We start from the raw sequence: 72,089 nt of genomic DNA on the forward strand, positions 1-72,089 counted from the left end.
TTGTTACCGGTCTATGCAATAAGGGTTGCCACTATTCAGGAGTTGAGATCTATTGACAAGACAAAGGTATCCCTAGACTCCATCATTGCTAATTTGACCGCATATGAGATAAATAGTTATCATGGTAGTGATCAGAAGACTGAATCAGCCTTTAGAGAATCTGCTGCACTATCTAGAAAGGGAAACGAAGTTGGTACCAACTATGAACCTAGACAAAGTAGAGATATGGATGAGGAGGAGATCCTGATGGAGTTTGAAGCTCTTCTTGCCAAGAAACTTCCTAAGGGAACTGGAAAATATAGAGGTAAGCTCCCTTTGAAATGTTTTTCTTGCAATAGGATAGGACAAATTGCTGTCAACTGCCCTAATAGTGATAATAAGGACAAACTAGAAAAGTTTAAAAAGTTCAAAGGAGGAAATAGGAGAAAATATCATGTTGCAGTCGATGAAGGTGTCACTGATGATGAATCAAAAGATGAAGAAAGTGAAGACATACTATTTGTAGAAGTTAAGGAAGATGTGTCAGACAAGAAGGCTCTTGTATCCCGCTTTGATAATTCTAATGAGTGAATTATTGATAGTGGATGTTCTCACCACATGACTGGTGACCAGAGAAAGTTTCTGTCTCTAGAGGAGTACGATGGAGGTGTAGTCTGATTTGGTAATGATGCACCATGTATGGTAAAAGGCAAAGGGCCCATCTCTCTAAATGGAAAAAGTAGTGTTGATAATGTGTATTGGGTAGAAGGTCTCAGGCATAACCTTTTGAGTGTCGCCTAGTTGAATGATAAAAGACTCACTCTGGAATTCAAAGATGGAGTGTGAAAAATAAAAGGAAAGAGTGGTGAACTGATGGCCACCGGTATGCAGACCAGAGGTAACTTATTAAAGTTAAATACAAATATCAGTCAATGTCTAATGGCTAAGTTTGATGATAGTTGGATATGGCATAGGAGACTCTGCCATGTAAATTTTGATAATATTGTGAAGGCCAGTAAGATCAAGGTAGTTAGAGGATTGCCTATGCTGAACAAACCAGAGAATCCTTTGCGCAGAGAATGTCAACTAGGGAAAATATCTTCCTCAACCTTCAAAGGTAAATTTTTCATGATAGATAATTTACTTGATCTTATGCATACTGATTTATGTGGTCCTATGAAAACTAGAAGTGTTCAAGGAGATAGGTACTTTATGATTCTTACTGATGATTTCTCAAGAATGATGTGGGTCACATTCTTGAAAGACAAATTTGAAGCTTTTGGAAATTTTAAAGCCTTCAGAGCACTAGTTGAAAAGGAAAGCAGTAAGAGAATTAAATGCCTTAGAACTGACCAAGGAGGTGAGTTCACTTCTAGTGAATTCAATAAGTAATGTGAAGAGAATGAAGAGGAAAAGCAAGAGGAATCAGCTAAGATCAGTCCTAGGTATGTAAAGTTGCATCCTGATCCAAAAAAAATCATAGGGGATAAGGATGTAGGAATACTTACAAGAAGAAAGGTTAGAGAGAATTCTTGCATGGTTTCTAAATTTGAGCCCAAAACATTTAGAGAGGCACACAAAGATGAAGACTAGATTAAGGCTATGGAAGAGGAACTTGACTAGATATAAAAGAATGGTACATGGTCTTTGGTACCCAGACTTGAGCACAAAAATGTTATTGGCACCAAATGGGTTTTTAGAAACATGCTGAATGAAGATGGCATAGTGGTAAGAAACAAAGCAAGATTAGTATGTAAGGGATATGCTCAAGAATAAGGAGGAGACTATGGAGAAACCTTTGCTCCAGTAGCTAGATTGGAAGGAGTTCGAATGCTACTTGCATACGCAGCCTTCAAGGGATTCAAAGTGTATCAGATGGATGTAAAATATGTATTCCTGAATGGAATACTTGAAGAAGAAGTGTATATAGAGCAACCAGATGGGTTTACCCTATAAGAAGACAGTGATATGGTGTGTAGGCTACATAAAGCCTTGTATGGATTGAAGCAAGCACCTAGAGCATGGTATGAATGTTTACACTCTCATCTTGTGAAGATTGGATTTGAAAGAACAAGTGAAGATAGCAATATCTATCTAAAGTTAGAAGGAGATCAGATTCTCATCTGTGGAGTTTTTTTTGATGACATAATTTTTGGTGGAGATGATAAGATGAGCCATGCATTTGCAGATTTAATGAAGAAGGGATTCAAGATGTCACTAATCGCAGATATTAAGTTCTTCATTTGACTATAGATTCAACAAATGAAATATGGTATCTTTATCACTCAGTCCAAGTATGTCAAAGAGGTGTTGAAGACCTTTGGCATGGAAGATAGGAAATTGGTTGGTACACTGATGATGACCGGTTGTAAATTGTCAAAAGAAGATGATTCAACGTTGGTGAATGAGAAGGAATACCAGTCAATGATTGGTAAGTTGCACTATGTAGTACACAACAAATCAGACATTGCACATGCAGTGGGAATTACTGCACGTTTTCAGAAAAGTCCAAGAAAATCCCACTTGGTAGCAGTCAAGCGGATTCTTAGATATCTTAAGGGAACTATAGATTATGGATTGCGGTATCCCTACAATAATGATTTCAATCTCAAAGTGTTTACCGATGTCGATTGGGCTGGTAATGTGGACGACCAGAAGAGCACAACTGATGGTGCATTCTTTCTTGGTGGTAGACTAGTCTCATGGATGAGAAAGATGTAGAGTTGTATCTCTCAGTCCACAGCAGAAGCAGAATATGTAGCAGCATTTATGAACTGTACTCAGACAATTTGGATGAAGCATGTATTAAGTGGTTTCAAAGTCCTTGTATCTAAACCGATGAGTATATTTTGTGATAGCACAACTGCAATTAATATTTCCTAGAATCTGGTATTGCATTCTAGAACCAAGCACTTCGAGCTCAAGTATCATTTCTTGAGGGAGAAAGTTCAGAACAAAGAGGATATATTGGAACATGTTTCCAGCAAGGAGTAGTTAGCAGATATATTCACCAAGCCTCTACCGAAGGCTACATTTACCTATTTAAGAGGTGAGTTAGGGGTGTTTCCCCTTCAAGAGGTGAACTAAAGGTATGTGCTCCACATCAGTTAGGTATTGCATTGTCAAATCTTCTCAGGATTGATGTGTTGAAGGATGCTACTCCTCAGGGGGAGCAACATAGTGGAACATGGAAGCTTGTGGCTCCACTTTGGCATTGTTGTCAAAGGGGGAGAAGATGTGAAGTAGAGAAGATATCTACAGTATTGAAGACATATAATATGGAAGAAGATGTAGAGATATCTTTGTGTATTGCCATTAATGCCAAAGGGGGAGATTGTTAGCATATGTGTAGAGTTTGATGACATGATGATAATGTATGTTGTCATTGATGTCAATATGCTGAAGTGTGAACCGGTATGATGAAGTGTGAACTGATATGTTGAAGTAAGTAAACTGGCAAGTGAACCGGTATATGCAAAGTTTGTATCGGGGTTTCACTTGATATGACTACCGGTTGGTAGTCTTAGCTTCAGGGTTTCCGGCTGATGCATTCCAAGTCTGTGTGATTCAACCGACGAAATCTTGTGATGAGTTAGCATTGAAATGAAGATTAGATCGCGTTGCCACATCAGCCTTGTGCAAGTGAAGAATTTCCTTCAAGATCTTGCATGAGAAGATTGATTCTATCTACCTCGAGAATATGCAAAATCTTAGTAAACGGTGGAGAGCGTGTGATGGGTTATCAACTTCCAGAAGTGGTGAAGAACAGATGATGCAAAATGTCTTGAGCTTTGTTCAAGATTGTTTTACCCTATGTAATATGATTAAACGGTCAGGATTGGACCGACTGTATTGTTAACCTAGATGCTTAGGGTTTTAGGTTTTGGTCACCAACCTAATTGTTGTCTATAAGGTCAATGATGATTTTCATTTGAAGTTGTTGGCAAATGAATGTATGTGAGGTGATTCTTGCTAGACTAGAGAAGTGAGTAGAGATTTGCAGAGTGTGATTATAGATGTAAAGGAACTGAAGTGGATCTACCTTGGCATTGAGTGTTGTTATCAGATTAGTGTATTACCTATAGAATTCTAACCATTTCAGCAGTTCGAAAATCCCCTTATCAAGTAGCTTTAACAAGCTTTTTGTAAATCCTTTAACAAGGTGACTCAAAATCATTGAGTTCTTCAAATCCTCTTACGAGGTAACCTTTAACAAGGTTTTAACCTCTAACCAGGTATTTAGCCATCCCTTAACTGGGTGATCCCTAGCAAGATCAGTTCCTAGTAGAACCTATTGTAAAGTCTTTAACCGGTCTTGGTTCTTAACAGAGCGAACTTCAGAAGAGTTCAAGAACAACTTGTGGGTATTCATCCCCACCGTGGTTTTTCTCAGTTGGGTTTCCACATGAAAAATCAGTGTGTTATGTGTGATGCTTTTTCATGTGATGATTTAGTGTTTTCTATTTAAGTGGTAATGCATGCTAATCTAATGGTCATTGTATTTTTGATGTATTACTTTCTTAAGCATATGGGTGAAGTTGAGATGAGATATTAGGTTTTGAGAAGATCTAAGTGTTACCGGTTTATGTCTTTTACAGTCTTACTGTGTTTTATGGGTATTGTCTTGGTTTAGATTGGTGATTCTATTTGCCAGTTAGTGCAGTCTTCGCAGTTCCAGTTGTCAAAGAAATTTTTGTCTGTACTGATTCACCCCCCACCTCTCAGTACCTGCTGGGCATTTACTGTTCATCATTAATCATCAAGGTACCAATGTACAAATGTAAATGCAATCTCCCATAAAGTGAAGAAAGAGAGAAAAACCACATCGGAAAAAATTTCCCCCCAAAAGAGAGATGATGAAAGCACACAATGCTCTCAATGACAAATAATAGAGAAGAATAGACAATGAAGCCCCCCCTCAATGTGAAATCTCTTGTAAAAATGGTGCAATGATGTTGACCAAAATACCTCCTTATTAGGAAGAAAGAGAGCCAGTGTTGTACCAATAATGTCAAAGTGTAACAAAACCAGGTACCGATGTTGATGACGATGAATCACTCACTACTACATGATAAAGATCAGGCATGGAGGCAACCTACTTTGAGCATCAACTGGATATTTGTAATTGGCAGGAATACTGGTACAATCAAAGTCTCATGGGAGCCATGCACAAATGTGTACAATCTAAAGTCTCAATTGGAGCCAGGCACCAAGTCTCACAAGGATATACCTAATCTAAGTATAGAAGGATTACATCGAATACAATATACAAAGAGGTGTGGCACTTTATGATAGTGCATGTACAACATAGCTCATGCAAGAGCATACAACATGATCAAATATATGCAAAGATGTAAACATAAAAAATATGCCACCAAAGAAGCCCTATAGAATACTATAGATGAATATGTTTCTGATTGGGATGTTGCCAGGAAAAAAATAGGAGCAATAGGCGCCCCCTCCTAGCTATCAGTTGGAAGCGTTGCATACAGCTTTAAAGTGACAAAAAAAGGTGCTCCCATTTTTGCTTATTAAATGATATTTTTGTTTTTAAAAACTTAATTAAAAGTTTAATAAAAATAATTTATTAAAATGTCCCAAAAAACTTTATTAATAAACTAATAAAGAAAAATTTTGAAATTTTTTTATTTTTGAATATTTGACAAAAAAACATATTTAAGAAAAAATAATACATGATTTTTAAAAAAAAATTTGAACGTTTTTTAAAAAACAATTAATAAAAAATTATTAAAGAAAAAAATTTATTAAAAAAGTTTATTTTTTATTTATTAAAAAATATTTTTAAAAAAAACTTTTAAAAAAATATCCCCTATAGGGAGGGGACCGCAAATCCTTGTGGGTCTATAGGTCAGCGATTAGCCGCAAGTACACTATGGTTACTCATAGTGCCTATGAGGCTATAGGTACACTGCAGTACTTGTAGTGCTAGCAAGGCCATAGGTACACTGCGATGTTCCTGCATTGCCCGTGGGCCTAGAAAAGGCCCCAAAATTTACTTTTTTAAACAAAAACTTAAAAATAATGCACCCCCCTTGCCAAATTTAATATTCCAATTTATAATTTTTTTTTTTAAATTCTGAAAAAAAAATTATAAACGAAAAAATTATTTTTAAATAAAATCAAACCTGTACCACCTGCATTAGTTCGTCCGTACAACCAAGTAGGGGAAATTTTTCTTAGCTCCGGATCAACTGCTCGGATTTCAATGAATGGGTAGGCGATCTTGGAGTTTTTGGACCTTCTGAGCATGATGGAAATGACAGATTTTACCAAAAAATGCTCCAAAATTGCAGATCACTCTTGGGACAAGTCACCACCCTCCACCTTCAAACGGCTCTAGATTTGGCCTCATATGTTGGATTTGAATAAAATAAAAGATGATTCCGACTTTCTCAAACCTCCTCAATCCAATGGTGACCTCAAATTTGACCCAACAAGCTCCAATAACCTACAATAGAAAGTTCCAAAATGCAAAACCCCAAATAACATGAAATTTCTCTCAATTGGCAAACCAATGGCACTCCAATGGCTCTGATACCATGTGATAATTTCCGAAGATCTATAGGAAATGGAAAGAACAAATAAGAGAGCAAAATGTGACAAGAATAAACTATTTTCTTATCAATGATGCAAAATGTGATCAATTGGATCATCAAGATTGTTACATACAATGCAGATGAGCCTACTTATAAAGGCAAGGCTAAGAGACAAGAGAGCACACAATGATGACATGTGGCTCAATGAGATGCAAGGGCAGGTAGGGGTAGGTAGGAGAAATAGTAGAATATTCCACATGAGGTGGATCACCCACCAAAGGTGGAATTATCACACCACAATAAGTAGATATGATAAAATAGTAACAAGATTACACCATAAAAGGTGGAAATTCTCCTACATACACACTCCCAAAGTAGCACATCTCCCCAGGTGTCTCATATGTAAACTATAATGTGGTGCATTAACCTAAGTAAACTTAAGTTAAGTGTAATTATATCCAAGAGGAATGAATAGTTACACCAACATTCTCGTATCAGGAACATCTCATGTAAGAGTTTATTTGCTCTGATTTTGGGAATGTGTAACCCTGTATAAGAGAAATATATGCCTAGTTTTGAGGATATCTCATGTAATTGTTTGTTTTCTCTATTTTTGAGAATGTGCACCTCGTATAAGACATATCAATACTACATCTAGTTTTAGGCATGAAGCATCTCATGTAATAGTTTGTTTGTTCTAGTTTTGAGAATGAAAATCCCATTTAAGTGTTGGCATTTACATGAAGATTGCATTAATGATAGGTTATGTTGTCATTGATGTCAATTAACCAATAATGATATTATTGATATTGTTATAATATTGTTTTGTAACCGATAAGATGAACTACTGAAGGAAACTATAACGAGTAGGAAGAATTTGTGGAGTGAACCAGTATTGCTATATTGGAGAGTTGAACCGGTAAACCCTATCTGTTGATTTGATAAACCCTAACCAATTAAGTTTGGTAAATTGGTTAGACTAGTTTATGATCTGATGATGAGCGGTAATGATTATGACACGTATGATTATTGTATGAAGACATTTACAAGTGATTTTGGCGCGTTGAAGTAATGGTTTTTGTCTAGGGAATGAGCAAGTATATTGCATGTAATGAAAAGCTTGTGATGAGTTACTAAGTTTGATGAAGTGGTGATAAAGGAGTGATTGAGGTTTTCTTGATTGTTGTGCAAAGATTTCTATGTAATCCAACAGTCATACTTGAACTGACTTGTTTGTAATCTCTATGAGAGAATTAGGTTTTTGTTGTGTTACCAACCTAATCAACTTTTTTATAAGGTTGATGAGTTGTTTAGTTTTAGGGTTGGCAAAGTTTTAGTTGAGTGTGTGGTTGCTGAACTAGATGATGTATCTGTAGTTTGAGTAAGGGCAGATAGGAGCATTGAAAGGATCCGATCAAGCAAGTGTAGTGCTATTCAAACAGATCAACAAACTCTTGTTGTTTTCTAACAATTACAGCAAAATTGAAATCCCCTAACTGGGTTAGCTCTAACAAACTTGGTGCTATTCAAATTCTCTAACCAGGTGATCCATTAGCTTGGATTTCAAATCCTCTATCAAGGTCACTCCTTATAGGCTATTTCTTCTAACAAGGCATTATAGTCAATCCTTTAATCGGGTGGTCCCTAACAAGATCTATCCTTAACAAGACTTTTGTAGAGCTTTAACAAGCTAGGCTCCTAATAGGGAAAACTTTAGAAGAGTTCAGATAGTTATCTTGTGAGTCTCATCTCACCATGGTTTTTCCGATTTGGGTTTCCATGTCAAAAATATTTGTGTCAATTGGTTAATATTTTTGTGGTTGTGATCTTATGGTTGATTTTCTTAAACTATGTAACTACTTTGATAAGTCGTGATAACCAGAAGCATTGAGAAATGAAGTCTGTTGACATATGAAAAGGCATTTGGATGTTTATGAGTTTGAAGTTGTTTACTGTTAATTTGTTGTAATAGTCAACCAGTTTATCTTATGAGTTTTAATCTTGATAGTGATATTGCATTCATAGTTCTAAGTGTTAGGATTCCCAAAGATACTGAGAGGGGGGGCGTGAATCAGTATCTAACCGGTTAATGAATTTACTTGATTTAGAACATGTAAAGCATATCAATATAGTGTACCGGTAAACCAGAAATAATGCAATAAGAAAGAATAACAACAACCACATGAAAAGAACACCATAACACAGTAGTTTAACAAGGAAACCCGGTGTGGGAAAAACCTTAGTGGGATTTGTGACCCACAATATTCACTTACTAGCCAATAAGGGAATATTACTATTTACAAGAGGGGCCTGCACATGCAGGAAGGCCAAGTGCCTAGAGCTCACTGCTCAATTACAAAATGGGAAGTCACATTGACTTACAAAATGGATTATATAGATCCAATGTCTTGTACTGCCTCAAAATAGCATCTTCTATGCCAGATCTAGTACTGGTTTTAGCTCTACTTCATACATAAACCCTTAACCTATAATTCACATATTAGGTCTGCATAATTTCACCTATCACATTATTTTTTAATGTTCTACAATGATCTCATATATATATGAGTCATATTACAACTCGCCATATCGGCTTACAATGATTTTACAATTAATTACAAAATATATTATCAACAAAATTCTTGTCGGCCTAGGTGTCAGTATCCTTCCTTTTACTGCTAGTGTTCTGTGTGCTGATATAGAGTTTGTCATTGCTAGTGTTGGTAAATTGGCTTGCTAGTGTCATATGATTTCAAGGTTGCCATCAATGACAAAACCTTGAATCACCTACAATATCTCATTGGAGTGTGCATTTGCCAACACTAAGTTTACATTGAGAGATTAATTTTTGAGATTGGTGAAGTTAGTATCAATTTTTCTATCCACTGATTCACCCCCCCTCTCAGTAGTTGATCAGATTATTATTCTTTCATCATACCATCAATTGGTATCAGAGCATATCAGGTCCTCTAGGGTCTAAGCCTAACCAGCTTGAGGTAAAGATCTTGTAGATCATCATGAAGAAGGAAGGTCCAAAGTTTAATAGAGAGAACTATAGGATATGGAGTGATAGAATGAAAATTTATATCAAAAGTCATGGAAATCAATACTAGGAACATGTTGTTGTTCAATATGTTACACCTAGTGGGATTTGGATTAATGATCAGAAGAAAGAGTAACAAGAAAAAAATCAAGCATTAGAGGCTATTATCAGTTCTGTGTCTGATGTAGAGTATGTAGATGTTCATGGTCTAGAGACTGCATATGAGGTATGGAAAAAACTTGAAGAGATTTATAACAGTGATTAACATGTTAAGATTGCTAAAGAAGAGAGTATAAGAGGAAAGTTTGATGAAATGCGAATGGCTAAAGGTGAGAATATCTACCAGTATGATCAAAGATTAAAAGAGATAGTCAGTGAAATTAAGAGCATAGGAGGTAAAGTGGAAGATGCCATAGTGATCAGTAAGGTACTGAGAACCCTACTACCAGTCTACGCTATCTGAGTTGTAGTCATTCAGGAGCTAAAGTCTATTGACAAAACTAAGGTAACTCTTGACTCCATCATTGGCAAGCTTACTTCTTTTGAATTAAATGGTTATGATGGTAGTGCATAGAAATATGAGTCTTCATTTTGAGCTTCTTATTTCTAATCCATCTATGAGGAAAAGTAGAGATGTAAGTCATAGTTATGAATCTAGATCCAGCAGAGAAGTTGATGATGAAGATAGTTTAGTTGAGCTTGAAGCATTGTTGGCCAAGTGGTTTCCAAGAGACACTAGAAAATATAGAGGTAAATTACCTTTGAAATGTTTTGCATGGAACAAATTGTCCTAATGGTGATAATGAGCACAAACGAGAGAAATTCAAGAAGTATAAGGGAAAAGGAAAAAGAGATTGTCTTATTGTTGTTGATGATGGTATCAATGATGAGGAATCTGATGGTGATTCTAATGAAGAAATTGTGTTTGTAGCCATTAAAGAGGAGATATCTGATCAAAAGGCGTTAGTATCCAAGATGGACAACTCTGATGATTGGATCATTGACAGTGGTTTTTCACATCACATGACTAGTGTCTAGAGGAAATTTCTTTCTTTGAAGGAATTTGATGGTGGAGTTGTAAGATTTGGTAATGACTCACCCTGCATGGTTAAAGGTAAGGTAACTATTTCTCTTAATGGAAAGAGCAGTGTAGATGATGTCTACTAGGTTGAAGGTTTAAAGCACCATCTTTTGAGTGTGACACAACTCAATGATAGAGGATACCCATTGGAATTTAAAAATGGTATGTACAAAATTTATGGGAACAAAGGTGAACTGATTGCAACTGGTAAGAAAACTAAAGGTAACCTATTTCACCTTAATCCTAAAGTCAGCAACTATTTAATTGCAAAGATAGATGATAGTTGGCTTTGGCATAGGAGATTTTATCATATAAACTTTGATAACATTGTTAAAGTGAGTAAGTCCAAGATAGTGAGATGTTTCCTCAGTTGGACAAACCGATTAATGCTCTATGTAAGGAATGCCAGTTGAGAAAGATGACATCCTCAACTTTCAAGAGAAAATATTTTTCAGCAGAACATTTGTTACATTTGGTTCATACAGATGTTTGTAGTCCAATAAGAACAAAAAATATTCAAGGTGATAGATACTTTATGATCTTCACTGATGATTTCTCAAGGATGATGTGGGTCACATTCTTGAAGGATAAGATTGAAGCTTTTAGTAATTTCAAGGCATTCAAGGCCTTAGCTAAGAAGGAGAGCGGTAAGAAGATAAAGTGTCTGAGGACAGATCAAGGTGGTGAATTTACTTCTAAGGAATTCACTAGATATTGTGAAGTAAATGGTATCAAACGACAACTTTCTGCACCAAGGACACCACAACAGATTGGTATCGCAGAGAGAAATAACCGGTCAGTTGTTCAAGTTTCTAGGACGATGTTGATACAAGGAGATCTAGTGAATTTTTTTTTGGAGAGAAGTTGTTAGCACAAATGTCTACACTATGAAATGGATTCTAGCAAAGAGAGGTAAGGACAAGACTCCTTATGAATATTGTTTTGGAAAATCACCTATAGCTAGTTATTTCAAGCTATTTGGAAGAAAATGTTTTATTAAGAGAGGTGATTGTGTTAGAAAAATTGTCTAAAAGTGATGAAGGTATATTTCTTGGCTATTCCACCAAGAGTAAGGCCTACAAGTGTTTTAACAATCGGACACAAAGAATTATTGAGAGTGTTGATTTTTGAGTGGATGAATATCCTGAAGTATTAGAGGAAACTAGTTTGGAGAAAAAGGATGAAGATCCTTGCATTTTGTTTTTGGAACTAGAAACTGTGAAATCTGAAACCGGTAAAGCAAATACTGATGTACCAGTTCAACCGGAACAGACAAATTTAGAAGAAGATGGTGATAATGAAGAAGTTGAACCTGAAGATAATGATCATGTTATTCCAAGATATATGAGAGTGAATCACAATCCTGAGTAGATTATTGGGGATAAGGATGTTTGAGTACTAACCAAAAGAAGAATCAAAGAAAATTCTTGCATGATCTCCAGTATTGAACCAAGAACTGCTAAGGAAGCATTTGGTGATGATCATTGTGTTAAAGCTATGGAGGAGGAACTAGATCAAATTGAGAAAAACAACACTTGGACCCTAGTACCCCAACCGGTATATAAAAATGTGATAGGTACTAAGTGGGTATTCATGAACAAGTTGAATGAAGATGGTGTTGTAGTTCGCAACAAAGCTAGGTTTGTTTGCAAAGGCTATGCACAAGAGGAAGGAGAAGATTATGGTGAGAATTTTGTACTAGTGGCAAGACTAGAAGGTGTCAGAAGTTTACTTGCATTTGCAACACATAAGAAATTCAAGGTATATCAAATAGATGTTAAGTCACCATTTTTGAATGGGATACTGAAAGAAGAAGTATACATTGAGCAACCAGATGGTTATGCTTTGATTGCTGATAAATACATGGTATGTAGATTTCATAAGGCTTTATATGGATTAAAGCAGACACCGAGAGCATGGTATGAAAGGCTTCATACACATTTGATGCAGATAGCTTTCTAAGAACTAGTGATGATAGTAACATATATCTTAAATTTGAAGGAGATAAAATATTGGTCAATGATTTTTTTGTAGATGGTATCATATTTGGAGGTAATGATGACATGGGCAATGATTTTGCAAATGAAATTAAAAATGAGTTTGAAATATCTTTAGTGGGAGAAATTAAAAAATTTCATAGGCTTGCAAATAAAACAAATGAAGAATGGTATTTTCATTACACAGTCTAAGTATGTGAAAGAGGTTTTGAAGATATTTGGTATGAGTGACTATAAACTAGTTGGGAAATGAATGGTTACAGGTTGTAGGTTGTCTAAGTAAGATGAATCCACATCTGTTGATGAGAAGGAATATAGGTGAATGATTGGAAAATGGTACATGTTGTTCACAATAGACCGGATATAGCTCATGTAGCTGGGCTAGTTGCTAGATTCTAGGAGAATCCTAAGGAAACACATATGATAGCAACCAAGAGGATTTTTTGATACGTGAAAGGTACTGTTGACTATGGATTATGGTATGTATATGAAGGAAATTTTGACTTGAAGGTGTACATAGATGTAGATTGGGTAGGAAATGTTGATGACTGTAAAAGCTCAATCGGTGGAGCATTTTTTCTTGGAGGCAGACTTGTTTCATGTAGTAGTAAGAAGAAGAGTTGTACATCACAATCTACTGCTGAAGTTGTGTATGTTGCAGATTACATGAATTTTAACCAGGCTATTTGGATGAGGCACAATTTGGAAGGTTTTAAGATAAATATTTTAGAACCTGTAAAGATCTTATATGATAATACAAGTGCCATAAATATTTCCAAGAACCCTATTTTGCCTGCATGAACCAAGCATATTGAATTGAAATATCATTTCTTAAGGGAAAAAGTGCAGAGTAAACATGTGATCTTGGAGCATGTTTCTACCAAGGAGCAGCTTGTAGATTTCTTTACTAAACCTCCACCTAAGATTACTTTTGAGTATCTTAGAAGTCAACTAGGGGTTGTACCCCTTCATGAGGTCGGTTGAGAATGATGTAGATTACATCAGTCCTGAAGCTACTTGCAAAATTTTACCGAAGGATTGGTGTAGAAGTGGAGTTATTCCATAGGGGGAGCATCAAGTTGTAGGTTGTTGATGTTGCATAGAGAAATTTGACATTATATGTTTTACTTTCAATTTGGCATTACTGTCAAAGGGGGAGAAGAACTATGTGATTATGGGGAGAAGAACCAGTGACAAGTTGAAGAAATGGTGAGCATGGTGAATACTTGGTAATGTAAACCAAGATTCTTATTCACAATCACAATAGCAATCAATGGTATTGATATTTATATTTCCATCAATACCAAAGGGGGAGATTGTTGGCATTTGCATGAAGATTGCATTGATGATAGGTTATGTTGTCATTGATCTCAATTAACCGGTAATGATATTGTTGATATTGTTGTAATATTTTTTTGTAACCAGTAGGATGAACTTGCGAAGGAAACTATAACTGGTAGGAAGAATTTGTGGACTGAACCAATATTTCTATATTGGAGAGTTGAACCAGTAAACCCTACCTGTTGATTTGATAAACCCTAATCGATTAAGTTTGGTGAATTGGTTATCTTGGTTTATGATCTAATGATGAGTGGTAATGACTATGACACATATGATTCTTGTATGAAGACAATTTCAAGTGATTTTGGTGTGTTTATGTAATGGTTTTTGTCTAGGGAATGAGCAAATATATTGCATGTAATGCAAAGCATGTGATGTGTTACTAAGTTTGATGAAGAGGTAATCAAGGAGTGATTGAGGTTTTCTTGATTGATGTGCAGATATTTTTATGTAATCCAACGGTCATACTTGAAAGAACTTGTTTGTAATCTCTATGAGAGAATTAGGTTTTTGTTGTGTTACCAACCTAATTGATTTATTTATAAGGTCAATGAGTTATTTAGTTTTAGGTTGGCAAAGTTTCAGTTGAGAGAGCGGTTGCCTAATTAGATGATGTATTTGCAGTTTGAGTAAGGGCCAATAGGAGCATGAAAAGGATCTAATCAGGCAAGTGTAATGCTATTCAAATATATAAGAAAAGTTGTGTTGTTTTCTAACAATTGCAGCAGAATTGAAATCCCCTAATTGGGTAAGCTCTAACAAGCTTGGTGCTATTCAAATCCTCTAACCAGGTGATCCATTAGCTTGGATTTCAAATCCTCTACTGAGGTTACTCCTTATAGGGTATTTCTTCTAACAAGGCATTGTAGTCAATCCCTTAACTAGGTGGTCCCTAACAGGATTTGTTCTTAACAGGACTTTTCTAAATATTTAACAAGCTAGGCTCCTAACAGGGTGAACTTCAAAAGAGTTCAGATAATTATCTTGTGAGTCTCATCTCACAGTGGTTTTTCCCATTTGGGTTTCCACATCAAAAATATTTATGTCGAGTGGTGAATGTTTTTGTTGTTATGATCTTATGGTTGATTTCCTTAAACTACTTAACTACTTTGATAAGTCGTGATAACTAAAAGCATTGAGAAATGAATTATGTTGACGTATGAAAAATCATTTAGATGTTTATGAGTTTAAAGTTGTTTACTGTTAATTTGTTGTAATAGTCAACCAGTTAATATTGCCAGTGGTATTGCATTGATAGTTCTAAGTTTAATTTGAGAGATTAATTTTTGAGATTGGTGAAGTTAGTATCATTTTTTCTATCTAATGATTCACCCCCCCCCTCTCAGTAGTTGACCAGATTCCTATTCTTTTATCATACCATCATTAAGACATGAAAATTATAGTACCATATGGTTCAAAGAGGGTGATATGTATTTCCCCCCTTAAGACATCAACATAGGCGTATGTTGATGTATTAAGGAAGATATAAACAAGGATACCCAACCTTGAACACCAAGTAAATTTTCTTTTAGGCAACAATATTCATAAATCCAATCTGAAGAGGAAATACTCTTACAAGAAAGGATAAGATAGTTGAAAATAAATATCTTGCAACAAGTGTAAAGAGGATCCTGAGATGAGAAGATATCTTTTCTCAAAAGACATCTACCTCCATGATAAGTTTTTGGAACAAACATAACATCTTCTACCAAAAGAAGGGATGGAGAATACAAATTCCTACCTTCCTCCTACTACTAGTTGAAATGGATTCTTGATGAAGGACGACACACTTTTGACCCATAGTGAAGGATTGGTCTATAATAGACATACATTTCTAACTGAAAAAAAGGTTGTAGTTAAGGATGCACACCTCTTGCATAAGATATAATCCTTGAGAAAAAAAAAACTTCACACAAGTAATGGCATCAAATCATAAGCAACCACCACTCAACCAAGGAAAAATGAATCCTTTGAAAGGATAGGAAAGATCAATCCCCCCCTAGTGTAAGGATATTGAGAAGAATAAAAACACTTCTAAGGAGAGATTACACATAAGGAAATGCATAATATACTTACATTAATGAATATTCAATGCAAGAAAAGACATTGAGATACATAAACTACGACTCTAAAGAAGAGGTAATCTTCCAAGAGAAAGAGATAATTAGATGAAGGATCACAAACTCCCCTAAGGAGAGATTAATCATAAGATATACCATTCCATGTAAGAAATGACATCAAAGTATGACAAATGCAACCCCTAAAGGGAATAATGAAACCTTATATAGAGAGTAGAAATAGGATAAAGGCAAGAATGAATTATGTTTCTACCAAAAGTTTATTATAATTGATGAAGCATCACCTTTTATGACAAAGAGCTCCTAATTAATTTAAATACTAGTGCCATAGGGTGAGGATAAAAATGAAGGCAAAGAGGATTACTAAGGCACTACCTCTTCACAAAGGAAGAGAGAAAGATTGATTATCAGAGCTATGTGAGACCTATCAAATAGGTCTTGGACAAATATTTTGAATGCTTTACAATTTCCAAGAGAATGAGAATAAATACAATGAAAAAGAGAAGTTGAATCACCTTCCTTATGCTTATAATTGTAATTAAATCTAATGAAAGGAAAGAAAACATTCTTATCATACTTCAATCTCCAAAATATTCTAGTAGCCAATTTCTTTTCGTGATCAATTGTATTAGGTCTCATTTCTTGAGATGTAGGACAAGAATTGTTAGAAGAAGATGGATTGTCATATACAATTTTAATAGATTTATTATCAACTAATTCTTTCATACTTTTTTAAATATATGAACAATCATTAGCATGATGGTCATGAGTTTGATGATATGTACAAAAAGGAGTGTTTGAGAAGGAAGCATCTTTAGATGGAAGATAGGTTCTATGTCTTGCAAGATACTCCTTAAAGTTTTGAATTCTAAGGAGATCATCCATAGGTGAATGAGTAGGATGTCTTAGATATTTAGTACTAGTTAGTTTAGAAGGATTTATAGGAACTTTCATTCCTTGTTTAAATTTTCCAAGTCATTGTCCTCTAAAACCTTTTTTTGATATTATGTTATAGCCAGTCCTATAAGAATATTTTAATTGAAAACAAGGAGTATTATAATGAATTATTTTGAAATTTGTAGTGTAAGTGTATCTAGAAGGAACAATGGGATAAGTAGATGAAGAAGGAAAATTTTTTTATAGGGAGATTCTCCTCTCTATCATCATGCATATCCTCTTTGATAAATTGGGAAGGAGGATCCTTACCATCTAGGGCCTCATATTTACTTAATGTTATGTGGGGAGATAGATCATGTGAATGGAATGCATAATATCATATTCTCTACAAATGCTTTGATGGCTAAGATAGGCTCTAGGAGAATAAGGGGGATCAAGATTGTGAAAATATGAGTTTGATGACTAGTGTGAGTAGAATCAAAGTTTCAATTAGGCCTTAAAGAGGACAAATGTCAAAGTGAGGCCTAATTGAGGCCACTACTAATGAGACTAAGAATACTCATAGTATATTACAAAGTTTTGCATTGAAAACTTTCATCTAGACATCGAAGAGACAAGACACACTAAGCCCCTAAGGAACTTTAGGATCTAAATAATTCAATATAAATATAAAAGGGATATCATAAGGAAGAGGAAAGAGAGAGAATCATGACTGCTAGCCTAGTGAGGTCCTCTCACTATGATTCATGAAAAAAAATACCAAATTATGACTTGAAAAAGGCTTAGTTTGTAGAATAATGTGAATATAGAGACATGTGATAGTGTGTGCATAAAGTGGAACATGGAGTGGAGTGTATTCCCCTATATTAAAATGATTGCATAAACCCTATAAGGAGAAACTACTTTAAGGTATCATGCATCTAGAAGACAAGCATATTACCACAATGATATGCCTCCAAGAAAGGACAATTCAAAGGATAATGGTTACAAAACATAGAAACACATAAGGGATCCACTAACTCTTGGGTCAGTATGCTCTTATGATAAATAATGTATATCATGAATATTTTCAAATTATTAACCTCATCACCCAAATGTAGTGGAACCACAAGCACAATGGAAGAAGAGAGCACGTGTCTTTTTAGTCAACATGGAAGAGACCAAAAGAGATCTCAATACTTTGCATCATCCCCAAGTAGAAAACACAAGGGAAAACAAATAGAACAATTCAAAAATAAATAGAATAATGTCACAACAGGTTCAGGCTCTTTGTTACCTTGCACCAATGGAGTGACAAGGGTCATCTAAAGATAACCTAATATAACAAAAAACCACATCATGAGGGAAACACATAACAAACAAGCAAGAGTGGAGAGAGAATCTATGAGACAAATGAACCTAATCAAGAAATAATCTACCTCCCAATCTTGTTGAATATTGTTATGGGAAGGTAGACAAGATGCAAGAGGAGTAATTTTGAGCATAGTAGATGTAGCTGCTACAAGTTCCAAACAAGGACCATGCTCTAATGATGAGTCACTTTTTCTGTCACTAGGAGCCAATATTAATGCTTTTGAAAAATTGTTTAGATAAATAATTGTCAACATTAACAAGCTCATACATATCATCAGAGTCATTATAAATAATATTGCTACCATGAACAATAGCATAATCTATTTCTTCATCAAGATAAATAAAAATAGGATCTCTAATACAAATAGAAAATGGACCATCATATTTCTTAAGCATTTTTACTATTGGTTATTTAGGCCAAACTTCCTCCCTAAGGTTAGTTGAAGGCTAGACAAATGGGACATTCAATATTTTGTGTCTCTAGGGAGGGAATGGGTTGAGAAGAAAGTTCACAAGCCTTAGCATGATGTCTCCATCAACATTCTCTCACACAACAGTTTCTATTAGTTTTAGCTGAGGGTTGTGAAGGTTTAGGATCAACGAACATAGAAATGTTTCTTTATTTCAAGGAGGAGTAATGGGAGAAGGTCTACTTGGTTGAAAAATAGGAGATGTTGAGTGTGTCCCTTTGTAAGATGTAGGAGGTGGGATTACAGTATATAAAGGAGGATTAGAAGTTGTAGGAAAGATACTAGGTCTATCATGAGGAGGAAGGATAGGTGTAGGATATCTAGGCTTACTAAAAGATAAGATCATCTCATTCTTGCACTTTTGATAAAATAGAAAAAGAGAATCACTATGAGTCTTAAGAGGCTCAAATTGTTTAACCCAAAAGTAATCAAGAGTGACATCTCCATGACTCATGGTGGGTTGGTACATGCTATGATTAATGTTATGATAGTACTATTATGAACTAATTTTTGAGATTTATGCATAGTAGAAGGGGTCACTTTCATGGAAGAGAGACAAGGATGTCCCAACTTCACATGAAATTAATCTAATGTAAGAATAATAGAAAAAATGACATCTAAGATCTTAGAATCAACCTCAACAAGGAGAGTAATATAACCAATAGTAGGGAGTGAGGAACCATCATACACCTTGACCACTGCATAATATTTATCATATGTTACTAGATGCAATCGTAAAGTATAAATATATTCTTCAATGATCACATTCACCATACATGCTAAATCAATGAGAACCCCTCATGAGAGTTTATTTTTTATTTTCACATGAATATATAGTGGGCCATCAAGTGCAACAATAGTCTCAACAAGGTCAAAGGTAATGCACAGGTCCTTAGGAGTTGTAGGTTTATCAACAAGAATCACAATCTTAGACTCAACACCTAGGTCATTGAGAAAATATGAGAGGCTCAAACTCAACCACTTTAGTAGAATGGGAAGACAAATGATTAGTATATATTTGAAGGTTTTTATTGGAGGATCTATGGATTTGTTTCCTTTGTCATTCACACTAGATTCAAATATGGTATTGTTATCAATAAAGTCCTAAATCCAATCCATTAAGCTATAAGCTATAACAATTCATTAAACTAAACAAACCACAACATGCTAAAGTCGAACAATTATTAATAATTGTAAAGAAATAGTCTCGCTCCAATTTAAGATCTCCAATTTTTCATAATATGGAGTAGGTGATTTATGTAATGTTATCAAAAAAACACCAACAAGGAGAGTTGCAGTTGAGACAATGAACATAAAACACCAATAAATTTCAAATAGTTGCCCTCCCATCAATTTTTTTGTATCATAAGTTTATTAATTTCAAAATAATTTAATAAAATAAAATAAAGTCCCTTGTCATCATGGGAAATTAGTTTTTAACATACCTTTGGGATGTCATGTGATTTACAATTGTATTTTTAATTAAATGTTATAATAAATTTAGCTTATAGTGTGAAAAAATATAAATGAGAGTAGGAAAACAAAATTAAGTGTAAAATTAGGTAAAAATTGATTAGTGTCACATGTATGTGCACACAAAGACACACATGTATGTGTGGGTGTACATATATAGTACATATGTACATATACATATATACATACATACACACATACATATATGTATGTATATACATATATACATATATATACTATTGAACACACACCAGATGTATGTATTACATGATGGCATCATAAAATCATTCACACCAATCACACATGAACGCCAATATTTTATATGTGGAAAACCCAAACTAGGAAAAAATATGTTGAGCACCAACTCACCAAAATAATCTAATATATATAAATATTTAATAAAATAGATCTCAATGGTCCAGACTTGCAAACCAAGGCTAACTACTCCTCATGCAAGATAGAACAAAAAATGACTTTCACATTGATGCTAACTACAACTTATAGGAAAAGAACTATATGAATAAGTGCATCTCTAAATGTTGATCATAATATTTGTTATAGAACAAATTTGGACCTTAATGAAATATCCAAAACTCCAAGTCTCTGGATCACTACTCTTATATTGACTGTCCCCTCTGAACTACAATACCTTCTGAATCATCATTAACATTGTCATCCTTACATTAATTTTTTGATTAATCAACAAATAGGTTTTGAGGAGAGTTCAAATCCCTTACAAATTTTTTTGAAAGGACCTAAGACCATTAGATTTGCACAAATCTGGAACCCATAGAAGAATATTGATAAAAGATTCAACAAAGACTACTAGCAGCCCATTTTCAGCCTAATAGAAAAATCATTGAAGACCCAGCTAAACAAAGGAAGTTTAAGCCATCCTCCAAAAATATCAAACAACATAAAAGGATGTCAAGACAAGAAAGTACAATATTTTTATCAAGGCTCCCTTAATCTTCATCGGATACCAAGGGGTTTTCCAGGAAACCATAACCTGAACATTAAGTTTGATCAATAACCCCATGTAACCATAACATCTAGAGTATTGATGAGAAACATTAAGGAACAATATAGAACCAAAGGGTTTTGAAAGGCTCCCCTAATCTTAATATTGGGTTTTAACTGATAGTTCTGATACTTAATATAAGTACATATCCAATAGCCAACAAGATGAGAGGGGGAGGTGTGAATCATTAAAACTTAATCATCAATGAAAACATCAGATTCAACCTTGGTAACATATATCAGTCATATAATAAAACTGACAAACATGCAAACTCAAAAGCATATGAACAATATAAACCTCATAACACTAGATTTAACGTGGAAACCCAAATAGGGAAAAACCACTGTGGGATTTCACACCCACTAAGAAATATACTCTTTTAGGGTATGCTCGGTTAAAAGCCAATCCTATTAAAGATTACAAAACACACTGCTAGATGTGACCCGGTTAAGGGATTTCCCTCAGATCTGTTAGGATCTTCACTTTGTTAGAAGTGACCTTGTCAACAGATTTCAAACACTCATTTAGAATGTCACCTTGTTAGAGGATTTACTTATAAGACTGTTAAGTCCACTCAATTAAGAGATTTCCTGTTACTTCCACAAGCTAATAGTAATACAATCTATCTACAACTTCACATCTAAAATGCTAAAGCATATTCTTATTTATTCAACACAATCTAGACATAGAACTAATCTTGTCTATCTGTTGGGCATCAATACTCTGTTATTCCAACAGGTCTTCAAGCTTCTGTGCTCGGTGATCACTATGTAGCATCCTTGTGCATACACTTTCCTGCATACACTATTTATCAATAGTTTCTTATTTATAAACAATCATCTAACCGCTTAATCTCCTTGATCACATTTCCCATGATCAATCATAGCCATCAGATCTTCAATCTTGTCCAGGTTCATTGTATCTTACAATCTGAAAAATGTTTTACCCCGCCTCGAAACTTGCACAATCATCTTGGAACTTGTGTTAGGGTAATGCGGTTCAATCTGAGTTGTAGATCTTCTTGCCTTATATTTTTTAACAGACTTTTTCCACAGCTTGCCAATCATTGATCCACTCCAGCTCATCAGCTTCTTTCATTAAATATCACATGTAAACATTTAATGCATTCTGTTATAGCTTGGTTACAACTTGGTGAATACTAAACTTTACTCGATAGACATTCTGTCTTCATTAACTGACTGCGATAACCTTAGGGTTTACCGACTAGGTTCCTAAGGGTTTACCGACTAGGTTCTTTGCCTGATAACATAGTGTAGTATTAACCTTTACATTTTACAACATATGTATGATGTTAAAACAATCTAAAACATCAAGATCTCATCATTGTCTGACTCGGTAGAGTTGCCCATTGAATAACTTATCCCTTTATTCATCATATTCTTTCTTGTGTCTTTACCGACTTCTTTGTAATCTTCATATCATATTGCTTAAGATATGGCAACATCATACTGAATTAGAAAATCAATTTCTTGACATCAATGACAAAATAATAATATCAAGACAGTAAAACATCTTTAATCAGTTATGTCCATAATCATCAACAACCTTCTCAATATCCTTATTATATTGCCAACAATCTCCCCCTTTGCCATTGATGGCAAAACCAATTGATTTAACTGTTGAGAATTCGGATTGCTGTGATTCTGAAATGCTAAAATTCTCTCCCCCATACATCAGAGTTCTCTTTTGGTTTTCTCTCAGTCTTCTCAGGTCTTCTCCTCCTAGTAGTCTTCTCCTCCTTTAGTCTTCTCCCCCTTGGGTAGGTCTTCTCCCCATGGTAGTCTTCTCCCCCTTTGACAACAATGCCAAAAGGAAAAGAACTAAAACATAAGTTGTTTCTGTAAGAAGTTATTTCCTGTTGATGTGTATCAACTGAGTCTCGATCAGAGCATTTGGTTACAATTCCTGTTCCCTGTATCATTTTCTGTATTATCTCAATATTGTTCCTATACACTTTCAAAAAAGCATTCTAAAGTGTATCACTCCAACATCAGCTCCCTAAAAGATATTCAGTAGATTCATCGAAGTGATACTTTCACCTAACTCGGTCAGTGAGTAAAAGATAGGGGTAGGACCCCTAACTTACTTCTGAGATATTCAAAAGTGTCCTTTGGTAGTGGCTTGGTGAAGATATCAGCTATTTGTTCCTTTGTGTTTACATATTCCAACACCACTTTCTTTTCATGAGCTTCTTCTCTAAGATAATGATATTTGATAGATATGTGCTTTGTCTTAGAGTGCATAACAGGGTTCTTTGAAATATTAATGGCACTAGTATTATCACAGAATATAGTTACTGGCTCGGTAACTTTCTCATTTATACCTTCCAACAATTGTTTGATCCATGCAATGTTGGTACAATTCAGTGCTGTAGCAACATATTCAGCTTCGACTGTTGACTGAGAAACACATCCTTGTTTCTTGCTAAGCGAACTCACTAGTCTTTCTCCTAAGAAGAAAGCTCCTCCACTTGTACTTTTCTTGTCATCAATGTTGCTTGCCCAATCAGCATCAGTATAGACTTTCAAATCAAAATCATTTCCTTTTTGATATACTAAGCCATAATCTTCAGTGCCTTTCAAGTATCTAAAAATTCTTTTGATTGTTGTCATGTGTATTTCCTTAGGATCTGCAAAGAATCTTGCAACAATACCTACTGCATGTGTTATATCAGGCCTGCTGTGAACAACATATTGTAGTTTTCCAATCATGGATCAGTAGAGTGTCTCATCAATAGATGCAGATTCATCATTCTTTGATAGTTTGCAGTTTGTAGTCATAGGAGTACTTATTGGCTTTGAATCCTCCATTCCAAATTTCTTCAAGATTTCCTTTATGTATTTGGATTGAGTAATGAAAATTTCATTTTTCATTTGCAGTATCTGTAAGCCTATAAAATACTTTATCTCATCGATTAATGACATCTCAAATTCTTTGCTCGTTTCATTACCAAAGTTCTTGCATAAAGAGTCATTTCCACAAAATATAATATCATCAACAAATATGGCTGAGATTAGTATTCCATTTTCATCATTCTTCATGTACATGTTGATAGTCTCACTTGTCCTTATAAAACCAATCTTAATCAAATAAGAGTGCAATCTTTCATACCATGCTCTAGGTGCTTGTTTCAGACCATATAAAGCTTTGTTCAATTTACATACCTAATCTTTGTTGTCTTCAACAAATCCTTCAGGTTGTTCAATGAAAACTTCTTCTAATATTCCATTCAAAAATGTAGATTTGACATCCATTTGATATACCTTGAAGTTTTTGAAAGTAGTATATGCCAACAATGTTCTAACTGCTTCAAGTTTGGCAACAGGTGCAAAAGTCTCACCATAATCAATTCCTTCTTCTTCAACATAACCTTTGCAAACCAATCTTGCTTTGTTCTGAATGACCTCTTCTTTCTCATTTAGCTTGTTTCTGAAGATCCACTTTGTATCGATTACATTTTTGTCCTTGGGTCTTGGGACTAGTGTCCATGTGCCATTCTTCTTGATTTGATCAATCTCTTCAGTCATAGCATTTATCCAATCTTCACTGTTGAATGCCTCTTTTACTATTCTTGGTTCAAATTCAGATATCAAACATGTGTTTTGTCTCAGTTTGTTTCTTGTCATCACTGGATCATCCTTATCTCCTATAATCTGACTTGGTGCATGATGTCTTCTGACATATTTGGCTAATACAGGCTTGGTAGGATCTGTATGATCCTCTTCATCACTCAGTAACTGGATATCTTCCTCATTTCCTTCAACAGTTATCTTGGTAGGACTTTTCGGTTGCACATAGACAAATTCATCATAGTCTTCTGGTTCTTTGAAATTCCTGTCATCAATTCTTTCTACAAATTCATCAATGTTCACATTTGCACTTTCTACTATTTTGTTAGATGATTTGATCAGACATTTAAATGCTTTGCTTCTATAAGAATATCCTAGGAATGTTCCTTCTTCACTTTTCTGATCAAACTTGCCATTTCTATCATCTTTATGAACATAGCATTTGCTTCCAAAGATCTTAAAATAACTTACATTAGGTTTCTTGCAATACTAGATTCCATAAGGTGTCTTCAAAGTAACTTTCTTCAATTGAACTTAGTTCAAGGTGTCAACAACTATGCTTATTGCTTCTCTCCAAAATGTTTGTGGAACCTTCTTCTCAATCATCAGTGTTCTAGCACAATCCACAATAGATCTGTTTCTTCTTTTAGCTATTCCATTCTGCTGTGGAGTCCTTGGTGCAGAGACTTGTCTTTTGATACCATGATCATTGCAAAATAGGTTGAACTCATCATATGTGAACTCTCCTCCTCTATCTGATCTAAGACATTTCAATTGTCTTCCTATTTCATTTTCAACTCTAGCCTTGTACCACTTAAACATTTGAAAATCTTCTGATTTTTCTTTTAAAAACATTACTAACATCATCCTTGAATAATCATCCACAAATAATATGAAATACTTATCACCATAATAACTTTGAACTTTCATAAGACCACAAAGATCAGTGTGCACAAGATCTAAAATTCTCTTAGAAGTGTAGGACTTACTTGTAAAGCTGGATCTTGTCATCTTTCCCATTTGGCATCCTCGGCATATAGCATTCTTAGGTTTTTCAAGACTCGGTAGACCTCTTACTCTGTGCTTCTTACTTATCTTGATCAGATTATCAAAATTAACATGACAAAACCTTTTATGCCATAACTAGGTGTTATCAATCTTTGTATGCAAGCACTTGTTGTGAGTAGAGTCAAGGTGAAATGTATTACCTTTTGTTTGTGTCCCGGTAGCAGCTAACTTTCCATTTTTGTCATGAACTTTGACAATTCCTTTCTGAAATTCTATTCAGTAACCTATGTTGTTTAGTTGTGCTACACTCAACAAATTATATTTCAAACCTTCAACCCAATAAACATCATTACATCTTGCTTTATCAAGAAGTGTTATGGATCCTTTACCTCTTACCAGACATGGTGCATCATTACCAAATCTGACATAGCCTCCATCATAATCTTCTAACATAACAAACTTGTGTTTATCTCCTGTCATATGATGTGAGCATCCACTATCTATAATCCAAGAATCATTAGTGTTTATGTGAGATATTAGGGCTTTTTCTTCATACCTTTCTTCATCTGATCCATCCTTGATAACCACATAAACAATTTCCTCTGTATCAGTCTCATCTAATTTATCATCTTTAGATTCCTCATTAGCAATTAAGCAGGTCTTTCTATCTCTTCTTCTGAAGTCTCGGTGACCTCTGTAATGATTATATTTCTGTCTGTCATCTCGGTAATCTCTCTTTTTAGTGAAATCTTTGTCAGGAAAATTAGAAGCCACATGTCCAATCTTATCACAATTGAAACATTTCAAGGGTAGTTTTCCCTTATACTTACCTTTGCCTCTTGGTAACCTTTTGGCCAATAGTGCTTCAAACTCTTCTTGTTTTCTAATTTCTTCATACAGTTTGTGTACCTCCTCCATGTTCTTCTGAAATCTTTCACTTGCTCCACTATGATCTCCTTCAGAGTACGTATACTTTCTTTCATTGTAATCATTAGATTCATTCAGATGAAAAGAACTAAATGCATATTCAACTTTATTTACCGATGACCCACTGTTATCAAAATTACTTAACTCAAATGCATGTAGCTTACCAATAGTAGCATCCAAGGAAACTGGCATATTAGGTATAGACCTCAATTCATTGATTGCAGAGACTCGGATTGCATAGGCAAGTAGAAGGGTTCTTAACAACTTACTTGTCACATCCTTTTCTTCAATAGTTCCTCTTGCTCCCTTGATTTGATTTACAATCTCCTTTAGTCTTGTACTGTACTGGGTTATGTTCTCACCTTCATTCATCCTCATAGATTCAAGTTGTCCTCTTAGACTATCAACTTTTTCTCTTTGAACATGTTCATCTCCTCCATGTATAGATATGAGCTTAGTCCACATAGCCTTCGCATCATTGCAGACTTCTAGATCATTAAACTCAGAATCGGTCAATGCAGATGTTATTTCAATCATTGCTTGAATGTGTTCTTGCTTTGCATTTATCTCTTCCATAGTCAATGGATAGGTGCTCGGTGTAACAAAATCATTCTCCAGATAGTATATAGCATATTCTCCAACTCCTGATAGATGTAGCTTCATCCTTTTCTGCCATGTAGAGAAACTTGACTTATTCAGCTTAGGTGCATCCCTCTTATACATCTTTGGATCTTTAACTCAAGTGCCTTTAAACTTTCCTTTTGGAGTCCAAAGCTCTGATACCAATTGATAGATCTAATACTTAATCTAAGTACAGATCCAATAGCCAACAAGATGAGAAGGGGGGGGGGTGAATCATACAAACTTAATCATCAATGAAAACATCAGATTCAACCTCGGTAACATATATCAGTCATATAATAAAACTGACAAACATGCAAACTCAAAAGCATATGAACAATATAAACCTCATAACACCAGATTTAACATGGAAACCCAAATAGGGAAAAACCACTGTGGGATTTCGGACCCACTAAGAAATATACTCTTCTAGAGTATGCTCGGTTAAAAGCCAATCTTATTAAAGATTAGAAAACACATTGCTAGATGTGACCCGGTTAAGGGATTTCCCTCAGATCTGTTAGGATCTTCACTTTGTTAGAAGTGACCTTGTCAAAGGATTTCAAACACTCATTTAGAATGTCACCTTGTTAGAGGATTTACTTATAAGAATGTTAAGTCCGCTCGGTTAAGAGATTTCCTATTACTTCCACAAGCTAACAGTAATACAATCTATCTACAACTTCACATCTAAAATGCTAAAGAAAATTCTTATTTGTTCAAGACAATCTAGACATAGAACTAATCTTGTCTATCTGTTGGGCATCAATACTTTGTTATTCCAATAGGTCTTCAAGCTTCTATGCTCGGTGATCACTATGTAGCATCCTTGTGCATACACTTTCTTGCATACACTCTTTATCAACAGTTCCTTATTTATAAACAATCATCTAACCGCTTAATCTCCTTGATCACATTTCCCATGATCAATCAGAGCAATCAGATCTTCAATCTTGTCCAGGTTCATTGTATCTTACGATCTAAAAAATGTTTTACCTTGCCTCAGAACTTGCACAATCATCTTGGAACTTGTGTTAGGGTAATGCGGTTCAATCTGAGCTGTAGATCTTCTTGCCGACTTTCCATTGCCTTAGATTTGTTAATAGACTTTTTCCATGGCTTGCCAATCATTGATCCACTCCAGCTCATCAGCTTCTTTCATTAAATATCACATGTAAACATTTAATGCATTCTGTTATAGCTCGGTTACAACTTGGTGAATACTAAACTTTACTCGGTAGACATTCTGTCTTCATTAATCGACTGCGATAACCTTAGGGTTTACTGACTAGGTTCCTAAGGGTTTACCGACTAGGTTCTTTGCCTGATAACATAGTGTGGTATTAACCTTTACATTTTACAACATATGTATGATGTTAAAACAATCTAAAACATCAAGATCTTATCATTGTCTGACTAGGTAGAGTTACCAATTGAATAACTTATCCCTTTATTCATCATATTCTTTCCTATGTCTTTACTGACTTCTTTATAATCTTCATATCATATTTCTTAAGACATGGAAACATCATACTGAATTAGAAAATCAATTTCTTGACATCAATGACAATATTATAATATCAAGACAATAAAACATCTTTAATCAGTTATGTCCATAGTCATTAACAACCTTCTCAATATCCTTGTTATATTGCCAACATTAACTTGGCTCCCAAAACCAACAAGTTGAACCCAACAAAGACAATCTAGCAATAAGTCAACACCCAACCAACATAACTCCTAACAACCTCAATATGATGGAGTCCCACCTTAATATGAACTGAAGGAAAACAAACCTCTTATTGAACCACCCAAAATCCATTCAACCCCACCAAGAAACACCTCCCATATTTTTCAACAAAAACCATCTTCGCCTCAATAGAAGATAGCTCCACCTCAATAGTACTAATCAAGGACAAAAGATGTCGATGTATAAAAACAAACCAATTCAGCCAAGCACTCTCCACCTCAATATGAGAGACCAAAGACAAAAAAAAAGAAAGGGTAAAAGAAGCCCTCTTCAAATAAATACCCATACTAAGAGCCCACCCCCATAGGGCCATTGAGAATATCCACAGGGAAAAAGACAAGTAGCACAACATTCTGCAACACTCCCAAAAACATCTACATCCTCCATGTCTTCCTCAATAGGAGATATCTTCATCTCTAAAGAAAGAGCATGAGAGAACCAAAGAATCCATGAGGTATACAAAAAATAAACCAACCAAACAAACTCCTCTTCAATAAGAGAGACAAAGATTGGAGAAGAGGGAGAGATGAAGAAGCCCCTCATGAAGTCACTCCAAAAGTAGATAGTGTTAGGATTCCCAAAGATACTAAGAGGGGGGGGTGAATTAGTATCTAACTAGTTAAATAATTTTCTTGACTTAAAACATGTAGAGCATATTAATACTGTATACCTGTAAACAGAAAGTAATGCAATAAATAGAGATAAAAGCAACCACATGAAAAACACACCATAACACAGTAGTTTAATGAGGAAACCTGGTGTGGGAAAAATCTTGGTGGGATTTGTGACCCACAATATTCACTTACTGGCCAATAAGAGAATATTACTGCTACAAGAAGGGCCTGCACATGCAGGAAGGCCAAGTGCCTAGAGCTCACTGCTCAAATACAAAATGGGAAGTCCACTCACTTACAAAATGGATTGTATAAATCCAATGTCTTGTACTGCTTCAAAATAGCATCTATCATGCCATATCTAGTATCAGTTTATAGCTCTACTTCATACATAAACCCTTAACCTATAATTCACATAATAGGTATCCCTTATTTCTCTTATCCACTTCCATCCATTACTACAAATGTTCTATAATGATCTCATACATATATGAGTCATTAAACAACTTGCCAAGTCAGCTTACAATAATTTTACAATAAATTACAAAATATAATATAAACAAAGTTCTTGTCGGCTTTGTGTGCCGGTATGCTTCCTTTCATTGCCAGTGCCAGTGGTCTATGTGTTGGTGTAGAATTTGTCTTTGCTAGTGCTGGTGGATTGCCTTGCTTGTGTCATAGGATTGTAAGGTTGCCATCAATGACAAAACCTTCAATCACCTACAATGTCTCATTGGAGTGCATTTTCCAACAATCTCCCCCTTTGGCATTGATGGCAACACTCATGAGAAAAATGTGTTGTCCAAAAATAGAATCTGCCAGAAGTGTCTTACCAAAAATGTGTTACCAAAAGTATGTGCTCCCCCTGAGCTGATGGTCTCTGTTTCTGAATTTTTCTCATTCCACTACTCCCCCTTTGGCATCAATGACAAAGGTTGTCAAGGTGTCAATAGAGTGTGGTTTCCTTCTTAACCCTTGCAGTTGGTTTGTTACAATTTGAAAAAGGTCCGCCAAAACCAAATTTAGGCTTTCAAGAAACTTTTTACTGTCTTTTATTGCTGCCTCTGATCTTTGAACTATATCGGTGAGGTGTTGCATTTTCTTTGCCGGTGTTTTCTATCCTTGAACTAATGCATCAGATATTTCTTTCCTTAAACATGCGAGGTAGTCCAACTTTGGACTTAATCTCCATTTCAAATCCTTAGCCTTGCTTTTTATTTTCTCCTTTTCTCTTTCTAGTTTTAGTAACTCTTCCTCAAAACTTGTTATCTTTTGCTAAAAAATTGATAATGAATCAGTTGAATTAATAAAATTGTCAGTAAGCTGATTAATTTCCTCTTGTATCTTGCTCATTTTCCTATCTATGTCAACTGTCAAAAATTTTATCTTACAAGTGTCTCTGTACAAAGTTTTGAATTCCTTTAATGTACTACGCAGTTCCGGTAGAAGTCTGTCAAACTGCCTTGTACACTTCTTTATTTCTTCCTCAAAGAATTTTTGTTTTTCCTTCTCTAATCTTTCCTTGAATGCTTCCTCTTTTATTTGTTCAACTGTCACAGTGTTTTCAGTAATATACTTAGACAAAGTGTCAAGTTGACTCAAAGAATCTTTATTATCTACAATACATTTTGGAGCTATCATTTTTAAAATTGGAATGGTATCATCGATAGCCTTGTAAGCTTGTGAACTACAGTCTATTATCTTCTTTAAAGAATCCAAAAGAACTTTTGTTACATTTGTTGATTTGAATCCTGCAGTAGAAGGGCCAACACTCTATATCCTGCCGGTTGGAACAATTTCCTTGCTTGTGGTGACCTCTGGTAGGTCGGTTTGTGTTTCCATTTCCTTAACCATAGGTTTGGCTTGTTTAGCTGGTGTTGTTTCCACATGAACCTATTGTTGTGATGGAGCCTGTTGCTCTGCTTGTTGTTCAGTGGTACCATCTGTCGGTTTACCTTCTATGTTGTCTGTTACCGGTGGCTCACTAGCCATATCTATCTTTCTAGTTGTGTCCTTATCTACCACAATGTTAACTTTATGAGTATCAATGTCGACTATGTATAATACCTCAAAATTGGGATTGTTTTCCTCTTGTGGTATATCCATACTCTCATTTGCCAGTTGATCTTCAGTTGTAGCTACCGACAAAGTAACTAGAGGCGGTGGGGGTAGATTATCTATTATTCTTAGGCTGGGTGGTCCACCAACCTTGCCTTTTCCCTTGTCCTTACCCTTCTGATACACTTTGATAGGTTTGGGATTTCTATTTTCTTCCTGTTTTTCTTTTTCTACCAAGAATATATCCCATGCATTTGCAATTTCTTCTGTAACCTCATTCACTCTACCAACCATAAGTGCTCCATGTCGGTGTGTAGTTGAGAATACTGAGCGGTTAGCCTTTGCAATTAGATCATCTATCTCCTTTGGTGAGTTAACAGAATAAACAACAAGTAGATTTTCAACTTTTATTTTCTTGTCAAGTTCTACAATAGCTTGTTTTCTAGCTTCAATTCTTTGAAATAGTTCTGTCGGTAATTCATCAACAACTTGCATCAAAAATTTCTTATAAATATCTAAGTGTAGAATTACACTATTTTCAACTTTCTCCTTGTCATCAACTAATAATGTATCATATAATTTGTTGATGTTCTTAAGCTTTCCATCTTCTATTATTTCATCTAAAAGTTTGTCAATTGGGGCAATGTTTTTTGAGTCTTCTTCTTTGGTGTTACCTTCTTCTTAGGAGTTATCTTCTTAGCCGGTGGCCTTACTACGTGTTGTTTTTGTTTGGTTCTTCTAGGTGAAGGTGTAGATACTAGTGAAGGTTCTCTTTTCCTTGTAACTCTCTTAAATGCAGCTAGTATTTCACTCTCCAAAGAAGTTGCTACTGATGAAAGGTGAGTTTCTGGTTGTAGTGCTTCTAACTCATCTTCAGTGATACCGGTTTGTTTGAGTACATCTTTTTTTAATGCTTTAGCTTGCCAGGTACCTCTTCTCACTGTTGCTTCTACCTTCTTTACTCTTTTCTTTGATTGGATTTGACTCTCAATAGTTTTAGCACTGCCAAATACCTTTTCCTTAGGTTCCTTTGGTGCTTCTAGAAGGGCTTTTGCATATGTTTCAATTATGTGATCATCAGTTTCATAGCCCATCTCAGTAACCCAAATTGTTCTTGGGATAACTGCTTCCATCCAAATCTCATCCTTTTTTATAACAAAACATATTTCATCCTTATATTTGTTTACAATTGCTTGTGATAATCTGACTCTAGCATTCATTCGAGTTTTTAATGCTTGAAAATACTCATGGATATTCTTTTCTTTGTTTTCACCCATATTGTTTAATAAGTCAGATAACTATTTTCCTACCAGTATGTCAAATCTAAGGTTCTTGTTACCTATACCGGGCACCTATTTTGTTATATGTAGCATTAAACATACAAGTAAATTGCCAAATCTAAATTTCCCTTTCTTATCCTTCTTAATCTTTCCCAGATTGTCAATAAGTTCATCCTGTAACCATTCACATACATCAATTTTCACATTGTCTTTCACCATATCATGAGCACTTTTTATGCATAAGCTGGAAACTGAATTTAGTCTGTTTGCATGAGTTGTTTTGTAACCTAGAATCATGTTAATGAATCTCACATTCATGTCAGTTACATCATTCACCCTTAAAGACCTTTTGTCAGATGTTGGACCTGTTAGGCTTGTTACAAAGTCATTTGAGACTTTCTTTGTTTTGTCAGGTCTATGACTGGTTGAGGGTAACCTTGTTACAACCTTTACTGCTTCCTTGGTAATTTTATGAACAAAATCTAGCCAAAAGAATTCACCACGTACCCTGCTCAATACTATCCTAATAAATTCCTTAGGGAAATCTGGAATACTGAGGATTTCAGTGAATCCTAGGGTTTCAATTATTTTATGTTCAGGTTTCACATTACCAGAATCATCACATATGATAGTTTTGTGCATGTTCTTGATTTCTTCATCACCTAATTCTTCTATGTGACAATGGATATACATTATAGGGTCTTCTGTAAAAACTACTCCTTTAGGGATTTGAGAGAATGCACCAAAATTATCATCCTTCTTTGCTATCTCGAGAACTAACTGAAATACGGGCCTAGGGCACTTGATTACTTCCACTATAGTAGGGTTTGCTGTGAATTCAGGTACATAGGAGGATGCCATAATTATAAATACCTTTTTCTACCTTAGGAATGATTGATTGCTAAATTGCTTTGTCTCTTTGCTCGAAATGCCTTTGCTCAAGAGTTTTCGCTTATCAACTGTTTGAATTCTTGGTGAAATGAAATTGGAGCCAAAAACACTGATTTATAATGTTAATTTGCCAACCACCACATTTAATGCTTGCTGGTTAAGTAATCACTTAAATCATCTATCGGTATAGAATTAATTTCAACTTCTCACTATCAACCAAGGGAATAATAGCATGTTTCACATTTGATTGCCAAACCCCTAAAGGAATTTTCTTTAGTTAGATGAAGAATCTCCTGCTAGTGGAGTGTTATTCTGGTCTGCCGGTGGAGGAGTATTCCTATCAACATTCATTTATGATTTCCTGATCCATTGTTTTGAGAATTATTGTTTTACCTCTTCAACCTTTTCTTTACCCTTCAAGCTAGGACAATTGTTATTTACTAGTGAGGACTTGCTTCTACAAAATTTTGCAATATGTCCAATCTTGTTACAAGCATAACAAGTCACATTGTTTTTTTGAATAGCTTTCCCATATCCTATGCTAGTTTGTGTTTTGTATTGATTAGATAGATGTCCAAATCTTCCACAAACATAACATCTCACATTCATTTTGCAATTTTTAGAGTTATGACCAACTTTGTTGCATTTTGAACATTGACCGATGGATGTATTAGTGTTCTAATAATTTCTAGATCTACACTAATTTTCTCTATGACCATACTTATTATAGTTAAAGCATTTGCCATTGAATTTGTAAGCATTAGGTTGTCTTACTAGTTTGTTATGATCATGTGTGTTTGCAGTACCTAAGCATTCACCAACTTCAAAGCCAAGGCCATTTGTATCACCATTAGGTTTCTGATTCTTCAACATGTCACCAAGTTTGTCTGAGCTTTTCTTGAATTTCTCCTTGTGTTGATTTGCAGTAGCCAGTTCTCTTTCCAAGATTTCTTTATGTCTCATGAGTTCATTTGAGTCATTGTATGTATGCATCAGATCTGTCTTCAACAAATCATTTTCATAGCTAAGTTTGGTGTTCTCATTTGCAACATCATTCAGTCTTTTGGTCAATTCTTCTTCATTTTTCTTTCTATCTTCATTCTCTTTACAAAATCTCATAGTCATATCCTGCATCTCATTCTTCATTGTAATGTTTTCAAGTTTCAATTTGCTTACAAGATCATTAAGAGTTTCCTTTTCATCATTCTCATTTTCCATCTTTTCGTAAAGTTCTCTTCTCTTATTTCTTGCAATGGTAAGATATTCTTGAGGTGCTTGAATAATATCCTATGTTGCCTTTACATCATCTTCAAGTTTAATATGTTTCAATTTTTCTATATCATAGTCTAAGAGAGCTACTTCCAATTGCTTCATCAAGTTTTCCATTTCTACCGGTGTTAAGATCTTCCTCAAGCTGTTAGGCTTCTAAAAATAGAGGACCAAGCTCTAATACCAATTGTTAGGATTCCCAAAGATACTGAGAGGGGGGGTGAATCAGTATCTAACCGGTTAAGTAATTTTCTTGACTTAAAACATGTAGAGCATATTGATACTGTATACCGGTAAACAAAAAGTAATGCAATAAATAGAGATAAAAGCAACCACATGAAAAACACACCATAACACAGTAGTTTAACGAGGAAACCCAGTGTGGGAAAAACCTCCATGGGATTTGTGACCCACAATATTCACTTACTGGCCAATAAGAGAATATTACTGCTACAAGAGGGCCCTGCACATGCAGGAAGGCCAAGTACCTAGAGCTCACTGCTCAAATACAAAATGGGAAGTCTCACTGACTTACAAAATGGATTGTATAAATCCAATGTCTTGTACTGCTTCCAAATAGCATCTATCATGCCAGATCCAGTATCGGTTTATAGCTCTGCTTCATACATAAACCCTTAACCTATAATTCGCATAATAGGCCTGCCTTATTTCGCTTATCCACTTCCATCGATTATTACAAATGTTCTATAATGATCTCATACATATATGAGTCATTAAACAACTTGCCAAGTCGGCTTACAATGATTTTACAATAAATTACAAAATATAATATAAACAAAATTCTTGTCGGCTCTATGTGCCGATATGCTTCCTTTCACTGCCAGTGCCGGTGGTCTGTGTGTCAGTGTAGATTCTATCTTTGCTAGTGTTGGTGTCATAGGATTGTAAGGTTGTCATCAATGACAAAACCTTCAATCACCTACAATGTCTCATTGGAGTGCATTTGCCAACAGATAGTTAATAAATCCAAGGATACCCATAGTCTTGAGATCTAGGTCACAACATAAACCAGACTCAAAAGAAGACCCACCTCAAAAAATGATCCATGAATGAGCTAGAGAAGCATGGGACCCTTCACCCAAGAACCAACAATAGAAAATGGCCAAGGATATAGAAGAGCCACAAGCACCCCATGACATAACATAAAGCTCTTAATAAAAATGCATTAAAAAATAGCTTCGAGCACTAGGGGTCATCTCCATATAGTTGAGACCAAAGTTGAAGCCAAACAACCTCAATAGTTTATCTCTCTCACCATCCATCAACCACTAAAGCCCCAACCAAAGATAGGCACAAAGAGCATAAAAAATAGAGGGCAAAAATTTCTCAACACACCCAACCCCGAAAAATGGCACAACCGAACTCCAATCGAAGACCTCACATAGAAGAGCCTTATAAAAAGTAGGTTGAAAAAGATCACCATTAGATTTGCATGCATCCACAACTACCAAAGAGTAAAATCCCCTCCAGATAGGAATAGGGCCCAACAAAAATCCCCCAAAATGTGTCAAATGGAAACACACCATGGAAAGGCACAAGGAGAAGGAGAAAGCCCTAGAAAAAGGGCCTACATCACCATTTCCCTTTCTAACGTCAGTATCACTTGCAATATCACTACCAGTGGAAACCCTACCATCTCCAATAGCCATCATTCTAGAATCCATTTTAGAGAAAGAACCAAAATAACGGCCAATAACACCATTTCCCTCACCATTTTTAGCGTCATACGCAGCATTGCCTCCAGTAGGGATCCTTCCATTCCCATCTTCATCATTACCATTTGCTTCCTTGCCCTAGTTTTCTTCTCTACCCCTGAATTCCCCTAAAATCCTTGCTCCCACCTCGCCTCCTATGCTCCACATTTCAAAAATTTTGTTATACAAGAGTCATTTGTGAAATAAATCTGATCCCATCCTTACATTAATTTGCATACAAATTAACCACTTCATTCCACACATACAAATTAATACAAAATGCATAGAACTTGATCTAGATCAAAACTGAAATCAAAATGAGAAACTCTAGACAAAAAGAATATTTCACGTGCCACCATCAGACCAAAAATATATGCTACATCTAACTCTGATAGCATAACCCAAAAACATGTACCAATCATATCGATGCACAATAGCATAAGTCCATACCAAAACAAGTAACAACTGAACTACAATAATCAAACTTCCAACTATCCTCATAACCAAAAAGTAACCAAATCAACATTCAAATATAATAATATCAATCAAATCAACTGTCAATGTAAACTTTCTATGTCGAAATCATAGTACCAATCCATAGTGACCTCTGGTCCAAAATTTTAACTATAAACACTTCATAATTGTAACCAACTCCATCGATCTCCAAACTAGAACCCACCTAGACCCCACTATTTGACATCAATGACAACAAAGAATATATTTGTAATAATATCCCCCTTTGTGATTGATGGAAAACAACCAAAAGAAAATTCATCATAAACCTTTCTTGAATAACGACTCACCCTAACTAGAGAATCACCACATAGTATAACAATCCTTTTGTTCACTTAAAATAAATTTCAGTATTCTCTTCCAAAAGCAGATATAAAATATTTTTTTAGTATTCTTCTCCCCCTTTTCCATCAAAGACAAAGGCCAAAAAAAAGAATCATAATGCATAACACAAAAAATCATTAAAAATTACTCGACCAAATATCTTAGAATTTTTTCTTTAGCCTAATCACTGAGACATTTAGGCATGAGTAGAAACATCAAGAATCCTACTTTGGCAGTCATGGTCAATTGGTTTAGCCCGACACTATTATCATATTTTAGTTCATGTTGCTCGTAGGGATCTAAGTCTGACTTTTATGTTTAGTCATTTGTAATAAGGTCATTTAGGACCATTTTTGAGGTATTTGGGTCATGTAGAGTCCATTGGTCTAGTTTTGACCATATTGTCAAAAAGATGTAAAACATGCATTGTTACATTATGTCTTTATAATATATTTGGAGGAAGCAATAGTCACAAGTTAAAAAGTTGGTTATGAATGTTGGTTTCCGAGTTTGTTGGTTGCAAAAACATATAAATTTTCCTCCCTAACTTGAGAAAAGGGTTGTTGAAGTTGATTTGAAGGAGACATAATAAAAATAAGTTTTGTTTTTTGCACTTTTCTTATTTTCTTCCCTATTGCAACGTGAATTATTTTTCTGTATAGATGAGTTGTACTCTCAAACTATTTTCATTTGAAATTTCTCTAATTATTCTTTCACATGGTATGATTTTCATCAAATTTCATAATATTTTGAAATTTTTGTAGATTTTTTTTCTGAAAATTGTCCAAAAACCCTAGTTCCAAGGGTTTGGAGAGGAAAATGTGAATAAAACCTTCATTCCATCTTTGTGAATTTATAAAATTGGTGGAAAGAATGGCCTAGGGGTACTGCAGTTGGGTTTTGAAGCATTTTTGTAGTAAGTAGAGTTTGGAGCACTTGTGAAGAAAAATTAGCCTAACATCTCTATGTTAGGCCTAGTGAGAATAGGTAGAAGTGAGGGTTTTTTGTTCAACACTTTCATTGTAAAATTAGGCCAATTAGCAGTCCAAAATCAAGGTATACTTTCTGAAACAACCCCTAGATCCAAGTTTACATGTTGTGGAAAGCCAAATGGGTATCCATAAATGCCCTTTTTTTCCCTAATTTTGTCCGTCCAAAAAGTAATGCCTAGAAAACCCTTTGAGTGGGCTATTAGGAGATTAGTTTAGCTATGAAGTAACTCATCAAAGAATTTGTTAGAGATTCATACCAATGCATGGAAGGTGTCTATCTTGATTACATAAGTTTTTTTATAATCCTTCACTTGAGTCATTGACTCAGTTGAAAGCCTATACCAAGTTTGTGCCCAAACCGGTCTATGTCTAAGAGACCTAGTGATGAAGATAGGTGACTTGGGAGAAAGATCTCCATTTAAGGGTAACATGTGCATTTTCTAGGTGATTGGTTCAACCTTTTTTTGTGAATTGGGTGACTTATTTTCATAAATTGGTATTGGAGCATAGGTTTTGATTGAGGGGGTGAAAGGAAAGTGGTAGTGTAAAGAAGTGGTTGTTAAGGTGAAAGGGAAAGATGCCTCCCAAAGACAATACAGTCCTAACCAGAGAAGTGAGAACAATAAAGGACTCTTAGGATGGGATCATAAAAAAATTATCATCCATAGAAGCAATCCTAAAAAGAGGTAGGGTCACTGAGGAAGAAAGTTACCAAGGGGAAAAGAAAGAGGGTGACAATGAAGGCCTTCAAGGGGGAACCAATGAGCTAGAGATGGGTCTAGATGAAAGGAGGTTTTTGAACATACTAATGGCTATGAAAGGGGATCACCTTGATCTCAAAATGGAGTTACCCATATATAGCGGGAAGATGAATAATTAAGAAGTGCTAGATTGGATTGACACCCTAGACAACTACTTTGAGTACAAAGAGGTATTTAAGGAACAAAAGTTCAAACTGGCCAAGATAAAGTTGAAAGGACTAGCACTTACATCATGGAACTATGTTAAATTAGAGAGGATGAGGAGAGGCAAATCAAAGATCAGTTCATAAGACAAAAGGGTGTCCAAGGTGAAGGGTGAATTCCTACTAGGTGATTATACAATCCAAACCTTTAGGAGGTTGAGGAATTTAAAGCAAAAAGAGTTGGATGTGATGGAACTTATACTAAAGAGTTCCACAAGTTGAGCATGAGGATAGGTCACCATGAAGATGAGGTAGATAATATTACAAGGTATATAAATGGACTTAGGTTCAACACTCAAGATGAACTAAGTCTTTCTACTCCTAGAAGTGTGGAAGAATGTTTCCGATTTGTAGTGAGGGAAGAAGAAAAGATCAAAAGGAGACAAGTACAATAGTCTAGAGGGTAGAATATCCTTTAGGGGAAGAGGATAGTCCTCTAAATCACAAGAAAAATGTAGCAATAGTTAAGAACCAAGAACAAACCAAAGGGGAAGTTTTAAGGGAATAAGGCCTAATGGGAATGGTAGGTTAAATGGACAAGGTAGAGGTTTGATGCAAGAGCATCCCCAGTTCTTAGCAATCTTGCATCAACAAAAAAAATATTTCTTTTTTTTTTTCTTTTTTGTTTGTAGTTTCATTATTTCTTTCTAAACTTCTTGTATTTAGGTCACTAAAACCTATGGAGTTGGATTTTTCTTGAAGACTTGATCATCTTCCTTTTTCCCAAACCACAGAGATTTACATTGGTGACCTACTAGATTCTTTTCATATCTTGCAGAGCCTTGAGTGTTGATTTCATTTTTCCTTGGCATGTGGCCAACCTTCCCTTTGATTCTCACTTCATCCTTTGGATTTTCTACAGAAATTTCTTTGGTGGAGGCCGACCTTGTTGGTTTTACATGTTAGGTCTTGTTCTTCAGGTTTTGATCCCTTTTTGGGCTGACTAGATTCCATTGGATTGTATAAATCATTATAATCAAGAATTAGAATGCAATAAAAGGTGGTAGACCAAACATAGAAGCTAAATCTTAATTTTGAGGTCCCGGTTGTGACCTGTTTTGTATTTTGACCATGTTTTAGCAGGCCTATGAGCTAGTTTCTATAACTTGGTTATTACCAGTTGGTTGTAATCAATTTTCATGATATAATTCAATTTGTTTTTGTGAGATAAAATGTGATAAGAATAAAGTGTATTACTATCAAGATGCAAAAGAGATCATCTGGATCATCAACACATACAATGTATGATAAGCTTGCTTATAAAGGCAAGGCTAAGAGACAAGCGAGAGAACAAAGATGACATGTGGCTCAATGAGATGCAAGGGTTGGTAGGGATAGGTAGGAGAAATAGTAAAATATTCCACAACAGGTGAATCACCCACTGAAGGAGGAATTATCACTCCACAATAAGTGGATATGATATAGTAATAACAAGATCACACCATAAAAGGTGGAAATTCTCCTGCAAACACACTCCCAATGTATGCACATCTCCCTAAGTGTCTCATATGCAAACTATAATGTTATGCATGTACCTAAGTAAACTTAAGTAAAGTGTAATTATATCCAACATGAATAAATAATTAAACCAACAAACCCCCTTAAGTGCAACTTAGGGGAATGCACTTAAGTCTACAATGCAACTAAGCAATGCAAGATAGTCCTGACTACTAGGCCATGTGTGGCGAATAAGTTGGCCTGACTGGAAGATCATATTGTGCCACATGTTAGACACACTATGACTATGAGAAAGCCATGTGGTGGATAGGTGGCAATATCCACAAATGAAAAATCTACATGGCGGGCGATGACTAGAGAGCCAGAGAGACAAGGTATCAGTGATTGGAGTGTTGTCTTCATTAGAGAACAGGTGGAAGCAACGAATGGTCAACCAACAGTGGTCAGCAGGAGGTGAGTGCGGAGGCAAATGCCAACAAGAGGTTAGCAGTATTAGTGAACTAGATGCATGGTGGGGGAAAAACATGGCAAGGGTTAGAATGGCGGTGGCACTAGGGAGTCAAAAGGTACTACCAGAGGGAGTGTTCGGTAGGACTACTAATCGGATAGGAGTAGCCATCGAGAAATAATATCGGCCACAAGATAGATACAAGCGGTGGAATCAAAGCCTACAGTCATGTGGGCCCTACAAAATGTGCAGAATATGGTATGGTCATGGTGGGGTGGTTTGTGGAGCCCGCCTATGAATTGTATAATTTATTTTATTTTATTTTTTAAATCTTTTACAATTTAAAAAAATCAAATTGCGAAAAAAATAATAATTAATTTTTAAAAACTTTTCGCAGAATTTATTTATTTATTTTTAAATCCGTACCGTATCAACTTAATTGGGCAAAAAAATTCCTCCAAGCCCCAAATATGACTTTCATCCAATATAGGTGGATTTATAGTCAAAATTTGTGGAAACGACCACTTGGACTCAATGGCGAGGTTGGATCTGTTCTAGGTCACCTCTAAAAGATGTTGCTCATATCTACCTCTTGACCTCCTTCAAAATCTCCCCAAAGGCTATACAAAGGTGTTGCAACCACTTTGATACCATGTGAGATAAAATGTGACAAGAATAAATTGTAATCCTATGAAGATGCAAAAGAGATCAACTAGATCATCAATACATACAATGTATGATAAGCCTTCTTATAAAGGCAAGGCTAAGAGATAAGAGCACACAAAGATGACATGTGGCTCAATGAGATGCAAGGGTAGGTTGGGGTAGGTAGCATAAATAGTAAAATATTCCACATGAGGTGGATCACCCACCAAAGGTGGAATTATCACTCCACAATAAGTGGATATGATATAGTAATAACAAGATAACACCATAAAAGGTGGAAATTCTCCTACATACACACTCCCAATGTATGCACATCTCCCTAAGTGTCTCATATGCAAACTAAAATGTTATGTGTGTACTTAAGTAAAGTTAAGTAGAGTGTAATTATATCCAAGATGAATAAATAATTACACCAATAGTTCTGCATTGCCTCCATCATATCCTTGTGTTTCTGTTATGTTTTCTCTTGTTGACTGGTCCAGACTGATCTCTTTGAGATCACTCATAACCGGTAACTACACCAAGGTTCTTATACCTTTTTTGTTAAGTGTTACAATTTTAACCAATTTGGCCATCCATCTTTCAAGTGCCCAAATAAGAAAGGATCAAGTTCTCATGGGGGTGAGAGTAAAACTCAATTTGTATAAGAGAAAGATGAGGAAAGTGTAAACTTACCCTCTCAACATGTTGCTCCAAAGGTAGTGAATATTGGATGATGAGAAGGACACTCATAAAGGTAACAAAATTCGAAGAGCCTCCACAAAGAAAGCAACTATTTAGAAACACTTCCAAGTCTCATGGTAAAGTATGTAGGGTTATTATAGAATTGGGTTCTACTGATAATTTGGTTTCTCTAGAGATGGTAGAGGAATTGAACTTGAAGCGAATTCCTCATTCCACTTTCTACAAGGTTTCATGGATAAACAAGGGACAACAAGTCTTGGTAGGTGAACACGCATGGGTAGAATTCAACATTGGATGCTACAAAGACAAAATTTTGTGTGATATCCTACCCATGTATTTTTGTCATCTACTCTTATGAAGACCTTCACAATATGCTAAGAGGACCAAACATGGTCGACATAAGATCACTTATGTGATAGAAAAGGATGGAGTTTCCTTTAGATTGACTCCACTAACAGATGAAGGAGTCGAAAGGTAAGTTGGTTCTAGTGTTATGGTGGTTGGGGAGAAGGAATTCTTGAAGACATTAAAAGAAGAGAATGGACAAGGTATGTCATCATGATCTGACCTAAATTAGTTTTTACAGTAGCATACATGGATGATGTTCCAAAGGACGTTCAAACCCTATTGAAAAAGTATGAAGACATAGTTGTAAAGGAGCTCCCTAGCTCATTCCCCCCTTCAAGGGATGTGAATCATCACATTGGCCTTATACCCAGTACAAGTCTACTAAAATAATCAACATATAAGATGACACCCCAACAAAATGAGGAGATCAGGAATCAAAATCAAGAATTGTTGGATAAAGGACTCATAAGAGAGAGTTTGAGCCCTTGTGTTGTGCCCACTTTTTTGGAACCTAACAAGGATGGATATTGGAGATTATGCACAAATTTAAGGGAAATCAATAAAATCATAATAAGGTACTGGTTTCCTATTCCAAGAATGGAAGATTTGATGGATTTTTTTAGAGGGATATGCTATTTCTAAAAAATAGACCTAAAAAATGGCTACCATAAGATTAGGATCAAGGAGGGAGATGAATGGGAAACCACTTTCAAGACAAATGAAGGATTGTATGAATGGATTCTCATGACATTTTGGCTCTCCAATGCACCAAGTACCTTCATGAGGTTGATGAATGAGGTGTTGAAGCCTTTAAAAGGTAAATTTGTAGTTGTTTATTTGGATGGCATTCCTAATTTTAGAAGGTCCAAAGAGGAATATTTGCAGCACCTTGACATGGTCTTGAAGAAGTTGAATGAGAATAAGTTGATGGTAAACCTCAAGAAGTATGAGTTCATGAAGGAGATGCTAGTATCTATTGTCTTTTTGATCTCCAAGGGTTCACTTAAGATGGATCCCACCAAAGTAGAGGCAATACTTAGTTGGCCAACCCCAAGGATAGTAGTGTTGGAATTTGCATGAATATTGCATTAATGATATGTTATGTTGTCATTGATGTCAATTGAACTGGTAATGATATTACTGATATTGTTGATATTGTTGTTATTGCTGATATTGTCTTGCAATTGGTAGGAAGAGCTTTGTGAAGGATATTGTAAACCGGTATGTAAGTTTGTGAGATGAACTAGTAATTGGAGTAAAAGGTTAAACACTTTCTATAATATGTAACTGGTAAACCCTACCTATTGTTTTTTGTTAAGCCCTAACTGATTAAAGTTGTTGAATTGGTTATGTTTGTTTATGATCTGATGTTGAGCGGTAATGATGGTGACACGTAAGGTCATTGTATGAAGACAAGTTAAAAATATTTTTGGCGCGTTTGATTTTTTGTCTAGGGAATTAGCAAAGTGTATTGCATCTAACGCAAAGTGCGTGATGAGTTACTGAGCTCAATGAAGCAGTAATCATTTTCTTGATTGATGTGTAGAGATTGCTATGAAATCTAATGGTCATTCTTGTACCAACTTGTTTGTGATCTTGATGAGGATTAGATTTTTGTTGTGTTACCGACCTAATTGATTTGTATTTAAGGTCGATGAAGTTGTTTTGTTTAGAGTTAGCAAGATTTGAAAGAAATCAGTTGAGTGTGTGGTTGCTAAACCAGAGAATAAATCTACTATTTGAGTAAAGGCATATAGAAGCTTAAATGGATCTGATCAAGCAAATGTAGTGCTATTTAGACTGATCAAGCAAATCCTATTGTTTTCTAACAATTACAGTAGAATTGACATCCCTTAATCGAGTAATCTCTAAAAAGCTTGGTTACTTATTAAATCCTCTACTAAGGTTCCTCCTTATAGGGTATTTGCTTCTAACAAGGCATTTGTATTCAATCCCTTAATAGGGTGATTCCTAACAGGATCGGTTTTTAACTAGACTTTTGTAAAAGCTTTAACAGGCTTGGCTCCTAACAGGGTAAACTTCAAAAAAGTTCAGATATTATCTTGTGAGTTCCATCTCACCATGTTTTTTACCTATTTGGGTTTTCCACGTATAAATACTTGAGTCATGTGGTGAATTTTTTTGTGGTTATGATCTTATGGTTGATTTGATTAACTACTTAATTATTTTTGATAAGGCATGATAACTAGAAGCATTGGCATATGATAGAGAATTTTGATGTTTACAAGTTGAATGCTATTTACTATTAAGTTGCAATAGTCAACCGGTATTCTTATAAGTATTGATCTTAACAATGGTATTTCATTGATAAGTTTACTTTGTATGTTTGAGTTTGAGTTTGGGAAGTTTGTATCAGTTTTTCTATTTATTGATTCACCCCCCTCTCAGTAATCTATCAGATACTTATTATTTCATCATACCATCAATTGGTATCAGAGCGTCTCAAGTCCTCTAAGGTCTAAGCATAACGGCTTGAGGAAAAGATCTTCTAGATCATGATGAAGAAGGAAGGATCTAAGTTCAATAGAGAAAACTATAGGATATGGAGTGACAAAATGAAAATTTACATCAAGAGTCTAGGAAGTCAGTATTGGGATCATGTAGATACTAAGTACATTGCACCTACTGGGATTCTGACTGATGATTAGAAGAAGGAACAACAAGAGAATCATCAAACACTGCAAGCTATTATTAGTTCCCTATCTGATGTTGAATATGCAGATGTTCATGGTCTTGAAAGTGCATATGAAATATGAAAAAAACTTGAAGAGATCTATAGTGGTGATGAACATGTTAAGATTGCTAAAGAGGAGAGTCTAAGAGGAAAGTTTGATGACATGAGGATGTCTAAACATGAGAATATCCAGCAGTATGATCAAAGCATAAAACAGATAGTTGATGAAATTAAGAGTGTAGGAGGGAAAGTGGAAGATGCCATAGTAATCAGTAAGGTACTGAGAACCCTGCTACCGATCTATGTTATTTGAGTTGCAACTATTCAGGAGCTGAAGTCCATTGAAAAAAATAAGGTAACTCTTGACTCCATCATTGGCAATCTTACTATTTTTAAATTAAACAGTTATGATGGTAGTGTACATAAATCTAAGTCTCCATTTAGAGCTTCTATTTCTAACTGATCTGTGAGAAAAAGTAGAGAAACTAGTCATAGTTATGAATCTAGATCTAGCAAAGATGTTGATGATGAAGATAGTTTAGTGGAGCTTGAAGAATTATTGGCAAAGAGGTTTCCCAGAGGCACTGGTAAATACCAAGGTAAATTACGTTCAAAATGTTTTGCATGCAACAAGTTGGTCACATAGCAGCTAATTGTCCTAATGGTGAAAATGAACACAAGAGAGATAGATTCAAGAAGTATAAAGGTAAAGGTAAAGATAAAAGAGATTGTCTTATTTCTATTGATAATGGTAACAATAATGAAGAATATGATGGTGATGCTAGTGAAGACATTGTGTCTGTAGCTATTAAGGAAGAGATATCAGACTAGAAGGCATTATTATTCAGGATGGATAACTTTGATGATTGGATCATTGATAGTGGTTGTTCACATCATATGACTGGTGATTGGAGCAAATTTCTTTCCTTGAAATAATTTGATGGTGGTGTTGTTAGATTTGGAAATGACTCACCATGCATGGTTCTTAATGGAAAGAGCAATGATGATGATGTTTACTAGGTTGAAGGTCTAAAGCACGATCTTTTGAGTGTGGCACAATTCAATGAGGAAGGATACCCAATAGTGTTTAAAAATGGTATGTGCAAAATCTTTGACAACAAAGGTGAATTGATTGCAACCGGAAAACAAACTAAAGGTAACCTGTTTCATCTTAATTCTAAAGTTAGCAACTGTTTTATTGCTAAAATAGATGATAGCTATCTTTGGCATAGGAGATTTTGTCATATAAACTTTGATAACATTGTTACAGTGAGTAAGTCAAACACAGTGAGAGGTTTGCCTCAGTTAGACAAACCGATTAATACTCTTTCCAAAGAATGTCAATTAGGAAAGATGACTTCTTCAACTTTCAAAAGCAAATCCTTTTCAGCAAAGAACTTGTTAGATTTGGTTCATATAGATCTTTGTGGACCAATAAGAATAAAAAGCATTCAAGGTGATAGATATTTCATGATTCTCACTAATGGTTTCTCAAGAATGATGTGGATTACATTCTTGAAGGATAAGACTGAAGCTTTTGGTAAGTTCAAGGCATTCAGGGCCTTGGCTAAGAAAGAGAGCTGTAAGAAGATAAAATGTCTGAGGACAAATCAAGGTGGTGAATTTACTTCTAAAGAATTCACTAGATACTGTGAAGAGCTTGGTATCAGATGACAACTTTCTACACTGAGGACACCACAATAGAATAGTATCACAGAAAGGAACAACCAGTCAGTTGTTGAAGCTGCTAGGACAATGTTGATACAAGGAGGTCTAGCAAAAACCTTTTGGAGAGAAGCTATCAGAACAACTATCTACACAATGAACCAAGTTCTGGTAAAGAGAGGTAAGAAAAAGACTCCCTATCAATATTGGTATGGAAGATCACCTGATGTTAGCTATTTTAATATATTTGGAAGCAATTTTTTTAATAAGAGAGGTGACAACATTAGTAAATTTGAGGCTAAGAGTGATGAAGGCATATTTATTGGCTATTCCACCAAGAGTAAGGCCTACAAATGTTTTAACAACCAGACATAGAGAATTGCTGAGAGTACTGATGTTCCAGTGGATGAATTTCTTGAAGTCTCAGAAGGAACCAATTCAGAGAAAAATGATGAAGATCCTTGCACTGTGTTTTTGGAACCAGAAACTATGTAATCTGAAACCGACAAAGCAAATTCCGATGCACCAATCCAACTGGAACAGATAAATTTAGAAGAAGATGATGAAAACAAAGAAGTTGAACTTGAAGATAATGATCATGTTATTTTTAGATATGTGAGATTGAATCACAATCCTGAGTAGATTATTCAAGATAAGGATGCTAGAGTACTAACTAGAAAAAGAATCAAAGAGAATTATTGCATGATGTCCACCATTGAACCAAGAACTGCTAAGGAGGCATTTGGTGATGATCATTGGGTTAAAGCTATGGAGGAGGAATTGGATCAAATTGATAAGAACAACACTTGGACCCTAGTACCCCGACCGATAAATAAGAATGTGATAGGTAATAAATGGGTATATAGGAACAAGTTAAATGAAGATAGTGTTGTAGTTTGCAACATGGCAAGATTAGTATGCAAGGGTTATGCACAAGAAGAAGGAGAAGATTATGGTGAAACTTTTGCACAAATAGCAAGACTAGAATATGTCAAAACTTTACTTGCATTTGCAGCCCATAAGAAGTTCAAGGTATATCAGATGGATGTTAATTCTATATTTTTGAATGGGATATTGGAAGAAGAGGTATACATAGAGCAACCAGATGGTTATGCTTTGACTGATGAGAAATATATGGTATGTAGGTTGCATAAGGCTTTATATGGATTAAAGCAGACACCCAGAGCATGGTATGAAAGGCTTCATACACATCTAATGAAGATAGGCTTTCTGAGAACCAGTGATGATAGTAACATATATCTCAAGTCTCAAGGAGATGAAATATTGGTCAGTGAAGTATTTGTTGATGATATTATATTCAGAGGTAATGATGTTATGAGCAATAGTTTTGCAGATGAAATGAAAAATGAGTTTGAAATGTCTTTAGTAGGGGAAATAAAAAATTGCATAGGCTTGTAGATACAACAAATGAAGAATGGTATTTTTATTACACAGTCTAAGTATGTGAAAGAGGTTTTGAAGACATTTGGAATGAGTGACTGTAAACTAGTTGGGATACCAATAGTTACAGGTTGTAAGTTGTCCAAGGAAGATGAATTTAAGTCTATTGATGAGAAGGAATACAGGTCAATGATTGTCAAATTGCACTATGTTGCTCACAACAGACTGAATATAGCCCATGCGGTTGGCATAGTTGCTAGATTCCAGAAGAATCCTAAGGAAGCACATTTGATAGCAACCAAGAGAATATTTAGATACCTGAAAGGTACTGTTGACTATAGATAATGGTATCCATATGGAGGAAATTTTGATTTGAAGGCATACACAGATGCTAATTGGGCAGGAAATGTTGACAACTGAAAAAGAACAACCGGTGGAGCATTTTTTCTTGGAGGAAGGTTTGTTTCATGGAGTAATAAAAAGAGTTGCACTTCATAATCTACTACTGAAGCTGAGTATGTTGCAGCTTATATGAATTGCACATAAGTTGTTTGGATGAGGCACATTTTGGAAGATTTTAAGATGAATATTTCAGAACCTATAAAGATTTTATGTGATAACACGAGTGCCATAAATATTTCCAAGAATCCTATTTTGCATGCACAAACCAAGAACATTGAATTGAAGTATCATTTCTTGAGGGAAAAATTTCAGAGCAAAGATGTTATCTTAGAGAATGTTTCTACCTAGGAGTAGCTTGCAGATATTTTTACCAAACCTCTTCTTAAGACTACTTTTGAGTATCTTAGAAGTCAGTTAGGGGTTGTCCCTCTTCATGAAGTTAGTTGAACATGATGTTGATTGCATCAGTCCCTGAAACACTTGCAAAATTTTACAAGGGTTGATGTAGAAGTGGATGTATTCCACAGAGGGAGCATCAAGTTGTAGTATGTTATTGATGCATAGTGAAAATTTGACATTACATGTTTTCTTTTTAATTTGGCATTGCTATCAAAGGGGGAGAAGAATTATGTCATTATGGGAAGGAAAACTAGTGATAGACTGACAACAAAGAGAGCATGTGAATACTTGGTAATGTAAACCTAGATTCCTATTCACAATCACAACAGCAATGAATGGTTTTGATATTTTGTATTGCCATCAATGCCAAAAGGGGAGATTGTTAGCATTTGCATGAAGATTGTATTGATGATATGTTATGTTGTCATTGATGTCAATTGAATGGGTAATGATATTACTGATATTACTAATAATGTTGTTAGTGTTGGTATTTCCTTGTAACCAGTAGGAAGAGCTTTATGAAGGATATTGTAAATTGATATGTAAGTTTGTGAGATGAACCGGTAATCAGAGTAAAAGGTTATAGCCTTTCTATGTTATGTAACCGGTAAACCCTACCTGTTGCTTTTTGTTAAACCCTAACCGATTGAGGTTGTTGAATTAGTTATGTTGGTTTATGATCTAATGCTGAGCAATAATGATGGTGACACGTAAGGTCATTGTAAGAAGACAACTTCAAAATATTTTTGGCATGTTTGATTGTTTGTCTAGGGAATGAGAAAAGTGTATTGCATCTAATGCAAAGTGCGTGACGAGTTACTGAGCTCGATGAAGCGTTAATCAAGGAGTGGTTGATGTTTTCTTGATTGATGTGTAGAGATTGCTATGAAATCCAATGGCCATGCTTGTACCAACTTGTTTGTGATCTCGATGAGAGGATTAGATTTTTGTTGTGTTACTAACCTAATTGATTTGTATTTAAGGTCAATGAAGTTGTTTTGTTTAAAATTGGCAAGAGTTGATAGAAATCAATTGAGTGTGTGGTTGCTGAACTAGAGAATGAGTTTGTAGTTTGAGTAAAGGCAGATAGAAGCTTAAATGGATCTAATCAAGCAAATGTAGTGCTATTCAGACAGATCAAGAAACTCCTGTTGTTTTCTAACAATTACAATAGAATTAAAATCCCTCAACCAGGTAAGCTCTAACAAGCTTGGTTACTTATTAAATCCTCTAACAAGGTGGTCCATTAGATTGGATTCTCAAATCCTCTACTGAGGTTACTCCTTACAGTGTATTTGATTCTAACAAGGCATTTGTAGTGAATCCCTTAACCAAGTGATTCCTAACAAGATGAGTTCTTAACAAGACTATTGTAAAAGCTTTAACAAGCTTGGCTCCTAATAGGGGGAACTTCAAAAAAGTTCAAATATTATCTTGTGAGTCTGATCTCACTATGGTTTTTACCTATTTGGGTTTTCTATGTATAAATACTTGTGTCATGTGGTGAATGTTTTTGTGGTTATGATCTTATGGTTGATTTGATTAACTACTTAATCATTTATGATAAGACATGATAACTGGAAGCATTGGCATATGATGAAGCATTTTGATGTTTACAAGTTGAATGTTGTTTACTGTTAAGTTGTTGTAATAGTCAACCGGTATTCTTATGAGTATTGATCTTGACAGTGGTCTTCCATTGATAAGTTTACTTTGTATGTTTGAGTTTGAGTTTGAGTTTGGGAAGTTTGTATCAGTTTTTCTATTTACTGATTGATCCCCCCTCTTAGTAATCTACCAGATACTTATTCTTTCATCATACCATCAAGTTGGAGAGGTGAGAAGCTTCCATGTTCTTTCTAGCTTCTATAGAAAGTTTATAAAGAATTTTAGACATATTTGTTGTCCTATCATTGATACTATCAAGGGTGACAAAAAGAATAAGTTCTAATGGAATTTTGTAGCAGAGATGAGCTTTGAATATTTGAAGAATAGGGTGGCCCAACAAAGCATACTTGCATTGCCTGATTTCAACTTTGTAGTTGGAGCGGTCTTGAGACAAGAAGGAAGACTGGTGGCTTTCTTTAGTAAAAAACTAAATGAGTCCAAAATAAAGTACTCATCATATGATTTGGAAATTTATGCATTAGTACAGACCCTAAAGAAGTGGAGGCACTATCTCTTGCCAAGGGAGTTTATTGTCTTTAAAGAGAATCATGCATTAAGTTTTTTGAATAGCCAAGGGCAAGTTGAGTCATAGACACATGAAATGGGTGGAATACTTGTAGGCATATACCTTCACACTCGAGCATAGTAAGAGCCACTCAAAAAAAATTGTTGATGCTCTTAGTAGGAGGTCCCTCATGGTACAAGAGATCCAACTCCAAAGTGTAGGCATAGATATACTTAAAGGTATATTGTACCAAGCTGATGATGAATTTAAGGATGCATTTATTGTTTATAATCAATTTTCATATACTTTTCATAATGAGTTTTATGAATTTGTATTACAAGGTGGTTTACTCTTCAAGGGTGCTCAGTTGAGTGTGTCAAAGTTCTCTATGAGAGCCAACTTGATAAGGGAAAAATATTATGGGAGTCTTGGTGGACATTTTGGGATCAATAAAACATTCGAGCACATTAGAAGGTTCTATTTTTGGCCCAAGATGGTGGATGTAAGGAAATTTGTGGAGAACTATACCATATGTCAAAGAGCCAAAGGAACTTCCTCCAATGCTGGACTTTATTAGCCTTTGCCTATCCCAAATAGGTCATGTGAGAGTTTGAGCATGGACTTTGTTCTAGGTTATCCAAGGAAACAAAGGGGGTATGATTTAGTCTTTGTTATGGTTGATAGGTTTAGTAATATGGCCCATTTAATTCCTTGCAAGTGTACAAGTAATGCATCTAATATTGTATGTTTGTTATGAAATTTTAAGAATTCATGGACATCCTTTAACCATTGTGTTTGATAGAGATTCCAAGTTAATAGGTAACTTTTGGAAGACCTTATGGAGAAAGATAGGCACTAATTTGACATATAGTTATGCCTACCATACCCAAATGGATGGGCAAATAGGGGTAGTCAATAGATCTCTTGGCAACTTGTTGAGATGTCTTACTAAGAAGCATGTTAAATAATGGGATTTGTTACTCCTTCAAGAAAAGTATGCATATAATGATTTCATCAATTGAAGCATAGGAAAGAGCCCATTTGAAGTAATTTATGGTATGCACCCAAGAGGAATATATGAACTCAATGATGTGAAAGGAATGGAGAAGAGTAGTGTTGAATGAGAAGATTTTACTATAGAAATGAATGACATACACGAATAGTTCAAAAGTTTTCAAATAAAGTGAAGTGAGAGAAAACCTCAAGAAAAGTTTTCAAAAGTATAAAGAGCATGTAGATTTGAAGAGGAGGAATATTCAGTTCAAAGTTGGGGATTTGGTACTTGCCCATTTGAGGAAGGAGAGCTTTCCTAAGAACAAATATACCAAGTTGCAAATGAAGAAGATTTATCCATGCAAGGTGGTCCATAAATTTGGAGAGAATGCATATGAGATAGAACTCCCTCCTAGAGTTTCTATCTCTCCCATATGTAATGTTGCCGATATTTAACCCTTCAAGGGATTTGTGGATGTAGGTATAGGTGTTGATGCTAATGTATATTGGGTGAAATATTTCTTCCCCTACTGAACTAATGAAGCTTGATATCATATTGGACAAAAGAGAGATCAAGAGAACAAGGCACAAGGTGTATAATGAGTACCTTAACAAGTGGAAAGGGGTCCCAAATGAAGATGCCACCTAGATTTTAGAAGATGACATAAAACAACATTTTGTTTTAGTACATGAGCTCATTTCATCAAGAGAATGAAATCTTTCTAGCCCGGTTATATGGTGTAAGGGCATTATGATCATCTTCAAGTCCATGTTGGTCATTGGAATCTAAGTTTGAGGTTTATGTTTGGTTATATGTAATAAGGTCCTTTTGGACCATTTTTTAGGTATTTGGGTCATGTAGGGTCCATTGGTCTAGTTTTTTCCATATTGTCAAAAAGATGTAAAAGATTCATTGTTACATTATGCCTTTATGATGTATTTGGAGGAACCAACGGTCACAAGTTCAAAATTTGGTTAGTTTAAAAACATATAAATTTTCCTCCTTGACTCGGGGAAAGGGTTGTTGAAGTTTATTTGAACGAGAAATAATAAAAATAAGCCTCATTGTATGGTGTAGGGGCATTGTGATCATCTTTAAGTCCATGTTTCTCATTGGAATCTAAGTTTGAGGTTTATGTTTGGTCATATGTAATAAGGTCCTTTAGGACCATTTTTGAGGTATTTGGGTCATGTAGGGTCCATTGGTCTATTTTTATCCATATTGTCGAAAAGATGTAAAAGATGCATTGTTACATTGTAAAGACGCATATTACTCTATATGACATAATCTACTCTTTATTCATAAATAAACTCATAAATCAATTAAGAAGTCTATTTCATACATAATATAAAACAAGTTTAATAAATTGATATAACAATCATAGATATCAAGGATTTAAATAAAATTTTCATATACAATGGAAGGTACAAATTTCTCATTACATATCATTATATCATACTTAGGCTTTCTAATGCCTTAAGTTTTAAACAAACATAAAGAAAGTGAGATACATCTGTTGATCTCCAATCTGAGTCTCTTCCTTTCAGTCCATCGAATGAAGATGAGAACAAGATTTAGCCGCTTTTTCTACCCAACCTTGAAGCTTACGCTTCCTCGGAATTCTTGATTGACCAAGAATTTTGGGGAAGCGAGCTTCAAGGTTGGGTGGAAAAAGTGCCTAAATCTCATTCTCATCTTCATTCAATGGACTAAAAGGAAGTGTCTTAGATTGTAGATCGACAGATGTATCTCACTTTTTTTATGTTTGTTTAAAACTTAAGGCATTAGAAAGCATAAGTATGATATAATGATATGTAATGAGAAATTTGTACCTTCCGTTGTATATGAAAATTTTATTTAACTCCTTGATATCTATGATTGTTATATCAATTTATTAAACATGTTTTATATTATGTATGAAATAGATTTCTTAAATGAATTATTAGTTTATTTATGAATAAAGAGTAGATTATGTCATATAAAGTAATTTACGTCTTTACATTTTGGTATCAGAGCTTCCTCTAAAAACCTATCTATTTTTCCTTCTATCTCTACTCTAAAGTGCTCTCTCTCTAATCTCTCTTCTAAATTTACTATCTTTCTCTTTGCTCCAACTTGCTATTTGTTATCTTTCTCTATATCTTTTTTTTCCTCCCCCTAACTATCGAGCAGATGCCTCTATATATACTATTTCTCTCCTATGAAGTCTGCTATGTCTAAGGCTCAGTTATTGTTATGAATTTGTAATCTTGGTTGCATTATAGACAAGTATGATACTTAACTATTCCACATCTTCTCCTTCCCAAAGTATTTCTAATTCTCTCTGTTGCTCTTGTCGACACATCTTAGAGTGGTGGGAGGCCAAGTGATGTTTTCTAAAGTGACCAGCCTTGGATCGTGGAAGGGTGGTTGGTCTTCTCCACCATCATCGTGGAGACTGCAGTCTTCCAACTGCCTCTGTGGATCATGGAAGATCTGCATACTCTTAACACCATGGCACTATGTGCTCATTTACTCCCTCCCCTGTCAGTCATGAGCCATTAACAATGGTCGTTCTACAGTACAAGTGGAGTGATTTGCAGTATGTGGGGTGTAATTCCAAGTTGGTGGGGGAAGTCAACTTTGTCGAATTCTTCTAGTCAACCAATAAACTGCCCTCGCCATCTTTGGTAAAACAAACATCCACCACCCCCACCTTTGATAAAATAAATATTAATGTTAACTATAACATATTTATAATTAACACTTGCATTTTAATCATTAATAGTTAAATTCTAATTTTATTTTCTATGATATTAATAAATTAATAATGTATATGGATATATATATATATATATATTGATTGATTTCATTAAACTAAACATGAAGTTTATACTCAAACAATTACTTAAATCGACGAGACCATTATTCTCATTTTCAAACGAAAAATAACTTATAAAACAATAATCAACTTCATATGATTGCAATCATGTCAACATAAAATTTGTGTTCTACATCATATTTAAAAGGAATGTTAAGTTGCTAATTCATTAACTCTAATTTTTCAACAAATAGTCATTTTTATATATGACATCAACATAATGACTACTTTTACTCAAATCATTTCAATTTAAAATAACGCATCGACGAAGTCATAATACAAACAATTTTTCTATTGTGGTGTGTGAGATTCCTCTAGTCTATCAAAGTCATAAGCTAAAAACAACTCTACCTAAGTCCTGTTCTTGCCTTCATCTTCGTTCACCTGTCCCTGCATAACTTGCACTCAATAGTTGATCAGTAATGATGATCCCCAATTAAGATAATACTAGCTATCTAATTACATATTGCATGAGTAAAATGCATACATCATTTCTCATTATTTGTATAAAAACTGCATTATCATCAAAATGAATTTTCATATTTGTTTCAATTTCAATTCATAAATAAAAACCTACATTATTTCTCTTGATAACACATTATCGAAAATACGGTTCATGACATACATTATGTCTTTATGATGTATTTGGAGGAACCAATGGTCACAAGTTCAAAAGTTGGTTGGTTGCAAAACATATAAATATTCCTCCTTGACTTGGGGTAAATATTCCTCCTTGACTTGGGGCAAGGGTTGTTCAAGTTGATTTGAAGGAGAAATAATAAAAATAAACTTTGTTTCTTGCACTTCTCCTATTTTATTTCCTATTGTAGTGTGGATCTTGTGCCTGTACGGACAATTTTTACTCTCAAACTTGATGCATTTTAAATTTCTCTAAGTCTTATTTCATTTGGCTCTAGTTTCATCTAGTTTCATAAGATTTTGAACATTTTTTACACATTTTTTTAAAATCTATCCACAAATCCTAGTTCCAAGAGTTTGAAGAGGAAATTATGAATAAAACCTCCATTCCATCTTTTTCAATTTCAAAAATTGGTGGAATGGATGGGCTAGGGTTACTGAAAATGGGCTTTAAATCATTTTTGTAGGAAGTGGAGTTTGGAGCACTTTTGAAGCAAAATTGTCCTAACATCTCTATGTGTTAGGCCTAGTGAGCATAGGTAGAAGTGAGGGTTTGTTGTTAAAAAATTGGATTGTAAAAGTAGGTGTTGTAACCTACACATTTTGACCATATTTTTTTTGTCTAGACATATTAAGTTGAGTTTTGAAGTCTGGCATTTGAGTTGTTGGCACTTTCTTTGGAAAAGTTGCCTAATTAGGCCCAATTGTTAAATTACCAATCCAAAACAAAAGTATACTTTCTGAAACAACACCCAGATCCAAGTTCATATGTTTTAGTAAATCCAAATGGGTACCCATAGATTCCTTTTTTGTCTTGATTTTGTCCATACAAAAAGTTATGCCTAGAAAACCCTCTAAGTAGGACTACTAGAAGATTAGTCCAATTGTGAAGAAACATCAAAGAATTTGTTAGAGGTTCATACCAATGCATGGAAGGTGTCTATCCTAATTTCATAAGGCATTTTAGAAGCATAAAATTGAGGTATTGAGTTAGTTGGAAGCCTACACTAAGTTTGAGCCCAAACCGATCTATGTCTAAGAGACCTAGTGAGTATGATAGGTGAGTTGGGAGAAAGATCCCCATTTAAGGATCACATGTGCCTTTTTCGGTGATTGGTTAAAGTTGATTTTTGAATTGGGTGACCTTATCTACATCATCAAAAGAATCTATATGTTTAGCATCTTTCTCAACATTCTTGGTATCAGTGAATAGTCTTATGTAAGAAGAAAGTTCTAATTTTGTATCAACTTGCAAATCTCCAAAAATCCTCATGTAATCATCTCTTTGAATCCTTAGAGATAATTTATCATACAATTTCTGAGCCTATTTTATTTCTTTTTTATAAGCATCTGATAATTCTTAGCCATTTCCACTAATTCATACTCAATATGATCAATTTAATCCTTAAGTTTTTGAGTGACAACAGGCCACCTCAAATAAAATTTGTACAAAATTTCAACAAACTCCATTGATTTATTGAAATTCATTAAATTAAAGATGAACATCTGATGTATGCTTTTACATTGTTCTATCATCTTTTCTCCCAAGATTGTTTTAGTATATCCTTCCTTAGAACCACTATCATCTCTTTCAACCATTTTTTCTATAAGTATATCTACAAGGTACTCTAGAAGAAGATCAACAATATAAAAAGAAACTAAATTATTTCAAACCAAGTCTTTCAAAAATTCCTTTTCAATAACATATTTCTCATAAGAAACATGATTGTCATATGAATCACCAATGGTCTGTTGCCAAGCTTCCTGCTCATTTTAAGGTCCTTCTCTTCAGAAAATTCATCATCATTAGTCACCTTATCTAAACCTTTCTCCTCCTTTTCGTCTTCCTTACACCAAACAACTTTCTCATCTACCTTATTTTCTTCTTCATCATCATCACTATCAATTGTTACCAATTCAATTTTCTTCTTCTCTGAAACCATATTTTAACTCTTTTGAATTATAGAACTAGAGGTAGCGATTTCTACAAATATCTTCCTTGTTTTCTTTGTTCTTCTCTCTAGTTCCTTCATTTTAGACATTTCTAGGGTCTCCTCTTTATTTCAAGCCTTTCTGCATTCGGATCCTTCAACATTTTCATTATTTTTTTGGCAAAACTCTTACATTCATTTTTAGACACCTCATGGGGTAACAAAGTTATCCAAGAAACTCTCAACACCAAAACTTCTAAAAAGTAATTATCTTTATCCACTAAAAATATAATATCATTCCTATACCAATCTACAACCTTAGGAGGAATTTTATTACTCAAAATCAAATCACTTCTGAGATTTAAAAAGAAATTTCTATATATTTTTGAACTATCATCCAACCTATCTAAATAAGCATTAATTTGTGACTCAACAGTCATATCATTTCTCCATGCAACATTTCAGCTCCAAGAAGAGCATTCGAAAAATAGAAAACTAAATAGAAAATTAGAGAACCATACTGGAATGAATACATCTCACTTTTTGACATTTTGATGTTATCTAACAACTATTACAGTAGAATCTTGCATAGATCATATGTTGCATTGACCTTAACCATTCAATAAGCCACATGCACACTGATGGAGGCACAAAAAAATTCTTTGTTTCAATAATAAACTTTGTAAGATATCCCCATTTTTGCATACCTAACATTCACATCCCTCATAGTATCATTTTTAATGCTCTTCCAACTAAAATTACCCCAATCAAATGATTTATCTTAACATTCTTCATAGATTTCAATACAAGTATTTCTCTAGTCATGCACAACTCTTTTAAAATTCATAGCACCTCCTTCGAAATTAAATATAGTCTATCAAGATAGATAAATTCACCATGAATTATACTAATAAAAATTCTTATAACTTTTTCATCATGAACTATTAGAAAACAATTCCAAGTGTTTAAACCTTTGTGCCCTAGATTGCCAAATTCACTATTCAACTTCTGCAAATTGTCAACCAAGTAATTTTGTTAGACAGTTCAAATAACTAGAAGACAACTGAGAAGGGGGGGTGAAACAATTGTTGCAGATTATTGGAACTATTATTAATTAAAACTTTGATACCAGAACCCAAAATATTAATACCGAAATAGCAGTTAAACCAATTAAGCATAAACAATAATCATAGAATAAATACCATCCACATGACACCAATATTTGTACGTGGAAAACCCGGTAAAGGGAAAAACCATGGTGGTAAGCCTACCCACAATCAAATAATACTTTTGCAGTAAGTATGTGAATTATAATTGAGGGGCATGCACTTGCAGGAAGGCCAACAACCTAGAGAACACTGCTCATCACAAAAGGAGCCTCACTAACTACATAGAAATCCATACTACAATCTGAAGAAGTGATGAACTACAAAAGATAGCATCTCCTATGCTTGAGTATAGTTCTGATTTAGCTCAATACAGGAGGACTAAATCCTCTTACATAAACCCAATTTGATCTCCAATGATCGACCAAATCCTCTGATTGAATGATATTACACTACTCGCACATTATATTCCTTGACCATGACCTCTAACATAACCATGATGATTTACAATGAGATATTACATATACATATACAAACCCTCGACCATAAAAAATCAGGTCGGCCACTAGATAATAAACCAATTACATAATTACAAACCATGTCGGCCTCAGACCAAACAAATAATATCCAACACATAAGACATCTTAGAAATGTATCGAGAGGTCCAATCCACATGCTATATGCAAGCCAATCCATAACCTAGATCAACCGAGACCCAATATAGGTCCACACACTACAACAATGATCTCCATTCACCAAGTCTCAAACATGATCAACATCAACATCTTGAAAATATACCAGAAGCTACACCAACACCACTTATGCAATTCATCAAAGATCTTCATCAAATTCTCTGCCAATGAAACCCTCACCAGAACAAGAAACCAAGCTTCTAAGCAAACAAGATAGCATCTGATCACCAAAACAAAACCAACTGACTAAATATAAGCATGGATATCATGATTAAGACAATTCCATAACCAAATTATACCAGAGCCTCCTGGATCATGCCAAATCCAAATCAACTAGAAACCACTCAACTTACCTGGACCAAAAGGGTGTCGGTAACGCATCCAAATAGCTAGTGTTGGCATCAATGATAAAACATCAATGCAACACATAATAAATTCCACCAAATGGCCAACAATATCCTCCTTTGGCATTGATGGAAACACTAGATGTGAAAAACATCTAAGTACCAAGAAATGCCAAACAAGTCTCCCCCAATGGAAGACAACCAACAATCTCCCACATATAGCTCTAAAATAAAGACCAAACTCCCCCTGTAAATAATATCTCTATAAACCTCTGAATTTCTCCCTTCTCTTATTCTTTTTCACTTCATTTTTCACATCAATATCACTCCCCCTTTCACAGCAATGCCAAAAATCTGACAAAAATATCAAATTAAAAACATAAACCATTGAATCACAAAGCTGACTACTCCCCTTGAGCAGTAGCATCCCCACATTAGTGCCAGAATGAATAGTATCTCTGATAATGCATACTAGACTAATGCCAAACCGCATCAATCAAGTCTCTACTGGAGGGGCATAAACTCTGCAATCTACAATCTGCAATATGCTCTTTAGTGTTCACATAAATGAGTCTAACTTCATTTCTTTTCACCCTTTCCTTCAAAAATTTGTACTTGATAGATATGTACTTTGTCTTAGAATGAAATACCGAATTCTTTGATATATCAATAGTAGCAGAGTTATCACATTGAATAACTATCAGCACATCACAATCCACCTTTATATCCTTCAACATTTTCTTCATCCATAAAACCTGTGTACAGTTAGTAGCAGCAACAACATACTTAGCTTCAACAGTAGATAAAGAAGTACATAACTATTTCTTGTTGATCCATGAAACCAACTTCTTTCCAAGAAAGAAAGCTCCACCAAAAGTACCTTTTTGGTCATCAACATCTCCAACCCAATCAACATTAGTATATGCACATAAAGTAAAGTTATCATCCTTAGAGTACCATAAACCATATTCTGATGTACCTTGTAAGTATCTAAAAATTCTTTTCACCACAATCTCATGATTTTCTCTAGGATCACTCTGAAATCTTTAAACAATACAAACAACATTCATAATGTCAAGATTATTCTGAGTCAAATAAAGTAGACCTCCAATCATAGATTTGTATCTTGTATGATTTACCAATGCAGAAACATCTTTTCTTGTCAATTTCTCACTTGTAACCATAGGAGTACTTACCAGTTTAGAATCTCCCATACCAAATTTCTTCAACAATTCCTTAGTGTACTTAGTTTGACAGATAAAAATACCTTTGTTAGTCTGAGTAAGAAAAATTTCATCTCACCGATCATAGACATCTCAAATTCTTTCTCCATATTCTTAGAAAATTTTATGCATAACTTATCTTCACCTCCAAAAACAATTTCATCAACAAATACTTCAATAATCAGTATATCATCATCAGTGATCTTATAATATAAATTACTTTCAGCACTACCCTTAGTAAAACCAAGCTTCAAAAAATATTTATTGAGCCTTGAGTAGCAAGCTCTAAGTACTTGTTTCAATCCATATAAAGATTTCCTTAACCTAAAAACCATGTTTGTATCATCTTATACTAAAAAACCATCAGGTTGCTCAATATAAACTTCCTCATAAAGATCCCCATTAAAAATTCATATTTAACATCCATCTGATAAACCTTGTAGTTTTTATAAGTATACTAGGCAAGAAATAATCTTACAACTTCAATCCTAGCTATAGGTGCAAAAGTCTCTCCATAATCAATTCCTTCCTTCTGAGAATATCCTTTACAAACCATTCTAGTCTTATTCCTTATAGCTTGACCATCCTCATTCAATTTATTCCTAAAAACCCATTTAGTTCTAATAATATTCTTATTTTTAGGCTGGGGAACCAGAGTCCATGTGTTATTTTTCTCAACCTGATCTAATTCTTCTTCCATAGCTTTCAACCAATATTCATCTTTACATGCCTCAGTTATGGATACCAGCTCAACTTGTGAAATTAAACATACCTCATTAGTTGCCATTCTTCTTCTTGTCATCACTCCATTTCTCTTATCCAGAATGATCTGATCTTTTGAATGATTCAATCTCACATACCTAGGAGTCCTCTGATTCTCTATTTCTCTTCCCCATTCTTCAGTTACTATAGAATTATTTGATACTGTCGGACTAACTGGTTCAACATTCTATTCCAGTAAAGGTTCTATTGGTTCAAATATAATCATTTCCACTGCCGGTTCCTTCTCATAAACTCTGATTTGACTTATGTTCAGCTCATCTACTTTGACATTAGCAATCTCCACAATTCTCTACAATCTCTTGTTATGACATCTATATGCTTTGATTTCATTAGAATAACCAATAAATATGATTTCATCACATCTAAGATCAAATTTTGCAATGATATCATCTCTCCTAATATAACATTTACTACCAAAAATTTGAAAATACTTAATTGCAGGTGTATTGCCAAACCATAATTCATAAGTTGTCTTACCGGTTTCTCCTTTGATATGTACTTTGTTGAATGTATAAACCACTATGCTTACTTCTTCTCTCCAGTATATATGAGGTAGACTAGCTTCCATCATCGTTATTCTAGAAGCATCCAAGATAGTTATGTTCTTCCTTTCCCCAACTCCATTCTGACAAGGTGTTTGGGGAGCAGAAAAATGTCTTCTTATACCATACTACTCACAAAAGTTATTAAACTCACCAGATGTGAATTCTCCACCATGATCCAACCTCAAACATTTAATCTTCAATCCTATCTCAGATTCCACTTTAGCCTTAAAGATTTTAAACTTTTCAAATGCTTTAGATTTTTCATTCACAAAAGTAACCCACATCATTCTAGCATAATCATCAATGATTAGCATGAAATATCTATCACCTTGAAAACTTTTAACTCTAGCAGGGCCAGACAAATCAATATGAATAAGATCAAGAACATCATTTCATTTATCTTGTATATTGCTAAAAGAGGTTCTAACCTATTTTTTAGGACCCGAGAGGCAACTAAGAGTGGCAAGCAAATCAGTTGACCAAGAATTTCAACCCAAACATAACTTAATCTAACTTGATACTTAATACCAGTAAACCAAACTTAATGTCGGTTAACAGATTAATTATTAATATTAATACCGGTGAAACCTAATGCATGAAACAGAAAGAGAAACAACATCCACAACACATAACACAAAGATTTGTATGTGGAAACCCTGTAAGGGGAAAATCCATGGTGGGAAACCTTACCACAATCAGATGATACTACTGCAGATAGTATGTGTATACAAATGGGGTTTGCACATGCAGAAAGGCCAAATGCCTAGAGCTCACTACTCAATCACAAATTAGGAGTCACACTAACTACAATTGGATGGTTAAATCCAATGATAATGTACTGTTCAAATTAGTATCGCCAATGCTGGATTCAGTACCGGTTAAGCTCTGATAATCACCTTCAAATGTTCCTTGAACCTTCTCTATGGTATGCTCATATGATCTTTAATATTTGCACATACCATGTTACAATATCATAACCTTATATACCATATACCATCACTTCATACTATCTCACAAAGGATATCTTACATATATACCAAAACCTAAGACAAAATGTGTAGGTCGGCTCACTAAGAATATTACAATAAAATCAATTAAAAATAAGTCAAGATGTGATGAATCATGTCATCTCAATACATTTACAACAATAATAAATCATCTCCATAATGTGTCATACTGATCTGGAACAGATAATGCATACTAGTCCATAACCTAGATCAATTTGTCGGTAACAACAAATATGTCAACCTAATTAGACCAATAACCAAAATACCAAACCTAACTATCCAAACCATGTCTTCAACATAACCAAGTGATCTCCAGATGATAACAAGTCATCCTCAGTTTCGGTGAACAATATACCAGTGACTATGCATAAGTCATTAAACATGCCGGTGAACACAATGTGTTGACATCAATGACAAAACTAATGCAACACATCCATAATACCAACAATCTCCCCCTTTGGCAATTATGGCAACATAAGATGGAAAAACATCTAAGTTCCAAACAGAATGCCAAAAATGAAAGACCAACAATCTGTAGAATATATCAATACTAGAAATCAAAAACCAAAATGCAGAGAATATATATCTCTCCCTCAATGAATAATCTCCCCCTCTTAGGATATTGTTTCCTAAATACAAATTTTTTCCATAGATATCTCTCCCTCTTTGAAATCAAATGCCAAAGCAATACAAATACCAGAACATACAACCAACTCATATAACCAATTACAATAACCAATTGCTATAACTAACTACTCCCCCTGAGAAGTAGCTCTCCTCCATCAAAGCTAGAAAAATGTTTCTCTATTAATTTATGTCAGTTTGATGCCAATCTGCAACTGTCTAGGCCTCTACTAGTGCGGGTATTACCCCAAGCTTCTCTTTGAGATATTCAAAAGTTTCCTTAAGTAAAGGATTAGTAAAGATATCTGCAATTTGCTCTTTAGTGTTCACATAAACCAATCTTACTTCTTTTGCTTCAACATTCTCTTGGAAAAAATTATATTTGATAGAAAAATGTTTAGTCTTAGAGTAGAATACTGGATTCTTTGATATATCAATTGGTGCTGAATTATCACAATAAATGATTATAGGTTCTTTGCATTTTGCCTTTATGTCCTTCAAAATTTTCTTAATCCATAATACATGAGGACAATTAGTTGTTGCTGCAACATATTTTGATTATGTTGTTGATAATGATGTACAACTCTGTTTCTTGCTCAACCATGAAATCAATCTGCTACCCTGAAATAATGCTCTGCTAGTGGCTCTTTTTCTGTCATCTACATCTCCTACCCAATTTGCATCAGTGTATGCACATAAATCAAAATTTTCATCTTTAGGATACCATAAACCAAGATTTGTTGTGCCTTGTAGATACCGAAAAATCCTTTTTACTGCCGATTCATGATTTTCTTTAGGATTACTCTAAACTCTTGAAACAATACATACTGCATTCATTATATCAGGTCTTGTTTATGTTAAATACTTTAAACCTCCAATCATAGATTTGTATCTTGTCAGATTAATAGGAGCTGAATCATCCTTCAATGTGAATTTATTAGTCGTAAGTGTAAGAGTACTTACCGGTTTGGAGTTTTCCATACCAAATTTCTTCAGTAGTTCCTTCAAGTATTTTGTTTGACATATGAATATACCTTTATCAATCTGTGAAATCTGCAATCCTAAAACAAATTTTATCTCCCCAATCATAGACATTTCAAATTGTTCCTAAATCTTATTAGCAAAGTCTTTACACAATCCATCTTCTCCTCCAAAAATGATATCATCAACAAAAACTTCAATAACCAGAATGTCATCATTAGTCACTTTGAAATATAAGTTGTTGTCAGCATTACCTTTAGTGTATCCAAGCTTCAAAAGATATTTGTCTAATCAAGCATACCAAGCTCTAGGAGCTTGCTTCAATCCATACAAAGCTTTCCTTAATCTACAAACCATGTCTTTGTCATTTGTCAATGAAAATCCACCAGGTTGTTCAATGTAAACTTGCTCTTCAAGATCACCATTCAGAAATGCACATTTTACATCCATCTGATATACTTTATAGTTCTTGTGAGCTGCAAAAGCAAGAAATAATCTAACTGCCTCAACTCTAGCTACCGGTTGAAAGGTTTCATTATAATCAATTCCTTCTTTCTGTGAATATCCATTACACACTAATATTTCTTTGTTCCTGATTACCTTACCATCTTCATTAATTTTATTTATGAATACCTATTTAGTTCCAATTACATTTTTTTCTTTACGTCAGGGAACTAATGTCCATGTGTTGTTCTTTTTAATTTGTTCTAATTCATGTTCCATTTCTTTAATCCAATGTTCATGTTGACAAGCTTCAGTAACAAATGCTAGTTCAATTTGAGAAAATAAACATACATCTTCATTTGCCAGTCTTCTTCTTGTCATAACTTCCTGATACTTATTCCCAATTATTCGATTCTTTGAGTGATTTAGTCTTACATACCTGGGTTTGTTCACTTGTTGTTATTCTTAAGTCACTGTGGAATTCTCTAATGACATCAATGTGATTGGATCCACACTCTATACCAGTTCACTCTGTATAGGTTCATTTACGATCATCTCGACTGTCGGTTCAGAATCTATAGATCTTTAATTTCCTCTAAAGTGTTCATCTATCTTCACATTAGCACTCTCAATGATTTTCTACAATCTTTTATTAAAACATCTATATGCCTTGCTCTTAGATGAGTAACCAAGAAATATTCCTTCATCACTTCTAGGATCAAATTTACCAATATATTCATCTCTCGTAATATAACATTTGCTTCCAAATATTCTAAAATATTTAAGAGTAGGTGTATTACCAAACCATAGTTCATAAGGGGTCTTACCGGTTTCACCTTTGATGTGAACTCTGATCACTGTATTCACTACTTTCTAGTACACATCAAGTATATTTCCTTCCAATATCATGCTTCTAGCTGCATCCAGAATAGTTATGTTCTTCCTTTCCACAATTCCATTCTGTTGAGGTGTCTGAGGTGTTGATAGTTGTCTTTTGATTCCATTCACTTCCTAGAATGTATTCAAATCCTTATATGTAAATTCTCCTCCTTGATCTGATCTTAAACATTTGATTTTTTTACCAGTTTCATTCTCTACCATTGCCTTGAATACCTTGAATTTTCCAAAAGCTTCAGATTTCTCCCTGAGAAAAGTAACCCAACACATTCTAGAATGATCATCAATAATTAGCATAAAATATCTATCTCCCTATAGACTTCTTGTTCTTTCCGAACCACACAAGTCAGTATGGATTAAATCAAGAACATTATTGGATTTCTCAGAAATACTCTTGAAAGTTGTTCTAACTTGCTTTCCCATTTGACATTCCTTACATACTGGATTATGAGATTTCACAATCTTAGGTAAATCCCTTACTGCCTTAGTTGAGCTGATCTTTACAATGCAATCAAAATTCACATGACAAAGTCTCTTGTGCCATAACCAACTTTCATCAATATGTGCAATCACGCATGTCTTTTCACTGTTATTCAAATGAAAGATATTACCTCTAGTCTGATTACTGGTTGCAATCTCCAATCTAGTTCTATTCATGATTTTGCATTTACCATTCTTGAACTATAACTGAAAACCCTTTTCAACTAATTGACCAAAACTCAAAAGATTATGCTTCAAACCTTCAACATAATAAACATTGTTAGTATTGTGCTTACCATCAAAAGATATAGTGCCTTTTCCTTTGATCAAACAAGCCTTATCATCCCCAAATATTACTAGACCTTCATTGCATTCCTGAAAAATATAAGAATTTACTTTTATCACCAGTCATATGATGTGAACATCCGGAATATACAATTCATTCATCCTTTTCTTCAATTTTAGCTGGCAGAGCTTGCTCTACCAGTGGAAAAGTAGGTTCCGGTTGATCTTCTTCTATTGCAACAAAATCCCATCCATTGTCCGTCGGTTCTTCATCAGAATCATCAGTAACTCCTTCATCAGCATAGTAACAAGATTTATCTTTGTTCTTCTTAAATATGTATCTCTGATATTCAGGGTTAGGCTTATATGTCCTTTTAGCTTCCTCTCTCAATGTTGCATGTCTATTAGGACATCTAGATTCCATATGACCAACTTTATTGCAGTTAAAACATTTAAATGGTTCTTTACCTTCATACTTACTTCCAACTAGATCTTTAGGCATTTTACTTGCAAATAGTGCTTCAAGTTCTTCCAATTCTTCATTTTCCTTTTTGATATCTTCAAGTTCTCTTGCATAAAGTTCTTTCCAATCAGATTTGTCAGATGATGATGATGAGGTTGCCGATGATAATGCTTTGAAGGCCAAATCTATCTTAATTGTAGAAATAGGACCAAATTCCTCAAGCTCAAATGTTGAAAGTTTCCAATCAAGGTGTCTCTAGATACTGATGTATTAGGCATTGTTCTCAACTCATTGATAGTAGTTACTTTCATTTTATATGCTGGTGGAAATGCTCTTAAAACTTTAGAAACAATTTCATCTTCACTTAAGGATCCTCCACAACATTGTATTCCTAAAACAATTTCATTAACCCTTTCCATAAAAGCATAAATTCTTTCATCTTCTTCCATTTTCAAATTTTCATACCTGACCCAGAAGCATTCCAGTTTTGCAATTTTGATAGTGGTATCTCCTTCATTCAATGTCTCCAATTTATCCCAAATAGATTTACCAGTAGATTAGTGTGATAATCCCATGATTTTTTGATCTCATAATGCACTCAAAAGTGGTTCTCTTACTTTGCAATTAATCTCTTGATCTTTACCCAATGTTGGTGGATTAGGTTGATTCGGTGTAGGACCAACATAGCCTTTCTTTGTAACTTCCCATATGTCTCTTCCAATGCAACTCAAATGTGTTTCCATTTTTATCTTACATATACCATAGTTGGTTCCATCAAGTTTTGAACTGTCCTTCCTAAAAATGTTAGTTGTCATAGGATCTCCTCAAGTTGTTAGGTTTCTGCAAAAAGAGGACTATGCTCTGATACCAATTGTTAGGACCCAGGAGGCAACTGAGTGGGGGGCTGAATCAGTTGACCAATAATTTCAACCCAAACATAACTTAATCTAATTTGATACTTAATACCGGTAAACCAAACTTAATGTTGGTTAACAGATTAACAACTAATATCAATACTGGTGAAACTTAATGCATAAAACAGAAAGAGAAACAACATCCACAACACAACACATAGATTTGCATGTGGAAACCCTGTAAGGGGAAAAGCCATGGTGGGAAACCTTACCCACAATCAAATGATACTACTACAGATAGTATATGTATACAAATGGGGTCTGCACATGTAGAAAGGCCAACCGCTTAGAGCTCACTGTGCAATCACAAAATAGGAGTTACACTGCCTACAATTGGATGGTTAAATCCAATGATAATGTACTACTCAAAGTAGCATCTCCAATACTGGATTTAGTACTGGTTAAGCTCTGATAATCACCTTCAAACCTTCCTTGAATATTCTCTATGGTCTTATCATATGATCTTCAATATTCGCACATACCATGTTACAATGTCATAACCTTATATACCATATACCATCACTTCATACTATCTCACAAATGAGATCTTACATATATACCAAAAACTAAGACCAAATGTGTAGGTTGGTTCACTAAGAATATTACAATAAAATCAATTATAAATAAGTCAAGATGTGATGCATCATGTCGGCTCAATACATTTACAACAATAATAAATCATCTCCATAACATGTTGTGCTGAACTAGAATAGATAATGCATACCGGTCCATAACCTAGACCAATTTGTCGATAACAACAAATATGTCAACCCGATTAGACCAATAACCAAAATACCAAAACCAAGTATCCAAACCATGTCTTTGACATAACCAAGTGATCTCCAAATGATAACAAGTCATCCTCAGTCTCAGTGAACAATATAACCTATTGGTGAACAATATAACCTATTGGTGAACAATATACTAGTGACTGTGCATAAGTCACTGAACATGCCAGTGAACATAATGTGTCAGTTCAACATAACCAAAGATCTCCAAAAGGATAAGTGTTGACATCAATGATAAAACTACTGCAACACATCCATAATACCAACACTATTTAGCCATTTGACCATATTATAGGGCTTCATAATCTTACGTATATCCCTAACTGCCTTAGTTGAGATGATCTTTATAATGCAATCAAAATTCACATGACACAACCTTTTATGCCATAGCCAACTCTCATCAATCTGTGTAATCAAAAATGTCTTCTTCCCAGAGTTTAAATGAAATATGTTACCTTTTGTCTATGTACCGGTTGCAATCTCCAAACCAGATATTTTAATGATTTTTCATTTTCTATCCTTGAACTATAATTGAAATCCATTATCCACCAATTGTCCTACACTCAAAATATTATCCTCAAACCTTCAACATAATTAAAATTGTCAGTATTGCTCTTATCATCCAATGATATAGTTCCTTTTCGTTTGATCATGCATGCTTTGTCATCTCCAAATCTAACTAGACCGCCATCAAATTCTTGCAAAGATAGAAACTTCCCTTTATCTCCAATCATATGATGTGAACAACCACTGTCCATTACCCATTCATCCTTGTCTTCAATTTTAGCAGAAAGTGCCTTCTCTTTAGGTAAATTCTCTTCTAGTGCCAGATCATCTTCCTTGATAGCTAGGAACACCCATTCCTTCCCATTGTTGGAACCACTAGCAGAGTCTTCTATCGGTTCATCATCAAAATAAGTAATGCATTCCTCATCCGCTATGTAACATGCTTTGTCTCTATTTTTCTTGTACTTATACTTTTTTTGATATCTAGGATTAGGCTTAAATGATCTTCTAACTCTTTCTTTAAATCTTGAATTCCTTTCAGGACATCTAGATGCAAAATGACCAATCTTATTACATGCAAAAAATTTAAAAGGTGCTTTTCCTTCATACTTGCTTCCTATTGGTCCTTTAGGTACTCTTATAGCAAATAGTGCTTCAAGTTGCTCAAACTCATAATCTTCTCTCTTCATATCTTCTGATTTCTTTGCATACAAATCTTTCCAATCTTGCTTACTAGTTATAGATGTAGATGCATGAAAAGTAGGTTCAAATTTCACAGCTCTAGAAGGTCCAAATTCTTCAAGCTCAAAAGAAGATAGTTTCCCAACCAAAGTATCTTTGTTGATAGATGTATTAGCCATTGTTCTCAACTCATTAATAGCAATATCCTTCATTTTGTAAGCTGGTGGTAGGGATCTTAGAACTCTATAAACAATTTCATCTTTGCTCAGAGTTCCACCAAAACATTGGGGCAAGTGCAAGGTAATGAGTCACAAATTCGTCAAAGTTTGTGCATTGGAAAACACACTCTTCAAAATGGGGGCCCATTTATGCTTCAAGCTCTTGATCCCAAAGGTAATGGGGGCCCGAAGCTAAAATAAATAGGCTCTCATTTTCCTCTAAAGCAGGGTCCGTTTGTAAATTGTATTTTACCCTTTTTTCAGCGATTTTTTTCATTTTCACCTTGGAAGTGAAGTGAGAACAAGAGATAAAAAATGGACCCTCATGCTATGGATTCCATTTCAAGCCTCCACCACTATCCCAGGTACACATTCAATCATCTATTTTCACATTTCATAATTTTCTTATATATTTTTCCTATTTTTTGTGTATTATTTAGATTTTTTTGGTATTATTTTAGTTTTTTTTAAAAGTAGCCTATAAATAAATTTGTAAATTCTTAATTTTGATCTAAAATATTCTTCAACATATAACCCT

The sequence above is a fragment of the Cryptomeria japonica genome, chromosome 7 (genome assembly GCF_030272615.1).
Source record: "Cryptomeria japonica chromosome 7, Sugi_1.0, whole genome shotgun sequence".
In the NCBI taxonomy this organism is placed as follows: domain Eukaryota; kingdom Viridiplantae; phylum Streptophyta; class Pinopsida; order Cupressales; family Cupressaceae; genus Cryptomeria; species Cryptomeria japonica.